Source organism: Nipponia nippon, unplaced genomic scaffold (genome assembly GCF_047370975.1).
Source record: "Nipponia nippon isolate SJK-2023a ecotype South Korea unplaced genomic scaffold, ASM4737097v1 scaffold_4, whole genome shotgun sequence".
NCBI lineage: Eukaryota > Metazoa > Chordata > Aves > Pelecaniformes > Threskiornithidae > Nipponia > Nipponia nippon.
The window spans coordinates 99,722,616-99,794,704 of NW_028262358.1; the positions used below are offsets into that span (position 1 = coordinate 99,722,616).

Sequence of the window (72,089 nt, forward strand, 5' to 3'; positions counted from 1 at the left end):
GTGTGAGAATGTCTGCTTTCTATGCCAAATACTTTTTACTGAAAAACAAGTCCTCCCTCCCATCTTACCCTTCTTTTTGAAAAATCTTAGCTGACATGCAAGACTAGTGCCACAGGGAGATTGTAGCTGAAGTTGTAGATTAGCCTCTTTCTAACCAATAGGCCACGTTCCTCTAGTAGACTAAGTCTCCAGTGATGCACCATCTTCACTCTTTAAGAAGAAAAATTACAATGCATGGTAGGAAGCCCCAGGCCAGGGAGCTTATCCCATAAATGGAAACTGGGTGAGTACTTGATCTACCGGTCCAGCGAGATATCACCTCTATAATTTCCAGAGAGAAACATTTTATTTTAATCGTTGAAAAGTCAATATTTTCTTGGCATATTAATCTGTTAATTGTTTGTATCATTAGTATTAAATGGCAGCTGAGAGAAATTGTGAAAGCAAGCAAGATAACCAATGTTTTCTATTTTAAAGATCCTCAGAGATCTTCTGGAGCAACACTTGCAGACATTATGGACTAAAATGAGCTACCAAAGTTAAAATGTCCCATTCTTCAGGGGTGCTGACACTTGTTATTCCTATTGGCCTGAGTAGGAATTTTGAGCTTATAGCACCTTTGAACATGACGTAAGTTTTATTTAAGTAGTTACTTTTTAGGCACTCGAGTCTGAAGAAAAAAATAATTGGCTATTTAGTGTAATCTTATGAAAACATATGTGACTTGCAGCACTTTGGGTTCACATCTTAGAAGTATGTCTGTGCTTAGAAAAGTAGCCTGGAATCTCCCCAAATCAACCTGAAGTGAAAGTTCCTTAATGAACATAGAATTTACTACAAATGAATTAGCAGAAAAAGAAGTGCAAAGTAATTCCAGAATACCACTAGTGCATAAGTAAGCATTCCTTGTAAATAAGTCACTCATTTATAGAAACAGGATATAAATAAATGATGTTTGAGACTTCTTTCAAATACTTAGAGTTCTTTATATGATACATTTTAGAACATTCCACAGCATCTAAAATATAGAAAAATAAATATCTACAGTATTTACAAAGTATGATACAATCCAATCTTTAAAAAGACTTGTAAAGACATGTTCTTTAGCTCATACTGAGGTAAGTAGGTTTCTGTAAGACTGAGAAGAAATAGGAGAGGCAGTCGTTTTGAAGGAATCCCTTCATCCAGTTGTAGTCTGTAGCACAGCTAAAAGCATGTGCCATTCTCTGGTGGTCTTACGTGTATTGAGCCAAAGTCATCCCTGCTGTAACTCCATCGAGGTAAGTTTAGTTATGCTAGGGACAAATTTGTCCCACTCTACATTCTCTGTGTTGCCAGTGTCTTCTGCAGAAACCCTCACAGCTTCATCTAAATTTGAAGTCATGTTCATCCCTGGTATGTGGAGATGCAGTTCCACTGATTTCAATGGGCTGAGCGTAGCTGGGATACCTGTAAGATAAAATAGAGATTTTAAGATGATTTTACTGTTTGTATCAGGTAGCTGACTGGCACACCCTTTGATTATCACTCTCTGAACACTCTGCAGGTGGTGATCTATTAACAAAATGGTCTGCCAGAAAACGTTCCAAATTGCACTTGCAAATTTTAAGTGAAGACTTCTTGACTGAAGTCTAAGGGGATTTCTGATGCATAAACCTTGATTTTCTTACTTTCAAACATTTTTAATGTGTTCTACTACTTATTTAATATGCATTATTTGGCAAATTGCCCTGTGGTTCCTTATCCATATGTGACCATCAGAGCACTACAACTTTCTGTGTACAAGTCAATCATAGAATCATAGAATGGTTTGGGTTGGAAGAGACCTTTAAAGATCATCTAGTCCAACGCCCCTGCCATGAGCACAGGACAGGCAGGGAGAAGAGAATGATGACAAATAATCCATATAGAGTAAAATATCATCTACAGCCACACTGTCATCTGGGTTTCATGGCTGTAGCCTTACTTGTGCCTTACATAGGAATGGCAACACTACTGAAGAAGAGCAAGCTGAATTCAGGAAAAAAAAATCCTTCTATACTAAGTGAAAAGAACAGACTTCTTCAGAGGTAATTTATTTAATTCTTTTTAGATATATGTTTTAGGAACAGATTAGCTGTCCTTGGATATATCGATTTCTCTGTTATCAATATATAGCTTATATAATCCTAGCCTATAGTGTCTGAGATAACTTCTAGACAACCAACATTCACATCCTCAGGAGAGCAGGGATTAATCCTGTACTTGCAGTCCCTTGCAAAGTCCTGCTGGGATATAACATATAATGTAACAAGAAATATCAAATAATAAATTATATGCCATTTTCCACCTATTCACAAAGCTAGGGAATTGAGCAATCATTTCAGTGTTTACCCAGAACTGGGAAAGCTTGAACAACTTCTGCCTTTCATTTCAGACTGTGTTCATTTGTTTATCAACCTGTATGGAAAAAAAATCAAGAGTGGCTTCCCAGCTGTTCCTGAATACACACAATAACCCACCCAACAGGAAAAAGAACAGAAAATGTGAGAAAATAAATTAATGTGAATTTCTTATTTGATCAGCCCAACTCACACCAGAATGCATGGTATGCAGATCATTTGAAATAGTCAAGAACATTCAGGTAGTTCAATTTGTACACCTAATTTTGGTTATAATATTTGTTATAAAATAGACCACAACTTCAAAGAATTAGCTCTGAGTAGAATATAGCTGTTTATAAACACATTGCAACACCAGGAACAATGATTTTCATACTTTCATGTACCTGTTCTTTATTTACTTAGGAGTCTAAAGGAAGTAGGAATCCAAAGAAAATATATATAAAATATGATTAGCTTACCCCCTCCCCAATTGCAACTCAACTTTTGAAATAAATGAGATGAAATTTTCATCAATATATAACCAAAGCTGTAGCATATTCTATAAAATATTTCTTGTAAGTTACTTTTCTTACAGTCAGCTCTTAATTGTGAACACCCTTCTTTCATTGCATTGTGCTCAGATTCAAAAATCGTTGTATGCACAATTAAATTTTACTTCCACATCATCAAAAGACATAGGGACAAGTATACTACCAGTGGATAATAGGCACATTACCATTTGCTGGAAGTGTAGTTATGTTGGTCAATACAATGTGTTCCGAAAGTTTTGAAACATTATCAAAATTGCTGATCTGGGTGGTCAAGGATTTCCGACTCTCTGTACTGGCACGACCTCTGGTGAGCCGTTCATCATGGTGACTGCGAATGCCAAAGATGCAACAAGAAAATGCTGCTTTAAATTCTTCTCTAAATTTCCCTGTCAAACACAAAAAAGACTCATGAAAAAATTGTACTATAAACCGTGCTTCAACTTTGTAGATTAGAAAAAAGCAGCTATCTAAAGCAAAATTAACACAAAACACCCAGAGGTTATCCTAATGCAGAAGTAGGAAATCACAATTTTAACATCTTGGAGAAAGACAGAAAAAATATAACGTTTGTAAGAAGATATGTGAGGTATGGTATGAAACCTAAATTATTCTTGGCTAGGCAGAATGGACAAACTAGAATGATTTATGAAATCATGTCATGGATAGTCTGTTGATTAATAACATATCTAACAAAAACAAGTAATTGAGCAATTGTAGTCTTAAATGACTGAATCATTACTTGACATGTGAAACAAGAAGGCATGGCTAATTTGTATTTAATCTTGAATACATTTTAAAAGAAGATTCAAAGTGTTCAACAGCCCATTAGCCTGTTTTTGGGGCTCAGAGTCAATTGTTCAAATCATTCTCACACTACACACCACAGATAAACTACAGTGGAGAAATGTGTAGTGAGGATCAACGGACTTTTGCCTCCCTGTATTTAGCTGTAATATCACCAGTTTAGGTCCTGATTCTGCTGTCCATAGCTAAATAAGACAAATACAAACTAAGACAAATCTATACTAATAAGTAAACAGCATCCTGGTTGGTTCTTGGGCCTTGAATCTAGTTGGCACAGGCTGGTCATGCAAGTACTATTAAAGACTCACAGCCTCCAAAACCCAATACCTGCATATAAAATGCCAACTGGGGATGGCCCCTGGCCTCTGCTATCTCCCAGACAGTATCTGGGGAATGTTTAGGGGAACAGTAATTGTTTCAGACCAAAGTCATGCCAGCGACTTCTCTACCAAATTAATGGCATGGACAGTCAAATTCAAGCACTTGGACTCAGGCCCTGGCACTGTTTAGTTTAGTTATAGGTAGATAGCCTGAAGGTAATGGGATACTTCAGGCAACTTGTTCCAAGAAGAGGATCTAGCTCCCACTGGAGGAGCTGGGCTAATGTTACGGTCATTAATCTTATTTGCTATGGCTCATTACATTCAAACTATATATTAAACTTGAATTCTAGGTAACTGTAACTTACCACTGAGGAAGTTATAAATAATAGGATTGGCTGCACTGTTTGCATATACAAGCCAGTGTGAGAATGTGAACCAGGCGTATACAGTTTCTCTGTCATCGGCATGATTAAACATCCCAAAAACCCTACAGAAAAAGAAAAGCAAACCTGAAAGATGGCAAAATTAGAAATCGTATAAAACAATTCGGCAACTTCTAGCCTAATTTTATCTCTTATGACCTATTTGCAGTATCACAGAAAAGCTGATTCAACAGTGCTTGCTTTCTTGAGAGAAGGAAGTCCTCTCCCCATCACAGCCTCCTGTCTTCATGGTTTAGTACAACAGAGATCATCAGTATTTTACTTTGCAATGGTGCAGATGTGTGACTTTTCTGCTAAGTGACCAAAGTCAGCTGGTGTCAGATAAGTCACAAAAAGATGAGAAAAGTTGCTTTTGACCTATTCATGTTACTGAGGTTCCTGGCTCTAGGTCCGCTCTCCAATAAACAGGGGCTCTGGAATTGGAAAGGCACTGAACTGGCCCCAAAACTGAGGCCACAGTAGCAGCTTCTGTCCTCCAGAGAAACTTGCTTTGCCCAGGTTCCTTACACCTCACTTTTGCCATTTAAGTGAAAATCTAACTGTGGGCCTACTCTGCTATTGCACTCAAGGCAGCCTATGTATTTCCTCTGTGGTTCAGATCATAGGTGGCCTGAACTGCCTTCTGGAAATACTTCTTTCTCTCCACATTGCCTACCAAGGGACCTGAGGACGAAAAGTACTTAAATTAGGCCTCAGGAAAGTGCCAGAATTGAGTAGGATGTATTTAAGCCTTCATATCCAACTTAAAACAATTCCTTAAAGGCTAAAATGTTCCTCAAGCACCAATAAAAGGCTGGTTATTTTTTAGGACACTCAAATCTTCTGCTATATGTCATTATTTCTTGGTATTCCAGAGGTCTCATGAGATACAACTATATCAAAGCCTTAGCCTGTCAGGCACTGTACAAAAACCAGAGCATAAGCAATTATGTCTCAAATGAACAGGAGAGAAAAGGGTAAATAAGTAAAACAAAGCTTTATAGGCAAACTACAGGGTTAGCCTAAGGTCTCAAAATTGTACATGATGGGGCTTGGGTTTGAACCCAGCATTTCACAATCCCTAGGGCCAAGCCTCAACATGATACTCTCCTGCTAACCTTCAGCTGCTGTTTTATGTACATGCACATCCACAGGTGCATTTACAGCAAACAAGCTGCAATCCCATGTAAATGACAGGTTTTAATGAGGAGATAGGCTAGATTATTTTCATGAAGAAGAGCTTGCTAATAAGGGTTCCACAATCTGGCCTTTAGTTTAAATACTACAGATAGGCTAGATACATTTTTTTCTTGCAAGTGTATGATTATTTTCAATTTCTTTATCACAAAATAAGTAAGCTTCTCCTTCAAAAGTATCTGACAGAATAAGAGGAATTTAGTAACAGAGGATTGGTTTTGGACAGAAAGCTTTACCAAATGTTTATATTTTGGGATAAACTTTACCTTTTCAAGACATTGAGGATGCTAATTGGTAGATAGCAAAGTGCAAAAACCAGGAGGACGACCATTAGCATACGTGCTGTTTTCCTTCTTGCACGAATCTGTTTTATTTCAGCTGCCACAGCGCTGATCTTTGACTTTGTTGATTGTCCCAGCCCTCGGGGCTGTGCTGAGGACTGCAAAGGCTTCCATTTTTTCTGAACAACAGAAGAAGTTCCTGGGATCTAAAAAAGATAAAATAAGGGCCACTTTGAAAAACTAGTGCTGTGGGTAGCTGTAACAAGAAGAATAGACATATTGACATACACAATGTAAGCTTGCAGGTAGAAGTATCCTTTTTTATTAAATTAATTGATGTAGCTGGAAGAAACAAACCAGATTTCAGACAAATTTGAAGGTCTGCATAAAAATTCATGCTTTATCCAAATATATCAACTGATGTATTAAAATTGTCTTTACTTCCCAAATACCTTGTCTTGCTTGTGTCTTCAGACTATCACACTTACCAACCCTACTACTGCAATTATGTTGCTATAAAGTTCTACATTAAATGTTTTCTTGTATGGCAGAATAGTTTATCCCATTAATATGCTGCTAATTTAACATACTAAACAGCTTTTCAGCATTAGAAAACAAGGATTTAAAGCCTACATAGTTTTAAGTGCCGTAGAACTTCCACATATGCAATCTAGATGAAAAACAGCTAAAGAAATCACAGCTGAAGTGTGGATCTCCCTGAAAAGCTCTTCAAAACTGAATGTCTATACAGTGATGAATAGAAGGGAATCATGGAAGAGTGCCAAGACATAGGAAGGATTAGGTTAGCCAAAGTCACCTTGCAACGGGTAGATGTAGCACCATGCTATTAAAAAAAAAATCTTGGGTTTTGTTTTCTGTGCCTTCACATAAACCAAGCCAAATAAAGCAATTTTGCTTCAGTTCTTCAAAATTATTTCCTGCCTGCAGCCAAATGTGAAAGACTACAGATGGCAAGGACTTTCTCAGAGAACTCTATTACAATGACATTTATGTTTTCAATGTTATGCACTGTGAAAACCTTTTGGGTAGAAATATAGTTTTATTCATGTGTAGTGCAATTGTCTGCGGGGTGACTAGTCTCATGACTGTAAAATAATTCTTGTTTAAAAGTATCTGCAAAATTCAAATTGTCTATTGCAACATTTTAAAAATTAGGGTTTATTGACACAAACTGACCAGAAAAGAATGAAACTTTGGATATTTATTTCAGGAAAAAAGAAAGCTAAAAAGGAAATACTTGTTCTAAAATAAAAGCATGCACATTCAGAATTGTTCTAGAATAGCTGTTATGTTGGGTTTGGGTTTTTTTGTGAATAGCTTCCTTGCACAGACAAGCCCTTAATTTAGCATTTATGTGCACCATCAAACCTGATTTACAACTATTGGAACATTTTGGCAAAGTTGTGTTGCAATGAACAGGAAATCAATGAAGCAGAACAGGAGATACATTATAACATTTATTTTTTACTAATGTCTCTATGGACATAAAGCAAAAAAACCTCTTGCACTTACTTCTACTGCGGGTTCACACTCATTCATCTGAAATCAGTAGTATCAGTTTCAGACCTGGACATGTCTGTCCTATTGCAAGGGATTTACCCTACTTAGCTGTGGGGTGTGGTACTGCAATATGTCTTTGCCATGCACTACTGAGATAATACGCTGTCTGAGATTCTGATTCTGGCTTATCAGGGGTGCTTTGCTATTTGGTTCTTCTAACTTTGAAGCAGAAGCTTTTCCTTCCTTTTCAGTCATACTGAGTTACCATATTGTAGCAAGAACCGGAGATGGAAGCAGAAAAATTCAGCCAAATCTCTCCCTCCCGATTATGCCAAAGATTCACATAAAAGAAATCCGTGACCAGCTTTCATGGTAGCTAGATGCAATTTAGATGAAAAGAAACATTATCTTGGCTCAAAATTGTGAATAGCTATTTCTACAGAAACGTTAGACGTGACTGTGTACATGGTTTGTACCTGTGTGTGCAAGTAGAAGGGTCTTTTCTAGTATTTAAGCAGTCTTCAATAGCAAGAGGTGATCAAAGGCAGGACTGTATACAATGTACAGTCTCACTGTACTATATATTAAATTGCTAAATCTTCAGCAGTTTGTACTGAGAACCTTTCTAAAGAGCCCTATTTTCCCCCATCTTTACCTGACATACACCTGGGCTTTGCTACTGTTACACCAATAAGCAATAATACAGCAAGAATTTTACCAGGAAAAAAAAAAAAAAAGAAGAGCTATACACCCACAGATGCATAGCTGAACCAGTACTATCTAAGGAGCATAACGCTTCAGAAGTGTGTGTGCGTGTGTATACAGAAACATCTACAAATATGCATTTATGTAAGCACACCTACATGTATTATAAGTGATAGCATGAGAAGAAATGGCCTCAAGTTGTGCCAGGGGAGGTTGAGATTGGATATTAGGAAAAATTTCCTCACCTAAAGGGTAGTCAGGCATTGGAACAGGCTGTCCAGGGAAGTGGTTGAGTCCCCATCCCTGGAGGTATTTAAAAGACGGGTAGACGTGGTGCTTAGGGACATGGTTTAGTGGTGGACTTGGCAGTGCTAGGTTAACGGTTAGACTTGATGATCTTAAAGGTCTTTTCCAACCTAAATGATTCTATGATTCTATGATTATGTATGTACAAGTATACACATGCCAGCATAGTGCATATATTTGCTTTTCAGTAACAAATCAGCTGTAGAGATAACTGTGGAGAATTTGTGTAATTTCAGTGATTCACTAAAAGCCCACTAGCTGTGTCCAAACAGATACTAAAAGTTGCAGTTATTTTCTTATGCACCTTTCCTCTATCCCCTCAAATTATTATCAAGGGGTTTATAACCAGAGGAAATATCTCCAAATGTAATAATGACTTGCAAAGATTGGAAGGGTATGTTTCAGCTGCCAAAATGAAAATGGGCAGGGTTCCTAGTTATTAATATGACTACGCTTTAGTGTCAATGCATTTGGACATCAGTAAATCGAAGCATACAGTATGGAACTTGATAATACAAATTATGTATCAACACTTTCATCATAAGCCCATTCAGTCCTATTTATTTGTTCAGAAGTTACTTTTAATCTACTTAAAAACCACAAGAGAACATAGCCTTCTAAGTCACTACTTCCTTGCTAATAATTAAAATAAATTACTCAAAATCCCTGGTATTTATGGCATGATTGTTCTTATCTTTACAAAGATGAGCCATTAATTCAAAGATTGTAATGATTATATTCAAAGATCTGCTTGAAAGACACAATCAGTAATTTTAAGAGCTATTGCACAAAGTACAGTAAGGATAGCTTGTAAATCTATCTTGCCTTTAGTAATCTGAAAATTTGCATGCACAACACACACCATTTTAAAAAAGAACCTTTAGAATTAGTGTAAGGCATAGAAAGCATCTACTGTTTGCTGTGTTTTTTCTATCATGTACATCTGGAAGGCTCATTGTACCTTGCAATAGGATCACTATATTTAACTGAAGTTCTGGTAAACGGCATGATTTCTTAATTGAAACTATTATCAAATAATACATTTAGAGCACTGCATTCATTTGCTCTACATGACTGATTATGGCACACCTGTTGCACTTAGAAAAATGCCTGATGTCTGCAGCCAAGTCGCAGCTGATAATAGATGTGCAGTGGTTTTAATTTCACTTAGTGCAGCCTCTTATACATAGTGCTATCATCTATGCTAGGAAAAGAGACATCTGTAATTTCGCATCATGGATAGCCCTAAGCCTGTAGCAGTATTTGTCTTTTTGCCACTGAAAAAAACCGATCATCCTAACCTTGTCAGCATGAAAGATGCATAGGGAGAAGAAATATTGTGAAGAAGAAATGGGCCGGCTAGTACAACTGAGGGGAAAAAAACCCAACAAAACAGGTTGGTTTCTAGTCATTCAACTTCTGCTCTGAATCTGAACCTGCATTTTCAAGCTACGTGCAGGTTAAGAACAATTGTTTTGCATTAACTTAATTAATGGACAGTTTGAGAGAATAGGTAGTTTATAAAGAAAGTACAGAAAAGAAGGTTAAGAAGGAATATGGTGGTAAGGTCATCGGGTGCTACAGGACAGATAACTATTCAGCAATGCAGAGCATCTTAGAGCTATGTTAGACTGAACTTAACTTCAAAACTAACTGAGCAAAGCCTTTGTTCTGGTGAAGAGTCCCCTCAAATTGCAAAGGTTAAATTTTACCTTCAAACTATCTTGTTATTTAATCTTATAAATGTAAGAAATTAAAAGTAAAAATAATAATTTAAACAGCAACTCCGGTTTAACCTAAGAAGTGAGAATAATTGCTATTATGATGTATGGATGATAACAAAATGCCTTAAAGTGGATTTGGTTTTTCCCATATTTTTATTTGCAAGAGATATGTTTTGTCAGTATAAGATTTGATATTTACTTTTAACACATGTATATTTAGAAATCTAAAGTCTACTTGTGATTTCTCTGATGGATCAATTTGAACTGCGTGAAAAATGCTCCTGATGTGGCAGATATTATGCCCTGGCCAGGACAGCCTCAAATTTGGATAGTATCAGACAGAATGGTGAGAGAGAAATGATTCATGCCCATATCTTGATGGAAATGTCAGCCATTGTTAGAGCCATTTGAGAGGACAGAAGAGGGAACATCTTGCACCATGTCTTCAATGGCATGAGTTTATTGTCCTTTACAGAATGACAGGGCAGGGGGTGGCAGAGGACTACAGCTATAGATAAATCCCAGACAATGCAGAAGACAGCAGAAAGAACCATAGACTGATGTGTAACAGATTACAGTTCAAACCCAGAAAATTTCAAGCTGACACCACTTTGAATTGTTGGAGGGGGAAAAACGTTCCTGAAAAAAATCACATCATTTTTGCTACTTCAATTCAAATACTCTTTGTGTGCTTGCTTGCTTGCTTGCTTGGGGTTTTTTGTTTAGTATTTCTGTTTTCTTTCCTGTATTTTTAATTTGAGGCTTGAAAAAACAGATGTTCACATTAGAAATCATGCCAATTATTTTTCAATAATTCACATCAAACGTTACTGATAACAGCCAGCTTCACATCAGGCAATTCCAGTCTCACAGTTCTGATAGTTGGACTTTCTAGTCTAACTTTTGTTCAGATTGGACCTGCTATGAACCTGAGACTTTGTAGAATGAAAAATAAAAATAAAAAATCGTACAGATTACTAACAAAACGAGAAGGTCAATCCTAGCTTTTGACTGCTACAAGAGATTTTAGCAGTATAAATAAGGTCACCTAAGGTATTTTGGTAAGCATGTCGGATACAATAGGAGAGATCTTTCTTCTGCCTATAATCAGTCTTTCTGTTGCCTCTTTCTCTCCCTCTAGGTCCTTCATAGACATGAGCAAGAAGGGGTTTACATTCAGCCTGGCTGCCTTCATTTTTTAATGCATCTCAGTGCCTATCCAAGGTGGCTGTAAGCCAGCAGTGTCACTGAACCTGGTAACAGTGCTGGACTTAAAAATCCAAGTCCTAAGTGACAACAAGGAGCATATAAAGAAGAAGGTTGTACATAGGAATCTGCACATAGTTACAGCAGCAAGCAAATAGAGCTAGTGTTAAGTGACTTACCTGGCGACACCACAGCTTTCGAAATATTTGCAAATAGGCCAACACCATAAGACACAGTGGTGCCATGTATGTCACCAGAAAAAAGCATGTGTGATACATTTTGGGGTAAACCTCAGCTGGAAAGAGAATTCAAATAGGAAAAGTGCATTTAAATATACATACATTTCAAAATCACTTTAAGCCAAATTATTCATATAGATATGCATGTGTTTTTCAAACACAATAGGTTATAATGGAAGATGTATCCAATAATATTACGGTCAGGATTGATTTTTTAGTCACTTCTATATACATTCTGTTTCTATGACGAACATTAATGCTTTCATATCACATTATTACTTTAGGTATGAAGTCTTAGGAAGTTTTGCTTTTTATTAAATCAGTGAAAGACATAAGATTTCATTATCTAACAATAGCTAACTAGTTATCCAATCTGCCTCGTCTTTGACATATTTAACAGGCTGTGTAACTGTCTTTAGGTTTAATTCTGCAAAGGTTGCTATGTATCCCTAAGTAAATTGCAAAGTCTCTCACCTATAAACAGAGAATGTAGACTATAGCACACAGGATGCTGATGGGAGGAGAGACAGACTTTCTTAAATCACTTTTGGTGGCAGAATATATGTGATTACAACTCAGTGATTTATTATTATGATTACATTTAAAAAAATAGAATTAATTCAGTCAAGTGTTCTAAACTTAGGAAATTTCCAAGATTATTTTTGACTCAGCTTTAACAATAATGAGTTTGCTACCGTTGTGTTCTAGTTTCCTGTGTATCTCTTTTCAAAAGACAGCTTATGAATGTTATTTGCTTAGAGACAACAAGTGTTGTAAGTGTTTTAAGAATGTTGTATCATATGCTGCATCATTAGATTATAGCAGAATGTGCAGTGGGTGCCTGGAAAACTTGTTTTCACTTTTGAAACATCAAATGTAGTTTGGTAATACAAAATGTTGACATTAATTGCAACTTAACATTTATGGATGGCCTCAGAAAAGGAACAAACATTATGGACAGTGAAAATACATAGCAGAAGAGAAACTGTGCACTCCATAAGCAGTTAGATTGCATGGTAATCCTAAGCATTGCATTTTGGCTAGAGTAAAGAAGGAATATTTATGTTAATTTCCAGAATTTCCAAATGTTTCAGAAACTGAAACTGAAACTGTGTATTGACTGTAGTTTTAATTTAAAAAAACAAAAAAAAAGAGTTGCATGAGATCAAAATGTTGATGAGTCAAACATTTTCTGCCTCTTAAAGTGACTGAGATTGTGGACCCTATCAAACACAAGGTCCCTTTGCATGCCAGGACAATCCCTGAGAGTTTGATTAGACAAGGCGATACAAAGACTTGGTCCATAACTCTTATAGCAGGGAGCAGTACCCCATCGTGTTAACTCCAGGCTCACCCTCAAACCCAGACTCGAGTAATATCACACTCAGTGTTGGGCCTGAAAGTGCCAGCTGGTTCACCAGTCAGAAAAACTTCAGTATGAGCGAAACAGAAATTTGCTGTAGCAAAATCCAGCCCATGTTCATTCCTAGCAAGTATAATAGAGACATTGTCATTGGCATTTGACAGCTTTGATGGATCAGTGTTCAAAAAATGCAGATGAGCCGCATTTGGGTCTAAGATCCTGGAGCAAATCAGCTTACCAACTCTTAACTAGCAGCTGCAGCTACTAGCTCTTGTCAATGTCCCTGGGGGAGGCCGACCATTTGTGGCAGGTTTTTTACAATTGATGATAACCTGGGTTTGTATATTGACTGATGATCTCAGACTTGTTTTTGCATTCCAGAAAATGCAGCCTCACAGAAGTCCTGTCAGCCAGGAAAATACCAACATGCATGCTTCACAGGTGGAGAGATTAAGGAGAAACTGGAGTAACGTGACTTACTGGGATCACGGGAGGTCAGAGCTGAAAGCACATTCTTTCTCCTCAGAAGGAGGTGCCACCTGCCTCATCAATGCTCTGCAGGCAGCCAGGCCCCTTTCAGGTAGAAGGACAGTACATATTTAAAAGGCCATCTGGAGTTTATGGCTTCCAATTTAGCATTCCAAGTAAAGTGAAACATTAAATGAGCCTAGCTATCTACAAAGAACTGATGGACCAGGTTGGAGGAAGATCCTAACACTTGCCTTTGAAGTTTAGCCACCTGGAAAGTGCCAGCTGTTAAACATCAAAGGAAACCTGTCCCTCCTCCACCCAGGGCAAAGCCCTTTGTAGAACTTTTCCCTAAGAAGCATGACTCTGTTTAGCTTCTCAAGCCAAAGAAAAGCTTTAAAGCTGTTTGACAATCACAGCGGCAAGAAGGAGGAAGTGTTGGTTTGGGATACCGTTCATTTATCAAGTGAGTGAGTTCCAGGCTCCTTGAATGAGAACATTAATCAGTCTATGGTCCTGGTGATAGATCAGCTGCCTGACTGGGACTGCTGAACCTCTTACTGCCAAGCAGAAGAGAAGAAAAGTCTCTTTGCCTTCCATGGTCACTTAATGGGCTTCAGGACAGGGGCAGATCATTCTCAGCTGGAGTAACTGCCTCTTTAAGAAGAAATTAATGATTCTCACATCACTGGCCACTATTTACTGAAAAGAGAGAAGTGGACAAAAAGCAAGCAGGTGGTCACAGGGATTGGACTGGGGTGAGACTGGCGTTCCTACACAGCACCAGTCATACAGTATGATTACTCCACCTGATAAAGGATCAGTATGCTGAAACAAGCCGCCTTTTCTCTGCTGCAGGGGTTATTAAACAAATTTTAAACCGAAACTACATCTTCTGGATTTTTGCCAGAATTTTACTATATTTGTGTAAATAAATATATACACACATGTACACATATACATATGTATATAAACTGAAAACAACCCAGACTCAAAAGGTTTTGATATGTCTAGCAAATGAAATATTCCCTTAAGCCATAGGTGCATAATGAAATCGGTACTCTTGGCAGCTTCCCTAAGAATAGGGAAAAACAAGACTATCAAGTTTGTTGAGCATCAGTAGAGAGTTCCCAGGTTCCCTAGTCTCGGGAAGATACCTATGAAGTTTTGGAGTTACCAATATGAAGAAGCAATGCAGCTAAAAGAATATACTTTTAGAATAAAGCTTAATAAATAGGGGTGTTAGGAAGTGGGTGCCCATAGTAGAGAAAATTCAACCACACAACACAGTCCTTTCCAAACTATGTTCCTATGTCAGAGTACTTACAGTTAGCTAATACTAAAATTACATCTTCAAACCTGATGTATTGTGCTTATCATTTCACAATAACACCAAGCATAATTTTAGTATTACCAATAGTCTGACTACTGTCTGCATTAAAATGTCCCACAAATTTCTTCTTAAATTCTGAACACTTTGATAAACAGAATGTATAAACCTTCATGTAATACTGCAATTTCCAGCTATTTGTTCTCCAGAATTAAGACAATATGTTTTTGTACTATTTTATGAGTAGTCTAAGAGGAAATGGAACACAAAGTCTTCCCTTTGTTTCCATTCAACTATGTAGTTTTGGGAAAGGATTATCTCCATATTCTTTTTATCATTTGCAAAGGGGTTGGCTAATGCACTTTGGCTAACACTCTTTTTGTGAACAGCTCTAAGAGAATGTATTTAGCTAACTTGGACACATGGTGAACTCATTTTAATATACGTTTCTTTTATTTTGGCACTTTATCATCAAATTCAGCACATAGCAATTGCAGACTGTTATAGAACTGTGGCCAACATTGGCTTCTTAAGTGAGCCTGCATAGGTCACATGTTGGATCTTTCTGCATTCCCAAATAAAATATTGTTATTAGACAGTACTCGAAATGAAAAACCCTCAGCCTAGAATTGGCAATGAATTTTATATTCAGGAATGCCAGAAGCAATTAAAAAGAAATTGAGCCCCGTTTTAGGCTGAACTATTGCTCCATTTGCAGTTACTGGCAGCTCTCCAACAGCATGCTTGAAATCTTATTAGTCAGGGTGGCCACTATTTGTTCAACGTTAAGAAGCCCAAGTGTCACAGTGCTGATCAGACCTTCCTTCCAGACACTCATCAGACTTGTATGGATTTCAGCAGCTGGACCTGAGTCTGGGTAGGGTACAGTGCTGTCTCCTGTCTTGGCATCTCTGACATTTTCCTGGACATGGTTTCCCATTAGTCCTCCACAGCACTTCATGTTTCAGTGGCCCTGAGTTCCCAGAATTAGAATAGACTTCCAAAACATTTTGGAAAGTGTCATTAAGCACCACCTTTTTGCAGTCCCAACCTTGACAATTCACAGTTTTAAAATCCTTGGGACATACAGTGTACATGATGCTCTGTGGATTTCATCAGACATACCCTGATTTTAGAAAGCATAAATTATACGCAGTTCTAAACAAAGCAGTAAACACCCAAATATAATCCCTTTCCTCTAAATTGACTCTCCTATAGGATTTGCTCAGGGTCTCTTGAGTGTGTGCAGTACCTACATCTCCACTTTTTCTTTGCAAATATAGCATATTCATAGGAACATGAATTTCTTTCTCCTTCAACCTCAAGTTAGCTTTCTTTGACCCTCAATATTCCCATAGTCAAAAAAGGAAAAAAAAAAAATCCAACAAAAATGCAACTATTTCCTTTGAAAATATTAGCTCTTTATTCCTTCTTCTGGCCTCAAGGCTCACCAGTCTTTTCAAACTGCTGCCCTGTTATCCATGTTCTTTTGTTCTTCTGTTTGGGGACCTTTGTGATGTCAAACCTTGGTTTTCAGTAGAAAAACTGCATCTTCTGTGGCCCAACTCAGTGTCCTTAGACATTTTCAATTGAATGAAAGTTATTTGTAGCTAATGACGCTCTATTCTCCACAGTCTGAAAGGGATTTTAAGGTATATATATACAATATTTTATCCTCATTGATAATATATGGTTAACTTTACATTTACTAAGTAATTACATGATTTGAGCAACCTACTTGTAACTTAATGCATAGAAGGGTTCTTCTCTCAAGTTACTATGATAAGCTATTATTAGAAAGTGGAGAGGATTATTTTTTATGGATACCTGAAATGCACCAGCAGAATAACTAGCCATGATGGTGCACTACCATTAGAAGAATAATTCCTTAAAAAGGCAGCAGGAGAAAACCAGGATTGTTATCTTTCAGTGGAATGAAAAGCTTCCCATTTCAGAAAACTTTAACATATTTTTAGTGCAAAATTATTTTCATTTCATGCTCAATATATATTACAAAAAAACCCCAAACTAATTTTGGAGTGTTTGCACTTCATTTCTGAAGCCACACACAAAAAGAACTTAATTCTATGCACAAGTATTTGCCTTCGTTATACCCCCTTCTACCTCTCCAAACATCCAAGTGAAGGCTCACAGCATAACCTGAAGATCAACAGATTTCATTTTGGACAAATACACTCCATAGGGGTAGAGTCTTGCAAACACGTGGGAGGTTTTTTTTTTCTTTTGTATAGTGGGTGCTTCAGCTCAGGCATATCTGTGGGCTATAACTACTTCAGCACAGCAGTGAATGAGAGGCACTCTTTAAAATAGTTCCAAGGCTACTATAGACTCTGTAGTTCAAAAGCAACACTTTCCTCTTGGGAATCAAAAAGTGGCCAATGCAAACCTGGAAGTTTTGAGATTGCGTTCCCTGCTGAAATGCTCTCCTGACTCCCTAATTAACTAACTCATTTTCATTTCCTAGGTTGATTAAAAGGATCTTTGCTTCAGACCTAACCTTGAAGTGATGAAGGCATGGATAATGAGTTCTGCAGCCAAAATGAGTGGACACAAATTGTACTTGGAGCGAACACTGTGAAAGAAAATAGTCACATAAATACTGCAGCATCCAGCAGCAGAGTGGGATACAAAATCGTTCACAGATGAAGAAAGAATACTAGAAGTAAAGAGCAGATGTGTCCTCTCCAATGAAACAACAAGCACAATACTCATAGCTTAAGAGAGGCTTCCTCTAACCTACAAACTTTCAGCACATCTTTGTCTGCAATGAGTGCCAGCTAGCTAACGGCCATCTCTGTCCCCTTGCCTTGTCCCAGAGGACTAACTGGGATGAAGGAGATAAAGAACAGGGAATGTGATAGCCAATGTCTTCTCATTAATCCCCTGGTGGCCCCGCGGAGGCCGTTAGCAGGGAAGGAACTTCCAAAACAGCACATGGAAGAGCCCTCAGCAGTTCAAGCTGCTTAAGCTAATTTATCATGATAATTAAGTACAGGTGATCCAGTTGTATTTTATCTTAATTGTTCACAGGACTGGAATCTTCTTCTACAGAGACAGCTCTGGGAGAGAATCTGATTGTGTTTTAGTCTGACTTGAGGCTACTAAACAGGCACCTTTTAGCTATATGTTTTGGCAAACTTGGCTTTATTTTCCTGTGTGTGAATAATGGTATTACTGATGGTCATTATATCCAGTGTCGGAGTCACAGCATGTAACTCATATGCTCTATTAGCGTTGGAGTTATGCCAAGGCCCACCAGAGTTGAGTCTTAACTATTCGGGTGGGTGGCTAACACCACTTGCTGTGAACGGAGACAAAATAGAAGTAGTTACTCCCTGGCAACCCTTATGGCTTCTTAACAGCTGAATTCAACTACAGAAGAAGTTAGATTCAAAGTTAATCTGGAAAGGCAGAATTACACTTCTTGGATAGAATCATTTGTAACTGATCACATTTACAAAGTTATTTAAATGATCTTGTCCATGACAAATTTCAAACTGTAGACTAACTTGCTACCCCATATCAATGACATCTCTAAATTCTGTAATGACATGCAATTTCCATTGAAGTCCCAGGAGATATCTATAAAGACTAGCCAAATATCAGCAATTAGCAAAAGCAATATATCAGGTAAACAGAAATTCTGGTCTCGTGTAGTTATTTCTTAAGGCTAAATACCGAAGTCTTTGTAAACCTGCAATGTCCATCTATCACAGAATTATATAAGCATAAGCACTTAAGGGTGGGAACATTTCTGCCCTCTGGGAAGCATTAACACGGTCAAGACACAAGCCAGCCTCATTCATTTAAACTTGGTTTCAAATGTACTTTAAGTCTTAGCAATACAAAAGAAAATAGAATTTCACAGTATTTGAAAAATGGTAGTTCTAGGAAAGCTTATATAATTAAGAACATTTTGTGATATGTTTATACAACTTGACTGCATATTAGTATGTCCTGATATTTTCATTACTTAACAGCAGTACAAATTCAGTCTTTATGGTCAATGACACACTCACCTCCCCAGTGCTCATCACATACTGTGAACAAGGTGGTTTTATTGGCTAATCCTGGGAACACACTGCTGCACTCCATAACAATAGCCTGAGGAATCATTATGATGCAGGACACAATCCAGATAATTATAATGCTGTTCCTTGCTCGCTTGGCTGTGCTTTTAAACATCAAAGGGTGACAAATTGCATACCATCGATCCAAAGCAATGCAGCTGAGTGTCAGTACAGACACAGAGACTGAAACTGTCTAAAGAAAAGGAAATATTATGTAAATGTAATGTAATTTTTTCAGAGCTTTAAAAATTATTTATTGTAATTTTTTCCCAGAGTTTTAAAAATTATTTCTATTTTCAACATAGTTAGCTCATTATCTGCAATTATTAAGTAGAAATTATTCCCAGAAAAAGACTCCTTTTAAAATCACTTCTTACAGAATTACAACAGATATCCTCATCTGCTGCAGTCCCACTAGAATCAAGAGGACAATTCACAGGTTAGGGTGCTACCCAAACTGAATAGGTGTAGCAGGGTCAGATTCTGAAAGAGCAAATTTATGCACCATAGAATTTGCAAAACTTTATCTGAAAAACTACTTTTAAAACATTAGACAACTAATTAGATCTTTTTTTTCTTTGTAGAACAACTTCGTTTGTTTGTTTTCTATGTTATATTTAGATACCAGTACCATCATTTTGCCTTTTCAGTTTTCACAGGAACAACGGAAATTCAGGGTCTCATGAGAAAAAACCCAATAACAACCAGCTTAAGGCAAGCTAAGTCATTTTACCTTCTATTCAGGATGGGAAACAACCTATCACTTTAGTTTTACTCTTTCACTCTGTACACTAGGTGATCATTTTACTTTCTCTTCAGATTTTCATCCACTACAATGGAGGCTTTGAAAAAAAATTTGTGATTGTGATTCTGTCGAGTAGAGAACATACCTGCTGGAGAACTGTTGCCCTTGGCAATGTGGCTTTTCAGCCACACAGCTATCTGCTGAAAATATAAATTGTGCTGGAGGCACAGAGCTGATCACCTGCATACATTCAGAGTTCTGCTTAATTCTTTTGATTTATAATGACTGAAAGGCCAAGCACTTGCCATTCTAGTATATCCAGTCAGTTCATCTAACCAGCTATTCTTAGAAAAGGTATTTGTCAATCATTTTGATGCAAATGATCTCATAACTAATTAAGTCCACTGGTAAATAAGTGGTGGCAATTATTGCTTAAAGCAAACAATCTGACCAGCTCCCAGTGAACTTGGATACTCTGACTATTTCTAAAGAATGCAAAGTAAGTCACTAAACACATATGAAAGCCCAGACTCCCTTCAGAAGTTCAGATTCTCTGTCACTTGTGTAGCTGTTTAGGTCCACACACAGAGAGTATAAATGACTGTAATTCTATTCACAGACATTTTCATTGCTTTGCATCCCTTCTGAATTATTAAAAAGATCACAAAAAGTGAAGAGCATCAGATAAATGTTCCAGAAAGTGTATTGCCCAAGTCTAACAATCAGATGGATCGAGAACAATATTTATTAATCATAAACATATTCACAAGTGGAACAGTCCTTTAATCCTCAGCATGTACCCTGAGATATCTACTTCAGTAGCAGGGATAGACTTCCATCAGATTGTCACTATTAGGGAGATAGTGTTGTTCTTTCTCTTTTTCATAACATGGGTAATGTGTACACAAACACAGTAAAATACTACCTGTAAGTAGGGAATCACTTTGCAGAGGGGCTGCCCAAAGAACCACGTTTCTGTGATGTCCACTACTAAAGTTGCAGGAAGACAAGTAATTGTGACCAGAATGTCAGCCAGAGAAAGGTTCACTATGAAATAGTTGGTAACTGTCCGCATGTGATGATTCTTCCACACTGCAGTGCAAACTGAATTTGGAAAGACAAGTTAGTGAGATGGAAATGACTTAAGGAATGCTTCAACAGGAAAACACTTGGCTTTGCAGAATTAATGAAATGTTTGTGTCCTTTGTTTAACACAGAATATTTGAATATGCAGTTCAGTATAAGAAACATGTTTTCTTTTAGAGTGGAAACAAGAGGGTACATGTAGAGAGAATCTTAGTACACAAAGAATATTTTTCCATGGACCACAGCATGGGAAATAATCTGATATATAAAGCAGCTTATTTTCCTGCTAGTTTATCTTCACTAACTATTCACACAACTTTCCTCATGTCTGTTTTAATCCATTGGCTCTAGTCTACGGCAATACACATCTACATTTGTAGAAGTTTATCTTTTTCTTATGATAACATGATGCTTATTTCAAATTGCTACCACATGGAATCTTGTAAACTGTACCAAGACAACAATAATTTTATAAAATATTTTGTTGGGCATAATATATCTATTCCATCTGCAGAGAATCTGTAACAGTTGTCTGGGTAACTGTGATTTGAGGTAAGTAAAGAATGGTAACTTTTGCAGTATTAAGCACTATTCATTTTAAATGTGGTATATTTTTGATGATGATTAGTCTGATCAAAAGCAGCATGTAGCAGACACTTTACAAGATGTTCCTTTAAAGCTTGTTTTATATCTTTTCTTTTCCCTCTTTTTCGGTTCAAAAGGCTTTTAGAAATGAGGTAAATCAGTTTTTTAACATGGTTGCACTAAATTCATAAGCTAATACATTAAAAATGCCAAAATTGAGTCTGAGAAACTAGCCTAAAAATAAGATTTTAATAACTTTGCAAGTAAAACTCTGAGAGATTGTAGCAACCAATAGCTTTTGAATGTTTTAGATTCAGTCACCAAAAGCTCTTTAAAAACTAAGGCACAAAATTTTCCAGAAGCACCACAATACTTCTTGTAAGAAACAGTACAACTCATTGTACATCAAAGGTTTTTCTCCTGTAAACAATAATTCATCCATCATGCAAATCTGGATGAAGATTCAAAGTCTCCTTAATCTGTCTTAATTTAGATATATTAAACATATCACAGAATGCTAAAGAATAGAGTTAGAAGGGTCTTCAAGATGTTGTCCAAAACGAAAATGGAATCAGCTAGAGTTAAGCCGTTCTTTTATTAAACTAGGTAAAACAGCTGGAAAAAAATACACAGACCTTGAGGCACATAAGCTCTTGAGATCAGATGCTTCTTTAGATCCTAAGAAGGATGGTGTGCCTGAAAGCTTGTGTTCATCTTCCAGCTGCATCAGCTGATCTAATAAAATATATTACTTCATTCCACAAATCTTTGCTTGCTTAAGTCTCTAGACCAGCACTACAGCAAAACTACCACTAAGCCATTGTTGCCAAGTTTACATTTTAAAATCTGTTATATTTGAAGATACCATGCCTCTCTTAAATGTGTTGCAGTGTTTAACTATCTTCCCTATTAAAAAAAGTCTTCTAATGTCTAATCTATCTTTCTTTTGCTGCTATTTATATAACTTTTTTTCTCTGTACACAGGCAGCAACGAAGAAGAGTTTTTCCTTGCAGCAATGCTTCACATATGTAAAGACACCTTTATTCAGTTTTCTTTTCAGACTGTACAACTCCAGAACTCTTTATCTTTTACTGCTGGTCATTTTTAGAACTTCTGCAGCCATCCTTGTTGCTGTTCTCTGGACACTCTTCAGACTGGATTGCACCTTTGTTGTCAGAGCGTAGTGACCAAAATCGGAGGAATACTCATTCAAGACCTTACTAGAGCTTTAGCAGGAACTGAGATTGGAGCACTTCTTTGTGAGAGCTATGTTTAGGCATTTAGGGGTAATTTAGGACAAAGAGAGAGGGAGAGGCTAGGTAGTCTTCAGTTTCTCTAAGAGAAGGCGATTTTATCAACTACCTTTTTAGGCTTCCAAATTTCATCTAAAACCCCTGTTGTGCCACAATAGATGTTCTTCGTATTTTTTTAATGTGTTGCAGACATAGTTCCAAATTCTACAGCTTGTATAAATTTAATCTTTGATATACATCTTTCATGCTCTTGTAAGTGCAAGTCAAAACCCCTCCACAAAGCTCTTCATTGTTCCTGGACTGTTTTTGGAGAAAATCTCCCACGGTATCCGTTTCTTCTATTGTTTTCTTCCTGGATATAGAATTTCAGGTTCTCTTAACTGTGGCCTCAGATATCTGAAAGGCAAGGCTTATAAATCAAAACCTTAAAGGAAACATCATATTAATTGTATTTACTTCCCATTTGAGTGATTTAAGTTACCTACTAACATAATTATTTCTATAGCATTGCACGATAATTACAATATAACTATCCAGAGCTTTATCATTGTCACTTGGTGCATGGAATTACTACAGTTATAACTTATATTTTGACAACACAGAGGCAGCACCTAACAGGGAAGATAATACATTGCTGTCCCTCTGGAATGTTGTTCATGGTTGGAAATGCAATGCTGGGGAAAAAAATTGCAGACACCATTTCACTTTCAATTTTAACACTTTGGGCTTTAACTTATGGCTTGTTCTTTGTCTTGAGTGCAACATTGAAACTATGGTCCTGTCTTGTACTTAGGCAAAAGTTAATATTAAGTGGCAATGTTCTTCTGTACTTTTAATTTCTTTTATCAATAGGGAAAAGTTAAATAAAATAGTTTTAAAAGTTCAGCGGTTGACTACTTTGTTCTGATGCTATGGTTTCAACAGTCCTACATTCTACCTGTTTGAGAAAAGTGCATTGTTTCCAGCAAAGAATGTCAGTGCCTAAAGGTGCCACATACAAGCAGTTATGTGTGCTCTTTGACAGGACCTGTTCTCATTCCTGTGCTGACCTGTTTGGGGAAAGCACCTGAACATAAACATTATTTCTGGTAACACAAATCCATTAAGCTAACAAAAGTGAGGTCAATCTTATTGGCAGCAAACTGTATCAGAAATCAATTCAAAGCATTTTGCATGTTGCGTTCAAAGCTTTCTATCAGTATGAGAAAACGAAACCTCACGATACCCCAGAGAGCTAAGAAAATATTATCATTTTCATCATTGATGCAAGGAAAGTGAAGTGCAGAACAGAAGTTGCTAAAGGCCATACAGTAAATCAGACACAGAATAAGAAACTTGGACTCCTAATTCCCAGCTCTGCACTAAGCCTTCCAGATCACACTGGCTTAACACAGGTGGAATTTAGTTGAACTCCAGTACCTGCTGATCCTCAGAGAAATATTAAAGACTGTGCCCCTTGCTACTCAGGGAGTAGCAGTCTGCAGGAAAGCCAATGTACAGAGAGTAGCTCTGAATTCCTTTGAATTCTAATCTACGGGGGCAAGATGCACCTGAAAGGCGGAAAAATAATAATTTACAAGCATAGAAATGAAGTATAATTTGGTACTTTAGATTTCTCTCTTTATGCTTGTGTGTTTCCCCTTTTGACCTCATCCATTCTTTGCAGCATAGACCATTTTCCATTCTTTGCACAACACACAGCACAAGAGCATCTTAATTAGCATGTTTACATGCTACCATAGTAAAGTATCCCAGAAACTTGTTCCATGAATGTACACAAAAAATGAGTTTGTGTAGAAAAGCCTCTGAAGAAAAAGTATTGCAAAAAGAAGCCAGCTTTTTCTCCCACTCGTTGCCCTCTGCTGGTTGCAGTATTGTTTTCAACCTGCACAAGCACTGGCAATGTTTTCTTACAGTGCAAAGCTAAACTGGGCTGTTAGGATTTGCTACAAGTTATTTGAATAGGACAGAAGGTATAAATGACAGAAAGTTAGTTCAATATATTCCCTTCAGACTCCATGTCGTTCTGAGTCTACTACAGTATAAGGTTATTCAGTAGTCTTGGACAACAGCTTCATAGATAATACCAGTGACCTACCAGATTGTCGAGAAAGATGCTCTAGCCTGTGTTCAAAAACTATTATTTTATAAGCATGCAAAATAGTTTGACTATGCCAATGAATATATTGTAACTAGTTAAGTATCAGAACAAAAGAATTTTGTATACTCTCCACTCTCACTCCTTTAAATAGGCATTTTCATCTCAGGTGGTACTATAGAGAAGTGGTGGCACTCAGCCCCCGTATAAGCCCTAAAGAAACATGTTAGCAGAAGGAAATTTGCACGGAGTGGGAAATGCCACTGCCTACCCAGCGTGAAACAGCAGAGAGCTGTGGCTTTCCACTCAGTTTGGAGAGGAGAAGCAAGGATGAGAAAGGCAGTAAATATTCTCAACTGGGAGTGTATTTTACCAAAAAGTACTCCAAAATCATAAAACAGGAGATAAGGCCAGCACCAGCCTTCCTAAAAAACTTGGGAGACACCACAGAGTTGAGAGGATGCCTGTTTAGTTAGGGCACAATGTAGTGGCCAAAACGGAGCTCTTCAGACCTCCACTGAAAATCTGTGAAACAGTAAAAATAGCTCTGAATAAAACCTCAATTTAACATTATATGCAAATCTTTAATGCAACCTTTGATGTTCCCAGCTATAAATGGGAGTGAGGAAGAAAGTGAGAAAAACGGTATTAAAACAGGCATTGAAGAAAAGAGGATCAGAATTTAAAAAAAAAAAAAAAAAAGTGGAAGAGAAAGGTGAGAGAAATGTAACTCAGAAACATTTTCCGGACTGCTAGAACTCTACTGGAACCTAATTACCTGCCCAGTGCATTTTATTATTTTCTGTATTTTTGCTTTTATCTTATAAAAACACTCAGCGTTACAGTTAATAACTGCAAATGAAAACATGCAGGCTATTTTTCTAACGGTTATTAAGTAATCGAACTCTCATAACTCCTTCGTCTCACCACTGATGCTTTCATTTTCTCCCCCCAGAATCGAGTTTTAAGCAAAACGATTGCTATTCCTACCTCTGCCACACAGTGTCAGCGAAGGCTCGGAAACTAGCTTAAGTTGACAGGCTGACAGCGTTTGGAAAAACTTGTGGAGGCTTTCCCCAAGCGAGGACAGTTCTGCGATAATGAAGCTTGTTTCAGAACCCATCCTCCAGATATTCACCATCTCCCGCCCCCAAAAAAGTCTCACGGGCAAGTCCCAGAGAGGACTAAACATAAAAAATTCAAATCAAAGTTAAAACTTTAAGACAGATGCTGTTAGAAGTCCATCAAGAAAGCTTCATATACCTCATTATATTCCTGAAGAAAAAAAACCCTCTCAAATGTGACAGTATGGCGAGATTGGTATTTTTCACATACAAATTTAATCCCTGTTGTTTTAGTGTCCTGGGGCATTTTAATTAGAGGCTGTAATGCCATCTATTCAATTAGCATAGCTCACTGTATCTCAAGCTGAATATGAAAACAATACACAGGCTTCAGCTGGTACAAAATGCAGCTGCTTGCCTTCTGGAAGATTTACGCTGTCTTGAGCATATTAAACTTTGTGCTGCAGTCCTTCCGCTGGTGGACTGTTGGTGCAGCTGTCAATTTGTTTTTTACATGTCAACCCTAAATCATTTCCTTAACACTCCAGAAGTCTTGTCAGCCTCTTATTCAATGGCTCATCTTCCAGTGTGACGTCTTAGCCAAAATAGAAACATAATTTCCATAACCAGCAATACCTGACATTTCCTTATATAAATGAATGACCTCTTATCCACCTCTTTCTTTATTTTTGGTGAATAATAAATCCCAGATGGATGTAAACAAAGAATTTTCATTTTTTTTCCCATTATACTAAATTTCAATGATTTTATTTTGCTTTGGTAGTTCAGTACCCCAATTGTTTCACTAAAATATCATAATATGGCCATCCAGCAGTCATTTGGAAGTAATGCTGTGATTATAAGCACTGGTCATCAACATCTCCAAATCCATGAGGCAGAAAGCTTCTGAAGAGCTTTACTCCTTCACAATATTTCACAATTGAACAGTGATTAAAAAAACTTTTAAATAGATTTAAGTTACACATTATTTATTCTCTACCTCCTAACCCCATAAAAACATTATTTCCACCTGGCAATGAATTGGTTCTTCATATGGCACTGTCCCCCTTGGTCGAATTTGGTGATGCCATTACCTACTGCAAATCAAGGTCTGGGTGGTGGGGTGTCAGGCAACACAATCATGTTGAAAAAGGAAGGCTGAGTAGATAGGCCACCAAATGGGATTCTGGAGAGGTAAAGCCCCTGTGGAAACACTGCATAGATGCATACTGTTGGAAGGAAAAACTCTGTCATTGAAACTACTTTCATTATGAATGATTCCCGATTGAGGATTCTTCTGCTTTAACTTAAGAGTCTAAAAATTAGGTGCCTAAGACTAAGCTTATTTTATTTGTTTTAGGAAGGCTTTTTGTGAGTCTTTCAATAACTTTATTGATGATCTTGATTAAGGGGTGAGAAGTACTTTAACTAAATTGCAGAGTATATTTAATTAGGGGCTTTTGAAACCAGCAGTGAGAACAACAGATCTAAACCAAAGCGATCTCTTCTGTGAATAGGAAGATGATATCTACTTCCTAGGCTGTCCATCTCTTACCCACTATTAAGCTCTAAACTCATACATTACTTCATTTTTTACATAACTAAGCTTATCTGGAAAAAGGAGTCCAACATAAGACCAGGTTTATGTTGAAAAAGTAATAGAAAGAACGACACAAAGAAAAGACACTTTTTATACAATATTTATTATAAAGAAAATATTGAAAAAATTCCTACAGCTGGTAATAATGCCCAGCAGATAAGAACTGCCCTTGAATATGTGATGCGACAGCTAAAAAGATGGACAATATTCTGGGCTGCACACACAAAGGAATTACATAGCCTGCCAGTGAGGTGATGGCTCTTCATCAACAGAAAACACTAAATGTGTCAACAAATTTGAACAAAATCATGGAAGCATGACAAAAGGAGTAGGTGGTTAGGTCATGCCCCCTATGTCTCAAACATGAACGAGTACATATTTGTAGGTTCCATCACTTTTTCCTAGTAAAACTCTAGGAAAAATACTGAAACTGTAAGATATATAGCTGCATAACATTGAACATATGAAATCTTAAAGTATTTTGTTGAATATCAGCTTCACTGAAATGTACTAATGGGGAACTGTCCCCCACAAAAGACAGTGAGTCTACAGAAATAAAACAGATATACAGCAACTAGCTTGCTTGCAGCAATATATTTTCCGAGATGTGTTCTAGCTACCAAGTGCTCTATTGTACTCAGGCTTTTAAAGGGACTTATGAGTTGAGAGCTGTGCGTTATTCATGTTCTCCAACCCACTTCTATGTTTTTTGTACTGCCTCATTATTATGGTGCTAGAGAAGAATACAAGAACTAAATTCTGCTTGCTGGAAGCTTATCTTTACAGATTACAACTGGGAGTAATAGCACAACCATCTAATTGGCACAGGATTAATTTTCTAACTCAGTCACATTACATAATCTTAGACAATTAACAATCTTATGGAAATGGGAGTTACTACCAGAAGATCAGCTATGCTATAAAAACAGACTGCCAAAAATGCCAGGTTTAGTCAGCTCTGGATGAAGTGAAAGGTACCATTACACAGTTTCCTGAGCTAACTGTACTGATTAACACAGAAGATTGGTTTTAAATTGCCCCACCACAAGCACATATGCATACACACACAAATCATTACAAGTATTAATTGGCAAGCCTGGTCATCTCTGCAGCGCTGGCTATACTGAATGACCAGTTATTTCATAATCACATTTGATATACTTATTTTTCTATCCATAGTAACAATAAAAAGCCTGCTAAATCCTTACACACACTTCATGTTAGAGATGGAAGGACCATAAATATAGCTGTCATACCGCACATGACACTACAATAAAAAGATTTCACACTTCACTATGATTCAATTTAAACTGGCATGACCCATTATAATCAAGGTATGCTTCACAGCTGAAATGCTGTGCAACTTTGAAAACATATGCTTCAAAATGCATCTGTCAGTCAGCGTAAAATGGAGTTGCACTAGGAAAAGCCCTTCCATGTCCACGTCTGTTTCTAACGTAGATGTACGAATGCCTTTTCTTTAGACTACACAAAGAAAATACAATTCACTATGCTAGTGAAATGCTACAGCAAATATCTTGCATAGTATGCAACTTCTGAATCTGTATCATGAATCCACATTGCCAATATAATACTCCCCAAACTGGGCTAAAATTCTGGCAGTCTTACTGTGCTGAGAACCAGGAGACAGAGCACAGTTTTGTCAGGGCTGAGTGCACCTCCAGGCTCTGCAGCCTCTGTCCCCTGCCCAGGGGCTCGCTGCCTGTGCTGGAGGCCAGCTCTGGTAGGGGGCAGCCATGTAAGCTGGGATCAGGCTGCTGGGAACAGAGTTTTCGGAGAAAGATGTAACACACCTCTTTTGGGGGTCACCTCTTTGCCTGGGAGCTGCATTTAAGCTCAGGTTCTCACACTTAGCTCAGGCAAAGACCACATTGCAAGTATACATGTGCCTTGCTGATTTTGATTGTAATCCTCACCCACTGACTTGACTTTCTGGCTTAACCTCAGACCTGCTTCATCGCTATGGAAACAAAGAAGCATTCCAAAACCTTCAATTTTTTTGGAAAGATGGCGAGTTAAAGCAGGAAGTGATAACAGCTTTCATTTTATTTGGTAATGCCCCAAAGAGACTTCTGTCTGAAGAGCACTTCACTGACCTAAGGGAAAGATGTGTTAGTCTCTGTTCAGCTCCTGGCAGATAGGGCTTTACTGGTTTTAGTGGTCTTGGAGTTGTGCAGTTGCTGAATAGCTGTGCTGAGTTACTTTCCTTCTTCCATAGACAGATGATTCTTTCCAAACATAACTCACAATATAAAGTTAATACTAGGCAGCATATCCTGCCACCATCAAGGTTGCCTCTGTTTCAGGTCTAAATAGAAGAGCTGGTCTTCAGAACTGTCACTCCAACAGCTTTGAGCATATATAAAATTGAATGGGATAAGTTCTTTAAAAGTTTCACACATTTATCAGGAACACATCTTGAAAGTAAAGTGAAACAAAACCAAAACCTTTCAAGACATCAAGCATCTCTTGCAGCTCACCCTCCTTCAGTCTTGGGCATTGCCCTTTTTCACAGTTGGGTTCAATAGGACTGCACTATTCACACTAGCCAGAGTTGACTTTTGACATAAAGAATGGTAAAGGAAAGCAGAGCTTGTCCCCACTCTCTCCACTCTGGATTCTCTGGTCAGAAAGTACATACAGTGGAACTAGTTATACATGTGCATATAAGAATCTAGAAAGAAAACGGCATAATTTCAAATCAGCTTCATCTTTTAATGCTTTTCTACTTTTTGTGTATCTCACAAGGATGTGCATGACTCTTTCTTGCCAGTAATCCCCATATTATGCAAACACCAATGTATTTCAGTTGATGCTCGAACTCTTACATAAATTGAGCTCATACATTCTATATCTTAGGCAGATGAAATGTATAAATATTGTATCTTTTCCTACATGGTATCTTTTTAAAAATGACAAAGCGACTCTAGTTATTATTCATCCAACAGATAAAGGTGACTCATGCTGATATTACAAAAGTAAAGCCCTTTCAATGCCAGAATCCCCAGTAATCTGGACAAAATTAAATGTAATAACTTAAAACATGATTAAATGAAATATGGCTTATCCATGGCAATCAAATACGATTCATGAAGATCATGGCACCATTTAAGAGAATACATGACTCATCCAATTCTACCAACACATGCATGTATGCATAGACCCCAGTATTCACCAGATACCTTTAAAATTATAACAGAGCAGCATTTGAGACTGTTGCCTATTGATGGGCATTGACTAGGGCTCTGGTGTTAGAACTATATACAAACCTTTTCTTCTCCAGCCCTAAAAAATCAAATTACAATGAGTAAAAATCAAATCAATGCTGCTGAATTCTACGGGTCAGACTATGAACTCTTTGAGGAAAGGACCACAGTTGGGTTCTGTACAGAACTCAGCATAACGAGCAGTTACTGTAAAATAGATAATAAATAATAGAGCTATCCAGAGAAGAGCAATTCTCTGTCAATTAAATTTGGTTTCGTTCTGAGCTGGAAAAAAACCAAGTATCACCAAACTGTGCGAGTAAAGAAAGTTTCTGAAATCTCTCACTGATGTTCTGCATGGTCTCTTAGCCTTGGAAGCCAGCAGTGCTGAGGACTTTCAAGCTGGGTGTTGGCAGGTTGTGTGTGCTCAGGACCTCAGCTCCTGCCAGCTCTGGGGAGGGCTGCCAAGAGGCCCAGCAGCCCAGCTGGTGGGACACCAGAAGGCTGCTTGTTCTGCGTTCAGTCTTTGATCAAACCAAGTGATCTCTGCTGTACGTTTTGATTTTGATGAATGCATGTTCCCTGAGGGAAACCATTTTATTAGAAAAGTTCTGACCCACACGAATGAATAACTTAAACAAGAACCATTCCCATTCTTTACCGGTATAAATGGAGTTAAATCTATGGAGTTGTACATTATTTATTAATCCCTTGTGGTCTTATTCCAGTTATTAACTGCTGCAACTGGTTAGTGTGGAATGATCATACCAGAGACCTCTGTACATCCTAAAAATATCTTTCCTTCTTTAATTATCTAGTTTTCCCTTTTTAAGCAATGTTTTTAATGCAATGTTTTCAAATAAAGAAGAAACAGGTATTAAATCTACAGTCAACACACATTCTCTACTAAAAAGTCCTACGTTTTGCACTAGCTGTGCAAAGAAGCTGCAAGAGTTTCATTGCTGTGCAGTGGTAAAGAAATCTTTTGGTCTTGTTTGCAAAACAGAGTCCTTATCCTCAACACCTGTTCTGCTTCCAGTGATAAACTGAGTGAAGAAGAAAACAGGACAAAGCATACTGATGTTATCATCCGGATTTCAGATTCTCTGAATGTTCATGTAAATATGTCCTAAAAAAAGGCCTTCTGTTTTTTCTCAGTGGCTTGCACTGAAATCTCTGTTGAGCAGCCAATGTGGGCACACATGAGAATCATTGACGCGAAGCACTCGAACACAATAATGAAACTTGCATTCAAATGCAGAGACTTGCTAACGGTTTTCATTTTAGCTGGTTTGTGCAGCAGCTCGGACAGTGTATGTCAATTCTCCTAATTAAATTGAAAGCTAAATAGCTATGCAGACCTTGTTATGCACTACTATAAGTAGAATTCCTGCAGTGCAGCTCACTCAAGAGCCCAGTAGATGTCAATCAAAGTTCAAGCTTCTGATTCTACCCTTGGTTGTTAATTAACTGTCAGAATGCTTCAATCTAGTTTATTACTAGTATCTGAGGGATGTGCTGTGCGTTCCACTTGCACAGATGTTATGGCTGGACACAATGAGCCTCTTCCTCCCATGTGAATGCACAAATCAAAATGAGAGGCAGAAATACAATTTTTCAGTACCACATAGGGAAGGGAGCAGTCTTTCCTGGTTACTTAAGTGCTATCTGAATAGGACATGCACAAAACAGAATCAAAGCACTGACTTCACATGCCACACTAGTCCAGCAGCACTGGTCAAACATAAGCAGAGGAACACACTGCATCACTAAGGATGATATCATAAAGCACTATTAGCCACTAAAACTCTCTTCAGAACCACTTCTGCTCTGCTTCAAGAAGGTCCATGACTAAATCCCAAATTAACCTTGAATATGGATTTTCTAAGCAGGAAAAATTAGCTTTTCAGAGACTTCAAAATGTGTACTGTTCTACATCAGATTTTCAGTAGCAGCCAAATAAAGTTTCACAAAAATGTCTTTGGAAAGAGCGTTAGACCCCAACAATTTCTCTCCTCAAAATCACGAGAGCCTGCAATCGGTGCAGTATGAGCTTTCTTGCATAAAGATGAGACCAGTGTTCAGCTAACGAGCACCTGCACCTGCAGATCCCCACAAACAACTTGGCTGCAAACAGAAGCAGCAGTTTGGGTGGGTCAGGTCCCTGTAATACACAAAGGCAGTTTAAAGAGCAAACGGCTCGGGCAGCAGCAGTCTGGAAAGGTGGGCGGACAGCCAAATGTCAGCTTGCATCCCAAGCAAAAAGATAACGTACACAAAATGTCAGGGAGGAGCAGCTCTACATCAGCACCGATATGGTCTCTGTTTGCAAGTGCACAGATGAAAGCTTTTCTCCTCGTGGCTTCAGGGGAAAAAAAATGTAAACAGGGTGAGAGCTCCTATGGCTGAAGATTTGACCTTGAATCTTTAAAGGTGAGAGGACAGGCTGTTTACAGAAGAGGTGGAGGCAAAGAGGTAAACACAGGTAGTTCTCCTAAAACGGTCTTTGCTCAAGATCAGAACGAAGGACACTTTCCTTACTAAAGTACAGCCTCTTTGCGAGGGCTGTTATCTTTACACTGCCTGTCAAGCTGGCTGCCGAGCAATGGAGCGAGCAAACGCGCTCAGGCTTCTGAATGGCTCTAACGTAACCTCTTTAGCTGAAAACTCACTGGTTTCGCTAACGTGCGCACTGGATGTTTACAGGCAGCTAGCGCACCATTCCAGAAAAAAAGAAAATAGCATCATCAGTCCGTTGAAAGACAAAAGAGCTTCGCAAGATTTTGCCTTTGGCTGCAGTCTTATTTGCATCTCGCCGTGGGAAGCCTGGAGAGCTTGCGGATAACAGCCCTGACATGCATAAATCCTTCTGAAAAACGTGAATGGAAGACCCGTATGGCGGGGCTGGGCGCGCTAGTGCGCCGCTCCGTTCATGGAAACGGCACCGATGCAAGTGAAAACGCCAATGGCCGTGCCTCCAGCCGAGGGGGCTCTCACGGCGTGCCCGGCTCCCCGCGGCCACACCGCCTTCACGCTCATTCATAAACGCAGAACTGATGAAGACCAACGTCTTCTCCGCTCACCCGGCCACCAGCGAACGGAGCGGCCACGGCTGCGGCAGGCAGCCGCGGTCGCCGAGGCCGCGGCCGCCCCGGGCGTGGGCGTGTGCACACGCGTGTCCGCCCCCCACCCGCAGCCAGCGGCCGTGGGGGCCGAGCGCTCCCCGGCACCGCCACAAGCGCCTTTTCCGAGAGCCCGGCGGCCGCCCCCGGCGTGGGGCGGGCCCGCCCGCGGGCTCCGCCGGCTGCAACAGACAGCTCTAGGGAGCGGGAGCCGGGGAGCAGCTCCGCTCGGGCGGGGAGAGAGGGGGAGCGGCGAGCGGGCTCCCGGCGGCCAGACCCCACTCGCCTCTCCCCCACACCGCCCCCGCCTGTTCCCGTAAAGGCTCCCCCGCTTCCCGCCGCCGCCCCAGCCCTCCCCTGCCCCCGGCTCTCCGCCACACTCTCCCCACCGCCCGAGGGCTGCCCGCCCCCCCACTCCCGCCCAGCGCCCCCGGCCGCCCCCCGCCCGCCGCCTCCTTCACGGGTGAATGGGAGCGGGGAGGGGCGGGCTCCGAGGCACCGCCCCGCCTCGGTTCCCTCAATGGGAGCCCGGCAGAGCACCGCCCCCCTCCTCCCCCCCCATCCCTGCGCCGCGCAGCTCGCGAGCGCGGCCGTTGCGCCGCCGAGGCGCGAGCCGCGCGCCTTCCGCCCGCCGGCTGCTGAGGGGAGCAACGGCCGCTTCCCCTCACGGGGCGGGCGCCGTCCCCTGCCCGTTACCCCGCGGCCCGCAGCCGCAGCCCCGATCCCCGACCTTCGGAAAACACCCCGCCGTTGTTATTCCCAGCGCGGCGCCGGGCTCCGCCGAGCGGGCCGGGGCTGTGAGCGGGAGCGGCAGCCTCCCGGTCGAGCGGAGAGGCGGAGCCGCCGGCCGGGGCGGGCAGGGCGGGGGGGGGGGGGGGGGTTTCAGCACCTCGGCCCGGCGGACAGGGACGGGAGCCGGCCGGCAGCCCCCCGCTCTCCCCCAGCGGGTCCCTCCGGTGAGCTCCGCCGGCCCCGCTCCGCCTGCCCAGCCCCGGCACCGAGCGGCTGCCGCCGCAGCCCCTCTCCCAAGCGCAGGGGGAAGCGGTTTTCACGGCGTCCCGCAACAAGGGCCCCTTCCGCGCAGCCTTAACTTTCCCCCGCGGCTGGGGACACCCGCGTTTCCAGCCCGGGAAGCGAAACCCACCCCCGGTTTCCAGCCACCATCCCTGCAAACCCCACCTCGGCAAGGGGGAAAGGGAACTTTGGGGGAGCGCGACTCACCCAGGACGTTCCCGACGAGCGCCACGATGAAGACGACTATGTAGCCGGCGATCAGCGCCCATTCGTACTCCTTGGGATGCAAATACTCCTTCCAGAGGTATCGCAGGAACTCCTCATCGTCGTAGTCGGAGGAAGGGGTTAAAAAAGCCTCCCGCGTTTCGTTTAGCTCCGACCCGCTCGTCCAATTCCTGCACGGAGAGGAACCATCCTCGGGTTGAATCCCGGACATCCCTGGTGGTTGTTTCAGGGTCTGGGGAAAAAAAAAAAACAAACAACAAAACAACAAACCAAACCAACAAAACCAAAAACCCAGACCCTCTCAGAGCATCCGAGCTTTCTCCCGCCCGTCCATCGAGGCTTGTGGCTGCCAGTGCGAAAAGCGGGGAGTGGGGAGAAAAATGACGCGGGAACTTACGGGAGCCAATGCGGGAACAGGCTGGGGATCCGCGTCGGTCCCCAACCCGCCCTGACAGCCCCCCCTGCCCGACCGGGAAAAGGCTGGTCAGGGCGGGTTGCATGCCTCGGGTACCAGACTGCACTTGCCCCTGCTGGAAAAGTCACGTCCGTTTCGGACGACGCTGTTTTTTGTGCCCTAACCCCCCCCACACCCGCAGCTCTGCACCCCCCCATCCCCATCCCCTCATCTCTCCCCCCCCCGACCCTGCTCGTCCACTCCTCTTCCGACTCCTGTTCCCCACCCTCTCTCGCACAGGCACTTCTCTTTAGACCTTTCTACATTAAATACCATACATATTCAAGATATTTGTAGATCAAAGGCAGTGGAAGGAAGCACAGGGTGAAATGAACCTAAATTAAAAACGAGTGGCTGATGAGGCTGTCTCCTTTCAGTGCCCCTTTTAAAATTGGGTATGGGGCTAAACCAGAGGAATTAACCCCAATGTGAAAATCCTTAAGAGCACGGATCAGACAAGCGCAAGGTTTCATCAGATTTGAAGATCACCGAGAGCTCACTGGAGGCTTGAGTCTAGCATGCAGACTCTGCGCTGAGGCGGTTTCAAACATCCAGCTTGGGATCTCCAGACAGCACCTGCCCCTTAGCTATTCTGAATTGAGCTGAGCTGGCAGAAAGCAATTCAAGAGAGCCCAGAAGTGTTAGTTAAGCAGCGTGATAGGATTCCTGGCTTCTGGTCATTGCTCTTGACTTATTTTCATACTTTGCCCAGTGTACAGTTCCCAAAAGAGAAGGGATAGGTCTGAACTTGTCCCTCCCTGACTGAAAAAAAAGCCTCTTATTCAGATAATCTGTTCAATTCCTAGCTGAATAATTTAATGAGTCTGATATAAGCACCACTTCCATTGTGAAATGACACACCTCGCTCCGTTAAGCATTTCAGTGCAGGGTCTGCATCTCCATAGGAATGGAGGAACTATTATGGTGGGACTCTACTTCCAACACATAAGCATAGGGAGGCACATATTCATAAACACTGTAGTGCTTAGTTCTAGACAGCGCTTTATCTCCCTGAATTGTTCTTTATAGGTGTGCTGCCTTCTCTATTGCCTTCAAAGTGCAATACAGCATACCTACACCCGGTGTTGCCTTTGGGCACCTATTTCTATAGACCTGCCCTCTTTGCTTTAGTTCCCCATAAAGTAAAGAAAAAATCCCTTTCTTGTTACACAGGGAAATTGAGCGGACTTTTTAGGCTAAATACGTTAAAGACTGAGATATACTCGGGTATATAAAGGTAGGATCAGCACCTATCTTACACAAATTAGAAAGGCAGACTTGCAAACGTCATAAATAAAGATTAGACACTCTGCAACTAATGAAAACATCTAAGGTTATATTAGTTGAGGTATGAGTTTGGGGAAGCGATTTACACTCACCTGAGAATGTGGGAATGCAGGTCTACTTGGTACACAAAAAGAGACGTATTTAAGGAGCTTGTCATAGTCTTCACTAGTGGTGAAAAGACTTAGAGCGTGGCCATTTGGTGATCGGTGACAGACAACCACACTCATGCTCCAGCTTGTTTCATATGTTAAAATGTTGGTCCATAATTCCAATATTTGCTTCCAAGTTACAATAAAGTCTGAAATAGCTACTGCTTTTTTTGACATAGAGTGCTTTTTTTTTCTTTCTCCCTCACCAATAGTAAGGAATTGAATTAAAAAAGTATAAATATTAAGAAACAACATGGTTTTATGAAATATGCATCTTAGGGCTCATCACTTTTTCAACAAGATTACAAGTTTGATTGATAAAGACATAAATAATTTATTATGCAGATTGATAAACTGTATAAATTTGGTATTCCTAGAGTACTGTAAGACATTTGCTTTGATTGATACAGCACATTCTGATTAGGAAGACAGGACAGTAAAAAAATCAATATGGCACACATTACAAAGATTAAAAATGAGCTAACTAACCGATCTCAGAACGAAGCAGTAGACAAAGAATCATCACTGAGCCTGTGCATTTCTGCTGTCAGTTCTTGGTTCTGTTACGCTCATCGTTCAATGACCTTGAAGAAGCTGGCAGGTGATCCAAAGGTCAGGGGTAATCAGCTAAACACACACTCTCGTCATGAATCTGTAGCCTGAAATCTTCCTGTGATCCTTGATGGTGTAAACAAGTATACCTGTGAAAACAGATGAAGGTATATAGAAGTATGAGTGAAACTTGACTAAGGAAAAATATTCACCGTGCACAAAAGTCTGCTACTGAGGAAATACTTTTCAAACTGAGTCATTTTAGCTGTACATTCAAAAAATCAAGATCGAATGCCTTTCTAAAAGATAAGTGCTAGCTGAAATGGGAATTAATTCAGAGAAGTCGCATGACCTGTAGTATGCAAGAGGTCAGACGAGATGGTTGCAGTAGTCCCCTCTGGCTTTCTAATTTGTGAAAGCGCGTTAGCAAAATAAATTCACCTGATGAATTTTAGTGCTGATTTATCTTTTAATTATACTATTTGCATCAAGAGTAGTGCAATAGTTTCAATCTGTTCCTTTCATGCAAGTGAACAGCAAAAGCTCAAAAACATGTAATTCTTATTTTGCTAACTGCTTTTTTTTCAGTTCAAAACCTGTTTAACATGTGGTTTTACAAACTTCTACAAACAAAGAATATACTGGCTATGCAGCACTTAAAAGAAGCATAAATTCAAGGTTATATCTGTTAACCTTCTTATCTCAGGGGAGTACTCTCTGGTACTTTATTTAGCTAATAGGTTCACACACATTGATATCTCTTCTAATCCATAATTTTCCATTGCTAATCCAAAAATACTGAAATGAAATTACCAGCCCTAGAAGACATGCCTTGTGGCTTTCAATGCTACTTATTATAGGATATTAGACCATGTGAATATGAATCGGACACAACTTTATGCTTTATTGCATCTGATAGCTCACAGGAACTGACATTCATAGAGAACAAACAAACCCTATTTATTGCTTTGTCAAACATATTTTGCCCCTCCATAATAATAATTCTATTGCAGACTTACATTTTTATGAATCACACAAATAGGCAGCATTTTTTCATATCTTAAAGACTAGCCCTTTGATTTTAAAATCTATTTGATTCAGAGGATTAGTTCCATACTAGTCTAATAGCATATCAAATTAAGAGCCTTTTATCAAAGCAGAATGAATTTTAAAGTTTTTGCAAACTTGGGTTAAGAGGCAGCTGAGCCAGAAGGTTTCTGTTCAGCCTTTGCTGAACGTTTTAACAGGTGCTTTCATTCTTGGGAAGCAAACCACATAAGCATGGCTGCGGCTGCTGAAGAGAAATTGACTGCTGTATCGGTGGTAGAGATGAACTGTGTGAGTATGTCCTTCCTTCCCATCTTCCTTTCACCCTTCTCATTTAACAGCTTTTCTCTGTCCCCTCTCTCTCTCTAAAGGAATATGCCACATGACAGTTCAATAGAAAACCACCAGCTTTACTGTTTATTTATGTGAGCAAACCTGCTCAGTCATGTTCCAGATTTTGTCTGTGAAGCCCCTCTGGAGTCTTTCCTCCTGTAATGGTATTGCAAGGTGGAAGTGCTGCTTCCCCAACAGCAGCACTAAGTAGTTCCTGAGAAGCAGATGGGCTATCATCAGCTAAACAGTGAAGAAGGGAAGACGGTAAATGAGCAAGTGGAGAGAAGCTAAGAGCAAGAGAGGAAGGTTGATAGAAAAAGCCAGGTTTGGAAATCTATACAGCCATAAAATTCAGTGGGGTAATAAGGGTAGTAACTACCAGGCAGTAAGGTGTACAGAGCCACGAAAGAAAAATGAATTCTTTATTTCAGTGAAAAGAATGAATTAATCAGCAAATCTTATAAATGTACATAATGATGCTCCATCACACAATGTATTTGCAGCACCACATTTCCTTTAGGCCCCTTCTTGTCTTAGCATTAATTCAGTAATCAATTGTAGGTTAACGAGGCAAAACTAGTTTTAACATGAGACTTACTATTCAAATCTGCTGTTGAATTTTTGGAACCACTGGTGATGTAAGAAGCATCCAGCAATTAACCTTGTTTAGCCAACCTCAGGCATTTTTCTCTTTGTGTGTAGAAAGCAGGATCCTGTTCAGCAGGATCCTGTTTTAAACAATCCAAGAGCTTGCTAAGATACCATTACCCAAATATAGCAAGAGTATCAGCTATGCTCTCTTGATCTATTAGCTCACTAGCACCATTAAAATGAGGCAAAGCTAAGAGAACTTGCTCTGTTTCTAGCAGTGATCAGATAAGAAAGATCAGCAGTTGGTTAGATCATGGCATTTTCATTATTAATATCCACCAATGCAGAATATATTTGAAGTGAAAAACTCTGATTCTAGTCTCATTCACACTACTGTAAATTAGAAGTAACTTCGTTCGTGTTAGTAGAGTTATGCTGCTGTAACACAAATTAAAATAACACACTGCATAGTTGTGCAAATTCAGATGAACTGAAAGCAGTATAAGAATCTGAGTCTCACTGAAAAATCTGTTGTGCAACCTGCAACAGAATTGCCTAGCATCATTCCTGTATGCTACGGATATAATTTCCAAGGTGGTACGATTCATATAAAAAAAAAAAAAAAAAAGGTACACTGCTCTTCCATGCTTTTTCTTGGGCAATTTGCTTATTAACAGCCAAGTACTAAAAGGAGTTCAGAAAAAAATTAGGTTTGATATATGAAAATGAATGTGTTCCATCTGCAGTATTCACTCCTCCACCAAGTCTACAGAAATTTAAAAGTAAACATATTTAATGATCAGGGCACAGATCCAATCTCGATAGAACAAATTACAATACACCTTTCCTGAAGAGGTCTCTGAACTGTATACGGAAGCTGAAAGAGGGATGCCTCTTTACTCTTTTTTTTTTTTTTTATATATATGACAAGGCATGCCCAATGATAATTTCAGTCAACAAGTTTAAATAAGTGAAAAAGAAAAAGCTCTTCTTAATTTCATGTTTATGTGAATACTGGAACTCATTGTTGTAGAAGCCAAGGTAAATTTATACAAGTCCATCAAAACTGTTAAATGAAGCAGTTTGGATGCAGCATTGCACTCAAGACCTCTGAAGCCAGAGAAAATATAACTCCAGATAGAAACTGTTCCTTAAGATTAATTTCCCTAGCATCTGCTCCTGACCAATTTGGAAACAGCACAGGATCTTCGGTGTGATCTGAGACAAGATGGATGCTTTCGTATTAAGTATTTTGAGGAATAAGAAAGAAGAGGCACAAACCTTTTTGTTATAAAGAATTTGGTTATTTTAAAGGCTTTTCAAATGAATTTAGCACAAACATCCAGTACTCTAGGAAACATTGTATTATTTATAATAAAGGTTTTCATGGCGATTAAAGCTCTGGATCTACCCTTCACAACATGCAGCAAGGAACAATCTCTGTTCTGCAGAATGTACATTTTAAGTGGAGAAGATAGATTAAGAGTGGGAAGCAAAACAAAGATGGTTTTAAGTGACCTATCACTTTCGGTATATGAAAGCTAAATAACACCGACCTATATTACAGGCTATGACCTGTATTTTCTGTATTCAGGTTCACTGACCCACTGACATAAGTTCAGACTAAAAGTACTATATTGTCCTATTGCTTTCATCAGACTGTTACTTTGTTCTCTGATCCTTCAGAAAAGCAGGTCATATTGCACGAGGTCAAAGATCCCTCTGATCAGTGTTACATCTCTGACAGAGCCCAGGAATAGACGTGTAGAGGAAAACATAAGGGTAAGGCAAGTTTGCAATGATACTTTCCATCATTACAACTTCCCATCTTTGAGCAATCTGAAAGTTAGCAGCTTCCTGAGACAAACCATTATGTCTGGTTGGTAAATGGGTCTTTACTTTTTTTTTCCCCAACAATTTTGCTTAATTGTTTTCTGAACCCATCTAAACCTCTGGCTTCCACTGTAACTAGAAGCAATGATTTCCATGGTTTGTTCCAGTGTTCCTCCCTTGCTACCTTAAAATTGTTGATGGATAATTGTATTTGGTTTGTTGTTCATATATTTCCCTTTCCACTTTTTCCATACCACTTGTGATGCTCTTTTCCTCAGTCAAATCCTTCTTGAAAGGATCTCCATTTCAGCAATCATTTTATTTTTGTTACTGAACTTAGCATCATCAGAAGACTTTGTTAGCTTTTATATTCATGCCCTTTCCTAAATCATCCATGAATATGGTGACTAACACAAGTCCAGTGTAGGTCCCTGAATCTAGTAACAGAATTCTACTGGCAACTGTTGCCATTTGCATGAATAATTATTTATTTCTACTGTTTTTCTTCTCCCTTTGAACCTGTTATTAACCGCGAGAGGACCTATAAGATGATAATTTAGCTTCATAAAGAATATTTCAAAGACCCTGAAAGTAGAAAACTTTTTGAAAATGCAAGTATACTTCATAAAATTAAAGGGAAATGTAATAGACATGTAATGTGTACCTTCCCTCTTCAAAAAACATGATGATTCTTTTCTGTTATGTGTATTCACATGTCTACCACCTCTATTCCATCAAATTGTGAAGTATACAAAAAAGTCCAGTGTTTCAAAAATGTCTGTAGGCCGTATAAAAGTCTGGCTACATATTTGACACCTTTCATGTCTCCTGTATGTTTTTCATCTGGAGGCTACATATTTTAGTTCTTAGGCTAACATTTTAGTATTTGAATTCCTTTAGTACATTGTCAGTATCACCAGGTCTTGGAAAACTTTTGGGACTGTTTTCTCTAAATGGCAAATACTGGTATACTCATTCCTATATAATTTGTACTTAGGAACTACTTGATATGAGACAAGCGGGTCTCACGACCTGGTTTACATCCCCGGTTTTAACCCTTTTCCTTGCTTTCTCCAGAATATCATGGTCATGTGCTGGCAGCTAAAGTGATCTCCAGCTTTTGCAAGCCCCTGAACTCTTCCTGGGAACGGTCTGAAAGAGGGTTGGAGCCTGTGCCAGTGTCCCATACAATGTAGGCATAACTTCTACATCCTATTGAGTATCTTCCTTCTTTTCGAAAGCCTGCCTGCCAACACTCTTGTTTAAAACAAACATTCCAGGTTATCTATCTTCTATTTCAGGTTTCAAGCCTTTACATAAAAGTATTCATACATATGATCCTGTTTTGGTGGGTTTTTTTGGTGACCAGTTTAAATTAGACCCTATTCATTCAGTCTTTTTTTTGCTGTCACTTGTTTGAGTTTTGTTTGGTTTGCCCTAAATAGTATACTTCATTTGAGTACAGCGCTCTGTAACTCCACTACCAGATGAAACATCTCAAATGGTGTACCTTTCAGCACACTGGCTTTCAGATCATTAGTTCAAAAACTTCCCCATAACTATTCTTATTTTAAGTTTCATCAATCGATTTAGTTTTCCTTGGATGGACTACATCTCTCGTGTCAGTTCCATTTTTTTTTTCACCCATTCCTAATTAACTGACTCTGCTCTTCTTTATGCCACTTCTCAGACACATGTTGACACTCTGCACTCTCTCTAGCCCTGTGTATGGTACTGAGACCATTTCTCAGTACATCTTTTCTCAGAGATTTTATATCATCTGTTGCTACTATTCTATAACATGACCTCTTAAGACTTCCATTTTCATGTTAAGTCATCAGAAAACAAGACAGAAGTATTTCATCATGAGAATAGTTCACAAAGCATCAAAATCATTTGTATCCATGTCTTTGTCCACTCTTTACTATTTTGTTTCTTAAGGTGTGATTTCATATTCTGTTTATGCACTTATATTTTCATGTGGCATTTAAAAACGTTACTGCTGCCTAGATAGTTTATTCTATACCTACTTTATGTTTTTTCTAGCTTAATACAATATTTCAGTTAGGTAACAGGGAAGATCTTACTTTCTTCCTGTTTTTAACAAACTACTGCATGAATATTTATCTTAATCATTCAATGGAATGCTAACAAGAGGTTTTAAGTGGCTATACACTACTTTACACTGCAATATGCAGAACTTTGCAGTAATTTCCCTAATTGTTCTAAGGCTTCTTGTGATAAAAAAAACATGCTTTCTGCATCAGAAATTGAAGATATAATGGCATACAATTTCTGAAAAAACAAATAATTTTTTCCACATTTTGAACTGACCCCTCTTGGACAGGATTCTAATCTTTCAGTCTATGGGGTGAAAGTGCACTGTTGTGCCAGCCTAAACTGCACTGATTTGTTTCTATTCTGCAGTTTCCTATTGCATCTATAAAATACATATTTACTAAGGAGATTGTTAGCAAGAATTCTGAAACTGAACACAAAATCAGTGAATAGCTTGATTTTTTAGGCTCTAAAATGATGCTGGGCCAAAAACAAATAAATAACAGAAATTGTCTCTTCTACAGAATCCCTAAAGCTAGAACCTTTAGTGGTCTTCTCCAGCTCCTCAAGTACTGAATATTGCATTTTTGTTCATCTCTTACTGTTAGATGCATATTTCAATAAATCTTACCTTGCCTGGCTGTGCATCAATAAATACTGTCAGTACTATTCATTATCCAATGTCCTATTAGACAGTGACTGGCTCAGATATTTACTTTGTTAAACACTGTAAACCAATAATTCAGCTTGCAAAAAGAAGAAAAGAGAATAAAATGAATAAAACCAAAAAATGCCAATAAGGAAAGAAAATTTAGAAAAGCCTAGATACAGATCGACCTTGTCCTGCAGAAATTAGCCTAGCCTGAATATCAGATGAGTCGTTTAGTGAATTAAACCCATATTTTTGTACCTCTGTCAAGTCACCTTGCATTTTATGAGACAAATCTAGTTTCAGTTCTCATGCCTGAGAATACCCGTCCTTATGATTAAGCACAGATTTTTCTCTCCCCTTTGCCACTTGACAGATTTTGAGCCTCAGATAATGATATTTCTGTCTGCTATCAAAATCTTTTTGTATCTATGATTTAAAATAAAGATGTGTGTGTACTTTGCAGGATGAACCTATTATCTATGGAGGGGAGGAGGAAGAAGTCATTTAAGGACTGTCTCTGCTACCAGTAAAGACAACTGTGAAAGGATCAGTCCTGTGACCAGGCATATGCAAACTTATCCACCTATTGTGCAGCACCCCAGTGGGGTTGGCAGGACCCTGAATGAGCTCAGACGTGTGCCAGTGCAGGCATGACTGTTGATTAGTATGAACCCATCAGCACAGGAAACCTTCCTTGCCTTTTCCTGTGTTTATAAGCAAGCTGCAAGCTGTCAGAGTCATCTGTGTAAACGAATTATTATAATCTCTCACTTCACTGTTACATTTTGGGGCACCAGCGCCGAAAAGGACAAACACTTCTGTTTCTGTGAAGTTAAAAGTGTGAGGCAGTGCTTAATATGCACTGAGTGATGACTATGAACCTGGAGACCATAGCAGACCTGCAACCTTAGGAGTCTTTCAGTAACAGCTTTCAGGGGATGTCTGAGTCTGTGCAATTCTTCCAGTGATTTGTGAAGATAAATAGTCCATTTTTTTCAGGATCTCAGGCTATAAACCAGACTTTCACTATGTGATACTGTTATTCCTTTCCTCTTCTAAAATGTAATTATATTGGCTGCATATTTTTCATTTACTGTTATAGAACAGCTTGCAAACAAGGCAGCCTTGTCTCAGTTTAAGTTCAGCTGGATCATGATTAGCCAAGGTCTTCAATTAAAGATCTGAAGATCTCATGGTAAAGCATCAGTGGAGCTTGGGAAAGTAGTATTTGAAAAAGCATTATTCACTTTTTTCCTTCCAAGTTTCCTGCCTCTTTAAATGCTTAAGCCTCCTCAGATGTTCCTCACTGTTTCTTCAGTGGCTTTTTCTTCTGGATTTCAAAACTCTAGGTGTAAAAGCCATTTCTTGTGAAGCACAGCAGAGCTCTTAGCATTTTCACTGCAAGCAGGATTATATTTAATGAACTTCATGAGGATTCTGTATGTTTATACACATCGTAGTAAGTTGCTTGCAACCGCTTATAGAAAACTGTCATCACCTAACCCCAGCTTCTACTTATTCATCTGCAAACTGAGTTCACAGAACTTCCTTACTATGAATGTCTGTAAAAACATAAATTTAAGGTGCTATAAGTGAAAAAGGTGAAGGATGACAAGTTGAACACTTAAGTTTTAATGAGTTGCATAAATCCTGGCACTGGTGCACTGCCTGAAGTCCAGACTAAATCCACTAAGTCCAAACTAAATGTCAGAACTTGAAAAATCTGTCCTTTCCTTTAACTGTTTTGTCTCCTTTCTGTAAATCTGCTTAATCACTCATTTTGTATAGAAATAGCCACAAATTATTCTGGCTTCAGAATATCTACTCCCATCTGCAAATACCTAAATAGAGTTGGTTTATAACCTGTGTAAAGATACTGCATTTTGTTATAGGACTTATAAATTGCTTCTTCATTTTCCATTCTCCTTGCCAGAGAATAACAGTAAGCTGGACAATGAGATGGAGAATCTACACTGAATAAAGAACTGTTATAAGTGCACCCCAAATTATTAGTTACATTTTTGTTAAAGTTCATTGAAGGTCTCTAATTAATGTGCATGTGCAGGGAGAAAGGACAGTTTAGAGAATTATACAAGAACATAGTTATCATTAAATAGATAACCAGTAATACTGTTGGATGTGCTAGTCAATCTGTTATTCAAAGAGCACATGGCAGGTTTTGAAGATCTTTGCGAAAGGGTGGTGAGAATGATAAACACAATGAGAACATCTTTGAAAAGAAGTTGATAAAAGGAGACTTTTACTACAGGAAACAAATCAGAAGGGATATCAGTAAAAGTGTACCAAAGAATGAACAGCAAGAGGAAAGCAAACTACATATTTCTATTCTCTCTAACTCATGACACAAGAAGGAATCACTGAATGAAATTAGTGGTGGGAAATACAGAATAGATCCAACAGGTTTTCTTCCAACGAGGTAAAAATAGACTGTAGAACTCATTAAGGTAAAAAATTTAGCTGCCTTCTAGAAGGTCTCATCAATCATACAGATAACAAGAATATCCAGGCTTAGTCACTGTTAATTATAACAAAAGGTTTGGCTTAGCTTTTCTGTGCTAGAAATTAGGTGAGATTTCTGATGTTTCCCATGGAAAATTAAAATACCTGGTATCCTATTCCTCATAGGTTAACACACTATGAAATCTATTCAATAAATGTAATAAGCTGCACCTTAAAACAAGCTAAATTTCTTTTCTCTGCAAATCCAGCTTACTGTAAGTAAACAAATTGTCCCCAGATAAACTATATATCTACTGTTGTCACAAAATAACAGCAAAGGTAGATGATTACAATTGAACTGAGTGTTTTCCAAGTTACATTATCAGTTGCAAATAAAAAAAAAGTTTAAAAGAAAAAAACTTAAGTATATTCTTTCTTGAATATAACATCATAACCTTCTCTGTGGATAATTAAGAAAACAAGTTTCACCTTCTGTCAAAGCATCAGTGCAAAAGCTGCATAAACATGCACCTCAGAACATAGAAATTCCAACTCAAATATGCAGATTAAGTGCCCAAAAATTGTGCCTGTGTGGTGTATGCAGGCGAGATAACCTCACAGACTTCTAGTAACACATACATTCTTAAAGTCTGTACTTGGATCTAACTCAACTCTCTTTCTACAGAGAATATGAGCGGCTAGCATAAGTAACCTGGAAACTGTCCTGAATTACTCTTCAGTAATTCAAGATATTTACACATAAACAGGCTTCCTGTTCCCAGATCCATTAGCAGAGCTTAATATTGAGAGCACACTGGATGGCAAGCAATGCTCCAGAGAAAAGGACTGACACTGCCTCCTGTGCATCAATCCGTCTCCTAGGAAACTAGTATTTAATTCATTATCCAAAAACTATTCCCTCACTTTACTAGAGACAGGTTAGTCAGATCATATTTTTCCACTCTGTGAGGAGGAATACAGTTAAGAGGGAATACACTTTGTCTAACAGCCAAATGCCTCCTTTTGCTATTAATACCATTGCAAGCAGCATTACAGTGCAGTGTTGATAATACCCTGGATTGTGTTGTACTGTATTGCTGTAATACTGTACTATTATCTTGTGACTTTCAATACTTTTTCTTTCAGCCTGAAGTGCAAGATGTGCATTTCCTACAGAAATGGTATGTTAATAATTTTTTTTTCTTCAAACGCTGAATTCCCCATGCCCAAAGAAACACAGCTTCTTTGCTGTTCTGTAAACTGTAGCATTTTATGTTATTATATACTAAATTATTACTCTAAGAGTCTCCTAGTGACCAGTTTTTGAACTCAGATTTTACATTTTCTCTGTGAATATTGTTTTGCTGGACATTTGTTCACAGGCGTTTTTTTTTTTAAAGAATAATGAAATTATTCCCATTTAAGCAACAATACTGAACTTGAATGCCGAGGAAGTTTCATTTTGTACCAGAATTTATATTATTTTTGGAAACTTATAATTATCTCTATTGAATTCTGTATGTATGTTTAATGTAAGACAAAATTTTTTTAAATAACAGTGATAAATAAAACAAACAGATCAAATCAGTTATTAAAGATTAACAAAACATTCAAAACTGCAGTACTCAAATAAAATAATTTAATTTTTATAATAAATTGGTGTCTGAAGAGGCTTCTGGAAAGTGTATCACACATATAAGGATGTACCACAGAGCAATGGGTAGCACCTTTTCAGTGGTTCACCTCTGCTCCCATGTGTTCTGCTAAATAGTCTTTGACCAGTTTCAGAGAAGTTCTGCTGTTTAGAGTGGAAGTTGACTTCAGATGAGCAAAACATTTACCATCTGCTTGTCTACGTGCTTGTCCCCAGAGTGCCTATGCATGTGTTTAACTAATAAGCGAAGTAATGAATACATCTGTAATTTTAATTAAGCAGGGCCAGGGCCTGTTCTCTGGTCCTGAGTTAATGTGCCACAGGCTAGCTACATCAACAGTACTTTTCACTTGGCTTTGAATCTCCTTGACTACGTCTCTACTGGTACTGGCTATACAGTAAACTAAACAAAACCTAAGCAATGCTTGAGTATGGTTTGGAGGTTAAAATAGGGCAGGAATCATTTCCAACACACAGTTTTCAGGACACCACCCATTTTCCAAGAAAAGAGTTTATCTGTGCTGACATGAGCTGTGCCATGTCAACTGGTGTCATCAGAGGAAGGTTCCTGGCTTGTTCGTTTGTCCCTGGATCTTCCTTCTTGCCCTTCTTGAAGATAGATGTGACATTTTCATTTTTTGCAGTCAGCAGAAATCTTCCCTGATTGTCATGACTTTTTAAAGATGACAGAGAAAGGCCTCTCAATGAAATTGGCCACTTCCTTCTGCATCACTGCGTTCTTCCCATCCCACAGAGCTGAATTTGCTTAAGAGTTCCTTAACTGTATCTCCTTCTGCTATGAGCAGTGTTCATTCTCACACCTTCTGCTACTAGATCCAACAGGCCTGAGAGCAGACCTTACCAGTAAAGACTAAGAGAAAAATATTATTGAATGCTTTTGCCTTTTCTGTATCCTTTGCTGCTGGGTGAGCACATTGAGCAGTAAGTTTACATTGCCCCTAGTTTTGCTTCTGCTGCTGCTGCTGTACATTAAGAAACTCTCATTTTCATTCATAGATCTCACTAGTTTCAGCTCCAGCTAACCTCTGGCTTTCCTAACTCCAGCCCTACATGCTTAGACAATATCTCTACATTCCCCCATGTAACCCATCCCCATTTCCAGCTTCTCTGTATTTCTTTCTCATTTGGCTCAACACAATGAAAAATCTGCTTTCAGGACTGGACAAGATAAACATGATCATAGTCACATGATGTGAAAGGCTTAAGCAGTACGAACACTGCTAGTACAAACGTGCTAATAAGTTTTTGAAGAGTTTTTAAGCTAGGTCAGGAATGATGATGGAGTGACTACATCAGTGGACAAGGGAAGAGCTATGGATGTCGTCTATCTGGACTTCTGGAAGGCCTTTGACATGGTCCCCCACAACATCCTTCTCTCTAAATTAGAGAGATACGGATTTGATGGGTGGACAGTTCAGTGGATGAGGAATTGGTTGGATGGTCACATCCAGAGGGTAGTGGTCAATGGCTCAATGTCCATATGGAGATCGGTGACAAGTGGTGTCCCTCGGGAGTCCGTACTGGGACCAGTACTGCTTAATATCTTCATCAATGACAGACAGTGGGATCGAGTGCACATTCAGCAAGGTTGCAGACGACACCAAGCTGAGTGGCACAGTTGACACGCCTGAGGGACGGGATGCCATCCAGAGGGACCTGGACAAGCTCAAGAAGTGGGCCTGTGTGAACCTCATGAGGTTCAACAAGGACAAGTGCAAGGTCCTGCACGTGGGTCGGGGCAATCCCCAGTATCAGTACAGGCTGGGGGATGAAGGGATTGAGAGCAGCCCTCCGGAGAAGGACTTGGGGGTACTGATAGACGAAAAGCTGGATGTAGGCTGGCAATGTGTGCTTGCAGCCCAGAAAGACAAGCGTATGCTGGGCTGCATCAAAAGAAGCGTGGCCAGCAGGTCGAGGGAGGTGATTCTGCCCCTCTACTCTCCTCTGGTGAGACTCCACCTGCAGTACTGCATCCAGCTCTGGGGTCCTCAGTACAGGAAAGACATGGACCTGTTGGAGAGGGTCCAGAGGAGGGCCACAAAAATGATCAGAGGGATGGAGCACCTCTGCTATGAGGAAAGGCTGAGAGAGCTGGGGTTGTTCAGCCTGGAGAAGAGAAGGCTGTGGGGAGACCTTATTGCAGCCTTTCAGTACTTAAAGGGGGCTTATAAGAAAGATGGGGACAAACATTTTAGCAGGGCCTGTTGTGATAGGACAAGGGGTAATGGTTTTAAACTAAAAGTGGGTAGATTTAGACTAGATATAAGGAAGAAATTTTTTACGATGAGGGTGGTGAAACACTGGAACAGGTTGCCCAGAGAGGTGGTAGATGCCCCATCCCTGGAAACATTCAAGGTCAGACTGGATGGGGCTCTGAGCAACCTGATCTAGTTGAAGATGTCCCTGCTCACTGCAGGGACTAGATGACCTTTAAAGGTCCCTTCCAACCCAAACTATTCTATGATACATCAATTCTTCACAGCTAGCATAAAACTTTAGTAAATAACTCATTGTATGTTCTCTTTGAATCATCAGAAATACATTCATGCCCATATTTTTCATCTGGGTGCAGCTGGTACTGCTTGGTGACCCAGTAGCACCCAGATCTTGGGTTGATGATGGTTGAACTGTGGCCTATATCTTGCTGATGGAGCTGAAAATTAAGCAGGGAGCTGTCGGTTACCTCTCCTGTGGATTCAAGCTGCAGGTCCTGCAGCCCATACCACAGTGTTCAATATTTATTTCCTGTTGGAACACACTTTGTTTGCTTATTTAGGATGGATTTTCCTAGGAAGAGGAGAAGTGCCTTTGATGTTTTCTGTGACAAGTGCTATACGCATTATGTTTGGACTGAGTTTTTAGTTAAATGAAATCAGGCAGTGCAGGTAATAAATCATAGCAGTTATAAATCAATAAAAGCCTGTGAAAGTTAGAACAAACTGCCTTGTTCTCATTCCAAAATGCAGAGTTTGAAAGCAAACCACAGTAACCTAGAAAACATAAAGAAACAGAGTTAAAAAAACTGGTCATCTTTGAAGAGCTTGTTGTGGGAACAGACAAGAAAGAAAAATGTGGGAGGGCAAACAGGAAAATAGAGATACGCAGACCTTTCTAATGACCCAAAGAAAATCATTCACACTGCTGGAAATCAAACTCCTGTCTCCTGATTCCAAACCTTGAATCTTACACACCAGACCTTTGCACCTCAGAACTACAGGACTGTGACCAGTGTAACACTGTGGCCCGTTAAAAATAGAGGCATCCACAAATCCGAGGATTTTAATATATTCTTTACATCTGAAATTATATTCTTCTCTTGAAGCAGTGGATCACAGCAGAGCTATGACTGCATGTCCTGTTATTTCAGCTGTTAATCAAAGCCTCCATTCGCTGTGCTGGATAGCTATTGAGGGTTACACACAAGGGAAGCTGCTGGAAAGGCTTGAACAGATGCTGTTCTTAATCAGCACCTATTAAGGCTTCTCCCAAGCTCAGTTTGGCTCTCTGGAATATGGAGGAGTCACTTAGCTACGTCTAGATCAGTGCTCACAGGGGTGATGTTTAAATGTAATACATCATAAGTGCTGGTACAGAAACCCACTGTGCTTCAAGACAGACAGCCAACTACCATTGCCAAGAGCTCACAGCCCCTTGTGGGAGCTGAGTAAGAAGTGGCATTTATCATGAAAGTGAGGCTATGTCTCTACTAATAAATTAGTATTCCAGACATAATTATCTAGCAATTGCATTGATACTACTTAACTTTTTTACTTTTCAAATCAGGGCACCCATGTCCAAGCTGTATTTCGATTCACTAGTATAAACCTAGGCATAGTCTGAGTGTGTACAGCTCCTGCCAGCTAGTGGTCCCTGGAAGTTTGATGTCATTCTCAATGAAACCCAGAGAATTATTTGTGTTTGAAGAAAAGCATGTGGCACAGCATCACACGAATATTTCCTTGGACACATGAGCATGAGTAGACAGATTGACTAACGTAGCTCAAGGATTTCTGTTATGGAGTAGTCCAGTGATGTTCTTAGAGCAAGAGATAGCTTAGGGCATTCTAAATGATTCTACTTGCTCACAGCCTCAAGGCTTATTCAAAGCCAGAAACTACAATTGCAGAAATGTGCCAGTGGATTTAGTTAAGTACAAGGAATTGCCTTTTCTCCCAGCAGCGTCCATAAAATGCTTCTTAAAAAATCAGAAAACCTTCTAAATGTCTTGACTTAAAGCCACTTTGTTTTGGATCCTATCCAAGCACTCCAGAAATTTTTCTTAGGTGACACAAGAGATGGCATGAAGTTTCTAGGGAGCCACTTGAAAAAATTAGTTTGGCAATAGTTTCAGCTATAAGGATGGAGTACTATAATCTGTGCTATAACTCACGTATTTCTTGCATTTAAATTGCTCCAGGAAATGAAGGACTGTTATCAAATTAGTTGAAGGATTCTAGTTTACCTCTTACAAACATGTGAGCTAAATAAACCAGCCATGGGAGGTCTCATCTTATCAAGCACTGGCACAGATGGAGATGGTGCTGATTCCAGTCATGTACTTACTTCTGAGCTATAAAACTTTAGGTGATAAAATTGCTAGGGAATATCTAAAGAAAAAAAAACAACAACAAAGCATCATCAAAGAAAAAAATAGTTCAATTTCAGAGTTATTTAAACCATTAAAAAAGATTTTCCCCCCCAATTCTACATTTCCAGAAAGAAACCAGAGTTCTGTTAATAGACACATCTTCAATGTAAAACAAACGGCTCCAGGCTCTAGAAGGGTATACATACTGCACTTAGCACATTGAGATTTACTTGCCCTCACTTCACCTTCCCTAAAGCAACAACCTATAGAGCCTGAAAAATGAGCATGCTTGCATGGGTGCAAGTGACAGGCTTGCATTATGTGGAATGAATAAGAAAATAACCCCCTTTATTTTTCTTTTTATTTTATGAATTATTACTCATAAAAGAGACAACAGAGGTTAAAAAAACCCCAAACAACAAAACAGGAAAGGAAACCAAAGTGATTATATTTTAGGCTGACAGCAATAATTCACAACCCACAGTGTTTCTGTGGTAGGCAATAACATCTATCCCCAGTTTATAGATGCTTAGATAGAGTACAGACAAAGATTTTAAAAAGTACCATCAACTCATGGGAAGCTTACAAAGTGTTTCTGTTTGAGAAGCATTTGAAAGATTTCCAACATGCTGATAACAGGCACATTTCAGACACAACACCACTCCATTTCATTTGAAAATAAAAGCTGTTCTATACATTAGGATACAGGCTCAAACCAGCAAACTATTGGTTAAAAAACCAAAGAAAGATCTCACCTAGAGTCTCCATGACAAAAACTATTCCAACTGTCATTAGTGCCAATGCATGAGCATTGAAATGAGCTGGAACTTGAGTTTCCACAATACAAAGTTGTGAAAATTGTTCTTGACCTGGTTTTCAACCATACTAAATAGTTCCTCTGCCAAACAGTTCCTGGGAATAGTTCAGGAGGTAGCATAGACAAGGGAGTATTTCCAACAGAGTCTGTGAATAATGAAACCTCCTGTCTTGGATACAGTTTAGTTATACGGACGTAGCCGAACCGTGCCAGTTCTCCTCAGGAGTGGAAAATGAACCTGGACATTGTTACTTTGCTAACACAGATGTAACCTGACAACATTCAGAGCATACCAACAATGTAGACTTATTTTTAAGTATTCTGTCTAGAAACTGGCCTTATCTTCCTTTTGTACTGACATACAGAAAAATTAGCTTTCAGATCCCCTGTGAATATGTAAGCAGCATCTGAGAATAGTAGTTAAAGGTAGCTGATAGTTAAGAGGCTGAATTGGAGGAAAAAAGATCTCCTGATCTCAGGGGATCTAACTTCATCATTAAGCTAATGTCATTTAAGTATGATAAAAAACAACCCTTGTAATTCTCCCACCTGCAGCAGAATTGTATTTCAAAAAGAAGAATCAAGCAGTAGCACATCTGCTAGTATGTGCTTAATAATTTGCTTTCTCCACTGACTGTCAATCACATATTTTTTCAGAACTGATTTCCTAGACAGCCTAGTGAGAGTTCTGTGATTTCCATTATTCATTACTTTTTTGAGCTGTTAGTCAGTAGACAGGAACTCCCATGACTCTCTCAATTTTGAGAAGAAATGAATGATAAAAATTAGATTCTTCTTCATTCTACACACAAAGCCTGTTTTTCCTGAGCACAAGAGGAACAGGACCTTGCTTTTAGTTTCCTCCGGTCATCTTTTCAGTAAGTTTTGCAACCACAGAGCTCCCGTAGAACCAGGTGGATGACTGCTTTTCATCCGGTCTTTTTCTCCTCATGCGTATACATTCTTCCAAAGTTTGCACGTCTCTTCAGTTGCAACCAGTCAAAGGGAAAACTCTCACAAAGTGTAAATCATCTCTGCACTGGCTCTGATATTTGGCTAAGTTCTTTAGGAGACGTCTTCTTAATTTTATAGCTGTCAGTCTGTGAAAGAGTTTTACTTGTTTATGTATTTAAGACAGAAGATGGCTGGACATTGTTTTGTTTAAACTGAGTTTGTTTTTGTATGTTGATCAAAGACCCATTCACAGCAACCAATAACACCTTCTAGTTCAAGAAATATCTATGTGCCTCTCATTATATCCTATGATTAGTCATGATGGAAGAAAGCCATTGCAAGTTTGATGATAGTTAAATTCAATCAATTTTTCACTGTCTGATCGTTAGAAATTCTTCTGAGGAGTGATATTTTTCTGGTGAATCAGCAATTAGCACTTTTAGAGGACCTGATGATGACCCAACTCTAGACAGTTTGAATTATACCCTCAGTTACTCAACAACAGTTGAACCCACAAGTGACATCAACTAAAAAATCATCTGCTAAATTGGAATTCTCCCTGGGAGCCTAAGCCATGAGGAGTGTGTGTAATTGTTTCATTCACGTGGTAGCCACACTAGCTACGAACCAGCTTCACAAGCTGTCAGCAGGCAAACCCTGGGAAACCTGTCTGACCCTGAAGGCTGTGTAGGCATCTGCCAGTGGAAGAGTAAGAAAAAGAATGATGTCTGAATCATGCATGGGGACTAGGAAGAGTTCACTATCATGAAACTCTCCTGATTTGTGTCTGCCTTAAAAGTTAATAATACTAGCATTCTCAGTAACCAGAAGTTGATTGCAATACAAAAACTGGCTCATTGCTTACATGGTCCCAACTTTGTAAGGATTAGCAAGAAATCCTCTGGGCAAGGAAGTCAGCAAGTCCTTCGGCTCCACACCGAATGCAGGATACCCGCAGAATGGCTTTGGATGTGTGGCAGAATTATTTAACCTATGTGCCTCTAAAGATGGACCGCAGATGCTGGATCGTATTTAATAGATGGTCTGTCTTGGCATATGCTTTATTATCTATGGCATAATGGCCACATTTATCCAAAATAATTTAGATGCTGAACTGAGACTCCAAGTCAGGATTGTCATCCTCCTAGGGTCAGAGTGGAGAGAGAGAGCAAGGCAGAAAAGTCTCCAGAGAACTGGAATCTTAGACAGGCTTGTCTGGAAGCCTTCCCTGACCACAGAAGGAACTTGAAGAACCTTTGTTTTGAACTTAAGTGTCTTTGTTAATTGCTTAAAGATAGGCAGAAAGAAGGTTTTACCCTAGCATGAGGCTTGAATGGGGGCCTAGCAAAAATAAAGGGTTGTTGTATGCCTGGTATACTGAAGTTTGTGACCTGTAATCACTAGACCCCAGCCTGGACCAGACACACATAACTCAAATACTTCTTGAAAATAAAGGTGGAACTTTCTAGTGTTACCAAGCCAATTCTTTGTTAAGGGAAGTTTACTAACATACTAGATTTCCTATTAAACTACAGAAGAGAATGTACCTCTGAACACGCTTTAGAAATTTCTGTTTTTCCAACCTGCGCATGAGAGCTGTATTCTCTTCAGTTTAATCCACAGATACCAATGTAAGATTTTCCTTTTTCTTCTGTTAACTCTTTATACATATGTTTAAAATATTTACCTGCTATCTAAGTCTGTTTTTGCATCTTGTGAGATTTGCAGCTTTGAGTTAAAGACTTACAAGCTGCACCTTAAATGTAATTGAACATAAATTTAATCTTTGAAATTAGGTCTAATTTTACTTTTATATTTTTAAACTAAGATTCTAAACTACTACAGGCAAATATCTTTTTCTCCTAACTTTTTCATTCTACTGCTACTCACATTTTGAAATTGGCCAGTTACAGCTGACTATTTAGCATTAGACATACATGTTTATTGCAAGCATATTTTTTTTTAAACGCCAGTGAAGTCTACTACTTCAGACAATTTTCATTAGTATACAAGACAAAATGCTATACAAGATAAATGTATGTCTTATCATTAATAAACTGACTTAATAGACTGTGATTATTTTATATGTATTAATTCTTTAAAATGTAAAATAATGTATACAGCATACTCCTAGCTGTTAACTTGTTCCTTGACTTTATGTTGCTAAGACATGGAAGCTAAAAATTGTTTTGATGGATTATAAGATGTTGCATGTTCTTACTTCCTGATCAGTTTACTGCTATTTTTAATATTGAGATAAGAATTTGCAATCTGTTCTTCTCAATATTTTGTCTAGATTTAATTTAGCAAATATTTCTGACAACAAATTAAATTGCTAGAAAAGAAATGACAGCTGAGCAAAACTAAGTGCAGAATTACTCAGAACAAATACATAAGAGAACAGAAGTGGGTATCCACATGTCTGAGAGGTTTTCATCATTCTTTTTGTTGGCTATAGTCAACTTGTACTACTCCTGAATCATGAAATCATTTTTACCACAAGCAGGTGGAGAAAATGGTCAATAATTTGAATGCTTTGCAGAAATTTAAACATATCCATGGCTGATAATGCATTTGAAAGGATCTGTGATCTGCCAGGTCCCTGAAGGTAAAGCACTACCTACAGTAAAAAAATCTTTCTTAAAAAAAAATGAAGTGCAAGGAAGAAAAAATAAAATAGGTGCAAAATGAACAGTTGGGAAAATATTAGAAATATGTCCAATATGCCTGCAAACCTTTGATTATTTTTATTCTTTAGATTCCTGCTTGGCTTATCAGGAGAGGCAATGCTTTGTGCTTAGCCATGCAAATTTTCATATCAAGAAACAGCTGCTGTTCAGATGAATTACTGGAGGAAAAATAATCTGTTCTGTGCCAACTGCAATGCTTGTTTCAGAGTGTACTTCCCAAAAGTGTGTCATTAGCACAGTGAGTTAAAGGTGACACCGAGAGGTAGCTGGCAGGGAATTATGCCCATAATGTTAAAAAAAAAAAAAAAAGTAATATTTACTATATATATATATTTGGCTCCTCTGATGTTTTCAGAGGCATGGTATATAAAATAAACTTAGTAAATACCTGACATTTACTGAGAACTAACCAATGTTTTCTGACATATATTATGCTATTTGAATCTTTTAAATTGGCAAAGTGGCTAAGTGAAGGTTTAATGATACCAAAAGAGAAAGGTTATCATTCTCTTTCTTTCCATTTTCCTGGCCTTTTTTCATATTTAAAATGTAATTTTATGCAAACACTTCTATTTTATTTATGTGTAGCTTGGCAAGTCTTGTCCATGCTAATTATACATCAGCCCTCCTTAGGGTAGAATCTATTTCTGTGGTTTGAAATAGCTCTCTGGTGTGTGGAACGTGGACCTTGTGCTTGTCTTTTATGGTATAATATCTTAAAGAGCACAGATGTGGAACCTGACTCCCAAAATGAAAGCAAGAATCGAATTCTGTTTTCTTTTACATCCAGACATCCCAGGAAAACCAACAGAATAAATTACATGAGTGAAAGCAAATTTTATCAGCAGCAAATTGTTTTAGGATGGCATTCTGACCTCACTGGTTTACAGCTGATCCCTCCTCAGATACAGCTAACACCGATGGATCATCTAACTTGGTCAACAGAGATTCATGTATTTTGTGAAGTTCTGGAGCTGATCCCTGCAATTAGTATACTACTGGCTTGTCTGTAACAAAGTGGGAAGACAAGAATGGCAATAAATGATACTATACAAGTTACAGCCCATTACCACAGCAAGATGCACACGCCCCAGTCTCTCGGAAGGAGGTTCTGCTCTAGCTGTACATGACTAGACATACATGCAAAATACTATAGGCTTTCTTGTACAACTTGAACATAGCTACCAACAAGCGTCATTGTGTGTCCACTCTCACATGAGCGTAGCTGTATGTATGGCTACCATTAATAAGCGTTCTTGCTTTGGGCAGTGGTTTCAACAGTCAGTTGCTTACATCACATATCACATATCATTACATTATGTATGTGTGGCTAAATGCCACACCTAGGGTCTATACAGTACAGTGGAAGTAAAACAACAATGCTGAGGCAAACTAAAGGTCCATCAGATACGCTATTCTTCCTCAGTTGCTGGCAGCAGATGCCCAGGAAGAGCATAAGAATATAACAAGCATATATTGATACTTCCCACAAATAACCTCCCAGCTTCCAGCCATCCTTGTGCTAGAGTATTTGTATTCAATAGCACATTGGTTTTTGTTCCGTAATTTTGTTGTTGAATTCTATCTATATTTTCAACATGCACAGCCTGCTCTGAGAAGGATTTCCAAAATTTGACTACTTATTTTATGAAATTATACTGTCTTTTGTTTGTTTTAGGTGTCATGAGGACAGTTAATGAGCAAAACAGTGGTTTCAATTCAGCAGTTGCCACCTCGCCACAATAATAACCTGAAAGAGAAAATTTATGCCTTGTGGCTCACAGAATAATGATGTCATGACATGACTGTGTTTGTGTGACTTATTAATACTTATAAAAATAAATTCAATTCAGCTGTTATCATATTTAATACAAAAAAGGGAATATATTTCTAACCAGAAGAGTTCTTCCAGACCAGCAAAATGGATTGCATTTAGTGGCATTCATTAGTCACCAAAGGGTTCAAATGAATCTGAATTACAAAACTAGGAAGAATGAGTATTCTAGCTAAAAGACCATCTTGATTTAACGAGACATATATCCAAACCATACAAACTTAACAGTGTAAAAAGAGAGCGCGATCTCTTGACTGGGAGATCCTGCTCCACCTCTGTGAGGGGGATGGTAGAATGATATCGTTCCATATAACTGCAAAAATTTTGAAGCCACTCTAAGAATGGTTGTGTGTAAATGTCCTATTTATGTCCTGTTTATGTCTACCAGATATTGTGCGGGTTTTGGCTGGGGTAGAGTTAATTTTCTTTATGGTAGCTAGTATGGAGCTATGTTTTGGATTTGTGCTGAAAACAGCCTTGATAAGAGAGGGATGTTTTCGTTACTGCTGAGCAGTGCTTACACAGAGTCAAGGCCTTTTCTGCTTCTCACCTCACCCCACCAGTGAGTAGGCTGGGGGTGCACAAGAAGTTGGGAGGGGACACAGCTGGGACAGCTGACCCAGACTGACCAAAAGGCTATTCCATACCATATGATGTCATGCTCAGCATCTAAAGCTGGGGGAAGAAGAAAGAAGGGGGGGACATATTTGGAGTGATGGCGTTTGTCTTCCCAAGCAACCGTTACATGTGATGGAGCCCTGCTTTCCTGGAGATGGCTGAACACCTGCCTGCCAACGGGAAGTAATGAATGAATTCCTTGTTTCGCTTTGCTTGCATGTGTGGCTTTTACTTTGCCTATTGAACTGTCTTTATCTCAGCCCATGAGTTTTCTCACTTTTACCCTTCTGATTCTCTCCGCCGTCCTACCAGGGGGGAGTGAGCGAGTGGCTGTGTGGTGCTGAGTTGCTGGTTGGGGTTAAACCACAACAGATGTCCACATGTGTCTAGAGCTGTAGGTGGGAACAGAGAAGCTGTGTCTATAAAAGTTCCTGTCAGTATTTGCTTTTAGAAAGGGTGTCAGTATTTTCTTATAGAAGAAATACAGTATGGCTGCCAAAGATATTACAATCTTTCTGTCAGTAATAGCTATTACAAAAGGATGACATTCGATAAATGTTGAGAATATGTGGAAAAGTATTATCTGAATATTTTCAACTGATTTCTTTAATACTTATCTCATATCTTCTTAATGGAATAAATTACTGGAGTTAACATCATAAAGCCATGAATGAGAAACAGCAAAGAAATAGTCCATACATTAAGCAGTGATCTGCAATATATGAAAACAGGATGTTTGTAAATAATGCTTTTTCCTAAAGAAATGGAAAAGCTGCCATTTCTGGTACTGAGTATATTAGCCTTTAGTTTTAAAAAGCCTCTCTTATTTTAGAAAATAAAGGAATGGAAGATCAGCATAACTGGCATAGGTAGGAGATAAAAATGGAAATTTGACTAGCAAATAATTTCACAGAATGACTCTTAACTTTGTTTAAACTAGACTACTTTGTAGCAGGGTTTTTCCCTACATTAACAAGAAAGCACGGCTACAGAGGAACAGCAATTAGGGGTCCATTGACCCTTGACTATTCAATGCTGGCACAATATTATACACTAATTATTACAGTTTAGCACATCCTTAAACTATCATTATTGCTAGGGACCTGCTTTGAATTATTCTGGGAAACACTTAATATGGTCAGCTATCATTAGATAAAAAGAAGTTGATACAGTAACTGCTTTAAAGTCCCTTTCAGACATCTAAGGGTTGCCAAACTAGGCTGAAATTAATGGTCTGAGGGATTATAGGAGTTCCTGGGGAGTTTAAATTTTGAACACACACAGAGAGAGAAATGTATTCAAGGTCTGAAAAACATTGATATTACTCATTATTTTGCTTATCTCAATGTATTTGCTAGTCCTGAGTTTTTTGCTACATATCCTGATCAGCTCACAGTGAGCATTTGAAGCTTGCTATTTTAAAACCAAACTGTGTGTTTAACAGCACACATGACATTTTATATCCTGCTGTGTAACTTGAATGTAGAATGTAGAAAAAATCCAAAAAAGCAACCTAAAAATCTCTCCGTTCAGAGATTCCCAGCTCCACATCACTAGGCATGTTCCCTGTCAGTTAGAGAGTTTCCTACGGGATCCAAATCAGGTGCTGTGCGTGCAGTGGTATGGAGAGATAGTTCATCTCATCTTTAACCTCTCCTGTGACCTGTTTGAAGAGTGTTCAGAAAAAAGCTTAATAGCTCTAGGAACCTCACATAAACTCTAAAATATTAAAAAAACCTAACCAACAGGTATAAACAAAAAACTCAGAACATTTTAGAAGCTGGTTTATGACTTCAAAGAAATACCAGATAATGGGCTGTAAACCATTGTCCCTGAGGACACTAATCATAGCCAACACACTTTTAAGCTTTGAAATATTGTTTAGCAGTGCCCATTTAAGAGATTCTTTTTTACTTCTCTGTTCCTTCACTGTGGTCACACTCCCTACTTTCTCTACTGAGCAGTTTTTGGTTTGTAAGCATTTTATGCTTATTGATTTATTGCTTCATACTTCTTAGTTAGCTACACTGGCCTTGCTTGCCCCCTTCCTTCTTAAATCCTTGTTGAGATCAATTTCAATTAAAGATGGGCTGGTGACATAGAATTCTGATCAGGATTTTGATCAGGCAAAGTTTAGACTGTTTGTGTTCAGGTTTCTGGCTTAGGGACTTGCTTAACTCTAATCATGTCCATGGAAGCCTGTCTTGCCCTTAAACCTTGTTCTAAAAACTTGACATTATACAAATGGTCATTCTACTATGGTCCTACAGCATAAATACCGGATTGAGGGATTTACAAAAAATCATAACTAGCAGAGTACTAATTTAACTTGCTACTTCATTCAGGGTTGACAGATTACAGAATGCAATGCTCCTGTGTTTGTTCCTTAAATTCAGTATTTCTATGTCTGTAGCCTTATTCCCAGTAACAGTCCAATACTTTAAAAAAGTAGTGTTGCTGAAAACCAAGATGTAACATTCCTTTGTTTGGGCATCATACATAGATTTTCTTCCTCATTTTTTGGTGTAGGACCAGTTCTACTTCTTTCTTGTTTCATTTGTTTTTTATGGGTTTTGATTGAACATTTTGTGGCTCATTGCAGTTTGCAAGATGTAGCTCAGCTTTCTTCATTACACTGTATTTTTTCCTTAGTTCTTTTAGTCCCTTATTTATTTCTAATATTCTATATGAAATGTCTTTTCATTTGTGCAGACACGGAGCCTCAGTGTGTTTGCCTCTTGATGTGAGCTACAAGCATGACAAAATTTTATGTTCAGCTTAAAAGAAATTCCATATGCCATGTTACAGCTAAGCCTCTGAGCAACCTGACCCCTGCTGACTTCAGCAAGTCTTCCAACAACAAGAAAATGATAATTTTTTTGGCTAATCGTGTCATTTTACAGATCCAGTTTAGAGCAAAGTAAATTACCAGCTTAAAAGGCACAAGTAATGGTACCTCCAGCTTCTATGAAGAGGCGAAGAGGCAAGGGATAGGAATCTGTGACTGATGGTAGGCAAAGGAAGGATGGAACTTAAAGCACTTTGTCAGTACTTAAAGGTTCATAGTATGGACTCAAACCCTTAGCTACAGATTCCTTCCTGGAAAAAAAAGTTTTAGCTTTAGCATTCTGTTTATTTGTTTTCCATTCGATTGAATCAGCTTGTGGTTACTCAATTTAAGTTCAGTGTCTATCGTTAAATCTTCACTAAAGCTCTCACTACTTTCTAGAACTAAGTCTCAAAGACGATCCATTCTCATGAGTCACATCATGAATAACTGATGTTCTCCATATCCTTCAAAGCAGAAAATCCCATAAAGAGTACAAATACTACAGGTATTATCTCTTTTACAAGTTTGTAGAGGTTTTATTTTCACTTGAATCTGATCATATAATAGACTCCAAGCATTTCCCTGTGAAATGTGCTTTCCTTTACCAGACTGATTTTAATTGAAACAGGTTCTACTTTCTACATTTCATTATTTTTATTCCTTTACAGATTATCACATTACCGATGTACCGTTTTACACTATCTTCTTTGGTTTTATTTCTGTTTTTCCCAAATGGTACTTTGCAAGACATTTCATCAGTGTATGCATAGGGTGACACGAGACTTTACTGCTGTAGTGTTGGATTGCTTCAGGGTAATCTTAACATGTATTTATAGTCCTTGCTAGCATTTTAATCCCTCCAGTATTTCCCTGTGAGAAACTGCAAAGAGCAAAGCAGGTTTCCAGCTGGTTAGGAGTTTGGCTTCCCTTATCCCATCTTTGATCCACCTTTGATTTAGGGGAAAGGCAATGCCAATGGCTGCAGGAAATAATGAAGTAAGACTAAGGCTGGACATTGAGGTTTTGAGAGCTAACTTAAATTCAAGGACTGAGTGTGACTTTCAGTGTCATGTAAGCTTGCGCCAATTCAAACACCTTGGTGGTTAATACTGCTTTATTTCTGTTGAGTCGCTTCACCAATTTAAAGCTTTTAAACTACTTTTTACTTGAAAGAGGATGATATATATCTGAATTTTGTTTGATGATAATCTACAATGAATTTACATATGTGCAGATCCACAAGGCACATATCCAGCTTTGCCCTTCCTTAATGCTTGAGGTGGTATTCCCAGGACAGGTTTACAGACCTACAGCTCCAGTACATTGCATAGGAAGTGCCACGAAGTGTTATGTGTCTAACAGTCAGATTCACAAAAGAACACAAGCTGTGCAGAGGCAACGCATAAGCTACAGAATAAAAAATGCTGAGATGTGCTTCTGGAATTTGTTTACCCTTGGGGTTAATTACCTCCCTGAAGACGTGTTCAAGTGAAACACAAATTTACAGATCAAGTCTTCTACTGATTCCAGGTGCCTTTAAATAAAGAAAAACTCATTCTTTGAAAAAGGGGTAAGAGTAGAGTCAACCTTATTAAACAATTGTCTCAGCCATTATTTATTGGGAAACTTGCACTGTAGGCCTCCCTCTGTCTGAAGCGGTTTCCATCAGTATTTCTTAACTCCCAGGAAACAGACATGATGAGTAAGCTAAAAGCTTGACAGATTAGGATATCATCCCTGTTGATGTTGCTGTCCCATGGCGCTAAAGGGAGAAAGATGGTCAGGTTCCTTCTTTTGGTACCCATTCTAGTGCCAATGCTCTTGGCTGCTTGTTAACCCAATTTCAACAGGCTGTAGCCAACAAATTATTTAGGAACTCCCTGGAGTGGATTTGTGTTCAAATATGTGGATTTGAACTTCCTTGGGACACACAGAAACTGGAAGCAAGTTTCTCACTTCAGAGGTATTTCAGTCATCAGACTTAACCGGATCAGTGGGATCTACCTCTACTCTTCTGCTACCTTACAAAAAAGTGAGCACTGCTCAGTGGGCAATCACCTTCAGCTAGAGAATTAGTGTTCTGATCCTCATGTATCTCTTTCCATTGCCTTTATGGAGATCCAAAATGTTAAATTTAGAAGCTCTGAATCATCCTGCTGGGGAATCTGGAAAAGATATTCTGAATGTGGTCCTAAGGCCTTTATTTGCACTGTGTTGTTCTAAGAGCTACAACACATTAAGTGTGTTTTGCATACTTTTAAATGGATTCAAAAGGATAAAACATCAAATACTGTATGAAAAACACTGGGAAAAGAGTTTTGCATCACACTTGACAAAAATGTAGTCTTTCAAAAGGACCTATTTATTGATTTAGTTGATCATCCTTGATTTTCCTAGATAATAGTTCATTGATAATATCAAGAATGCAGACTTGCATTCCTTTTATCAAAAAACTGTAAAAGAATAATTAGGTAAAACTTAGTTTAACAGTTACTGATTATCATTTATGGCCAATAGATACACAGAATTGGCACATTTGCCTCCAGTGGAGAACTTGTTTCTTGTTTAAGCCTTTTTCACACCCTGAACATTAACTGTACTGTCCCAAAAATTCACATTTCACATCCAGGTGCAATCTGTTTTTCAAACTGTGAACTACATAATCACTTACTGAACTAATCCCAGCTCTAGAAAATCTGCAGCAGTAGAAGGGATGGGCAGAAAATAATTAAAATAAAATCTCATGAAAACATTTGTATTTATTGTCACATATGTATTCCTCAGACAGCTTATGTGTCTGTTTGAGCAAGTGTTTGTTGTAGCAGCATGTTCTCGTGTGCAATGTTTAGCCATGCATCTGCCAGGCTACCATCTCGCCTTCAAGCCCCGCTTTCAGATTCCAGCAGCACAGGAAATTACTCATCCCACAGACTGTTTTACAGCTGGTTGAACCCTCATTGCCATTATTGTCAGCTGTCATCAGAGCTGGATAAATATTTCAAATTTATGTCTGCTAAAAAAAACCCCTTTTCCAACATAAATAGCCCAAATATACAAAATAAGTACAATGGAAACTCTTACAGAAAGCAACATTTTTGTGATCTGTGGCTGGTTCATATGCACAGCAGAGCTCATGGTCACGTAGGTGAATTGTAAAATCTTCCATTTGAACACAGCTGAAAAATCTACAAATATTCATGCTGTTTTGATTGTATATTTATTCTTGATATTAAAGCCATTCTTTAGGATAGCTAGCACTACCAATTTTTGAACCTATTAAAATTATAGGCTTACTATCAGTTCTTGGAACAGAAAGGTTTTCTAACTATATAGTTTAATAGATGAGGTCTATTTGGTTTTTGATTTCAATGTCTACTAGTTAAAATACTACATTAGGCTGATTCATGTAATGCAACTATAAGCCATGTTTATTCTAACAGTTTTCAATCAGTTGGTGAACTTCCAAAACGTTTCCAGGGAGAGGGAGATTGTCCAGCATAGACAATTTTAGCCTGTAATTGTTGCTCCTGCGGACTATTTGGAAGTAAACTGTGAGTCCCTACAAACCTGTGGAAGTCAGTGTTGTAGGTCATGTCAAGCTGGAATAGATTCAGGTGCTTTGGCGATGATGATCAAAATTCAAAATAATCTCAACAAAACAAAGAAATAATCCAAAATAAACAAGATGCAAGTCAGTGAAGCCAAATGACCTGGAAAGGAATAATAAACAGCACACTGGCCAGGTCTCAGTTCTTCAAAAAAGGGCCTAGAATATACGAACTAAAAAACAAATAAAAGAATGTCCCATCCTTACTGTGAGAAAAGGCATAATTTTATCCTAGTTTTACAAACACAAGCAACATGCGAAATAATCCACCTGTTCCACTCATTATTGGCAAGGTGCCAGCTGGACAAGTGGACCCAGTCCTTGAGCAGCACTGTTCAAGAAATTGTGGATCAGTTTGGGAAGAGTCAAAGAACCACAAAATAATCAAAAGGCTGAAGAAAAGCAGATTAGAGACTTTATAACAGCATTCAAGTACACAAAAAGCTACTGCAAAGAAGAGAAACATCTATTTTTCCTACTCTTTCTTAGTATAGAACAAGAAACAATGGCTTTAAGCTATAGCAAGGAAGATTTAGATATTAGGGAAAATGTTCTTACAGCAAGGTTAGAGAAGCATTGGAGTAGATATTTTAATAGGGTATGAAATCTCCATCTCAGAATGCATATAAAAACAGATTAGATTAATACTCTTATCTGAGCAGGGTGAGAGATAACTGATCATGGGTGGTATTGGACTAGTCAACCTCTCAATATCCCTTACAGTTCTATTTTATATTCTTTTCTGTACACAAAATTTTATCAGTCAGAAGTACGTAATTAAAACCTGAACAATAAAGCATCCCATCTGATAACAAAACTTATTTGATGGCAAGACACTTGCATAGCATTTGCTTGTGCTCCCACTTACATACTGCAATTCTAAATCCACAGCAATTCAGGTCACACTTGGGATCACAGTCCATGTAAATGTCATTCTGTGAGACCTTGTTTAATTTGGCTGAACAAAAATCAATTCTGTCTGATCCAGTGACATAATCAAAAACATGAGGGAATGACAAAGAAAATAAGTGCAATGTGGTATTTTCACTAATTTTTGGCTGACCAACAATAAAATGTGCATTTCCATTGCATGAAGTTAAGTTCAAAAATCCAATGTAACGTAACTGACAAAACTGCAGAGAAAGTACACAGCTTTCTTCCATGTACCTTTCTCTTTCCTCATCTTGTGACAAGGTTATCTTCTTTTTAAGAACAGCTTTAGATCTGATATTTCAACAGACATGTTCATATTAACATTTCCTAGATACAAGACTTGCCTAGAACAATAAAGACCCATATTACTCCTTGAAATGCTAACCACATTTTCTCTTGGTAGGTAAGCAGACAGTTTGATAGACTGATGTGAAAATACACTGAAGAAAATTCATGTTGTGGAGGAGTAAACATGCATCCTTGTGATAGAGTGGAAAAGTAAATATATATTCTTGTGATAGACACCCTGAACACTGGCAACATTGTCTAATACTCTACAGTACAGGCAGGGTGTTTGCGGATACTGTATTTGGGAAGCTTTTGTGTTCCCTGTTAGCTTTTAGAATATCTTCCACCTCCCACCCCCCACTCCTCAAGCTCATCAAGGAAGGACTGTGACAGAGGTGGTGGTAGTTGGAAAAGGGTGTCAGAAAGTCAAATGCACTTGGAAAGGAATAACCTCATGGACCAGTACAGGCTTGCAGCTGACCAGATGGAAAGCAGTTTGTCAGAAAAATGCCCTGTGGTTCCTGGCAGGTAGCAAAGTGACCATGAGGCAGCTGACCATGAGGCTTTCTTGTGGCAAAGAAAGCCAATGGCATTCTGAGCTACCTTAAGAAGAGTATTGCCATTAGGTCTAGGGAGACGATCCTTCCCCTCTGCTCAGCTCTGGTGAAACACATCTGTAGTGCTGTGTCCAGTCCTAGGCTCCCCAGTGCAGGAGAGACATGGATATACTGCTGTGGGTCCAGTGAGAGCCACAAAGATGATTAAGGGACTGGAGTGTCTGTTATCCAAGGAAAGGCTGAGAGAGCTGGGATTGTTAAGCCTGGAGGAAATTTATACACGTATATCAATATGTAGGTCAGGGGTAATAAAGAAGATGGAGCGAGACACTTCTCAGTGGTATCAAGGGAAAGAACAAGAGGCAGTGGGCATAAATTCAAATATAGGAAATTCCACTTAAACATCGAAGAAACCCTTTTTTACTGTGAGAGTCATCAAACACTGGAACAGGTTGCCCAGAGAGGTTTTGGAGTCTCCATCCTTGGAGACATTCAAAACCTGATTGGACACGGTCCTGGGCGACCTGTTCTAGCTGACCCTGCTTTGAACAGATGGTGGGACTAGATGAACTCCAGAGGTCCCTTCCAACCTCAGCAATAGTGTGACTCTGTGCTTCTGTGAATTGCACTCCCTGCCCCAAGGGTAACGGCTGCATCTTATGTCTTCATTGTCCATTATTGTCCTTGTAGTTATGCCAATGTGGCAGGATGCCAGTAAGAATTTTCCTCTGTTTCTTTGGCTACACAATTTAAAATGTGATGATTCTTCAGTGAAAAAGAAAAACAAGGGTTGTTTTCACATGGAACCTAAAATCTGTGAAAGATCTACTTCAGTTCTCATGACTGCAAGGCATCAGTGGCTGATCTTCTTGCCCCGTATTCACAGGTGACTTCCATCCAAGATGTTCTAGCTTTTAAGTGTTTTGTCTGAGTACGGACTGCTATTAAACTGGGAGAATGTGACCCTTCAAGTTTCCCTTTGTGCAGTGTTTTCTTTGATTTTAGCTCTTATCCTTGAGCAGGAGGTAAAATAAACAAGAAGTAGCTGAGCTGCCATAATTTAGTTCTGGCCCCGTGGAATCACTTTTGCAGTCCGTCCTTGCTAAAAGCAAATTACAGGAGGCACTATTATTGGTGATATTTGTTCTAAATCCTGCAGGCAGGGAGTTGGTTTCACTGTCTTAGGTGACAGTGATTTGCTGAGCCTCTATCCACATGGTTCCTAAATTTCAGTAAATTCATTGGGAACAGGTTTCTTGGCAGACCTGAAAAAGGTACTTAATTGTAGAAGCTTACAGGCAATATCAGATTGTATAGTTTAGATTTTGCTCATGTCTTTCAACTAGTGTCATCGGATAGATTTTATCAGACCTTTAAACTGTCTCTCATCTCAAAATTTAGTTTAACTGCAACATATTTGTTTTCCTTTAATAATTGTACCTTTTCATACACCACTTTAAATAGCTTAATAGTATGATATTTTTTAAATTTATGCTCTTAGGAACATCTAACATTATGGTGTTTAAATAGTTTTCTTCCGTTGTTGTGGGCTAATACTCTGGCTCATTTTCTTTCATCATAGAAATCATAGCTATTTTTAAGTTACCATTATGGGCTAATAATTTAGAGAGTAGCTGTTGCATACTAATGGCTAATACAGTTTTTCTACAAAAAATGATTGTTGCTTTTGTACAAGTTGTAAGAGAGTTGTGTTAATTTGTGGAAATTCCATCAGCAACATATAGTGCTTTTCCCATTTTGTATCTACATTAGAGAACTGTGTCTGTTCAGCTTTTAATGCTGCATAATCAAAGAACACATTTGTCATTTAAAATTTTGGATTGTTCAGATTGTTCAGATTACTGGGTAGATTAATGAATTCAGAGACTGAAACTCAGACCTCAGTTTAATACATGTGGACGTGCATAGATACAAATGACAGCATAATTTTGCATAGTAGAAAACAACTACTGCATCCTTACATGTTGACAAACTTAGCAACTGCATAACTCTGAACACTACTCTGATTTAATATAAAAAAGTGAAAAATATATGGTAGTCTTCAGATATGTTTTATTAGATTTACTGCTGCAATATATATAAAGAAAAAGGAAAAAATCTATATTAAAAATTGCATATCTCAGGAAGACTTAAAAAAGTATTTATATTTTTTAAAATTTAAATAACCTGTAAGTCAGAAAAGTTGAGTAATACAGACTTGAGGTATTTTTAACCAAAGAAACCTTGAAAGAGTGAGTTTCTAAAGGCTGAGGATCCACCTACTATTTGCGGGTAGCATTTGCAACATTAGCAAGAAAGATCTGATAGTTAATAGTGGCTTAAAGGAGGCTGCAGAACTCAGAAATATTCACTGCTAAATTCTGCAAGTCTCTTTCCAGCCCATGTCCGGCTCCTGTTTGAACAAGAAAAATGCATTCCATTATAGCTACCAAATCTTGGAAACTGTTGGTTAAATCTGACTTTTTAGATATTTGTTTTACAAAAGTGTGTGTCCAGCATAACTCCAAAGTTCTACATGCATTAAGAAGATTACAGTCTACACGAGATTGGACTTTGTGTCTGTAGTGGTAAAATGGCATTACATTTTAGATGCTTGATGATTAAATAAACTATTGTGCAGCATGTGTAGGTGACACACCATAAGCAGATATATTTTAGCTATATTTACACACACACATATAGATAGACATAGGCATAGATAGGCATAGATAGATATAGCTAGGGGGAGATTTCCTGGTGATACAAATTTATAATTAAAATAGGGAAGGAACACATGCAGAGAAAGAAAGAATTTACTTCCTTGAAAGAGTATTCTTTAGGGGACAATTTTTATTTCATGAAGGTTTATTAATCCAATGTACTAGCAGATAGGAGAGAAAAGCAGTCATTTCATTTCTGAGTTTTACAGATCAGATTTATGTAACAAAAAGGGAATATAATCCCATTGTTTAAAAGGTAACTTCTAAATTTTGTCTCAAACTTGCCCCATTACTAACGAATGGAAATTGACATAGAAAATTTGTGTGCTTTTGCTGTAAATATTTAATCAATATAAATAGAAATCTATGTTAAATTAGGAATATTTAGGAATTAGACTTACTGAAATCACACTGCATTAACAGAATGGGATTGGAAAAATTAAAGAAATGGGCATTTTGGTCATTGCTTTTGGTTCAATACAAAAATAAATACAAGGGAGAAGTAACGCCTCTGATTGATAGCATATATGAATGAGAAAACAATGAGCCATTGCAGAGGCTCTGATAAAAATACACTGACCTCACTCTAACATTCAATTAAAACCTGAATCTTTTGTTGTTTGCATGAACTTTTCTTCAAAATGTGGTAATTAAACAAAAAAACAAAGTAAAAGATTGAACTTTATGTGGGGTTGTTAGTATTTCTGGTCAACTGATTTGTTGTCTTACCTATTAGCATATTGACTCACAGATTACAATTTACAAAAGTTTTTTGTATGTACGCATCATATTTAGAAATTATTTAAAATAGCATTTAAGTGAGTCCTTGTGCTGGTTTTGGCTGGGGTAGAGTTAATTTTCTTTATGGTAGCTAGTATGGAGCTATGTTTTGGATTTGTGCTGAAAACAGCCTTGATAAGAGAGGGATGTTTTCGTTACTGCTGAGCAGTGCTTACACAGAGTCAAGGCCTTTTCTGCTTCTCACCCCACCCCACCAGTGAGTAGGCTTGGGGTGCACAAGAAGTTGGGAGGGGACACAGCTGGGACAGCTGACCCAGACTGGCCAAAAGGCTATTCCATACCATATGAGGTCATGTTCAGCATCTAAAGCTGGGGGAAGAAGAAAGAAGGGGGGGACATATTTGGAGTGATGGCGTTTGTCTTCCCAAGCAACCGTTACACATGATGGAGCCCTGCTTTCCTGGAGATGGCTGAATACCTGCCTGCCGACAGGAAGTAATGAATGAATTCCTTGTTTCGCTTTGCTTGCGTGTGTGGCTTTTACTTTGCCTATTGAACTGTCTTTATCTCAGCCCATGAGTTTTCTCACTTTTACCCTTCTGATTCTCTCCACCATCCTACCAGGGGGGAGTGAGCAAGTGGCTGTGTGGTGCTGAGTTGCTGTCTGGGGTTAAACCACGACCGTCCTCCAGTGCTACTGAGCTCTACCAGAAAAATGAAACTAGAAATCCATATTTATGTAGAAAATGGAGAAATACATTCTAAGGAGTTATGAATTGAGGTCTTGGACCTATTATTTGTCCAAGACTCCCTTGTCAACTTAAGTTCTTACAAGTTAAGCCCATCACATGAAACCTAAAATTCAGCAGTCCATCTCTTGTACCCTGATACAGGTGCCTCAGGATAG

General features: G+C 38.8%; 1 protein-coding gene across 1 annotated transcript; it reads right to left on the minus strand.

Annotated features, from left to right (window-relative positions):
* Positions 1-1,255: 1,255 nt before the first annotated feature.
* On the minus strand, positions 1,256-35,125 carry HCRTR2 (hypocretin receptor 2). The gene is made up of 8 exons (XM_009474379.2): positions 34,897-35,125; positions 20,565-20,743; positions 18,844-19,087; positions 11,583-11,698; positions 5,927-6,147; positions 4,407-4,528; positions 3,100-3,300; positions 1,256-1,449 (listed from the first exon to the last, which is right to left on the minus strand). The coding sequence occupies exons 1-8, from the start codon at positions 35,123-35,125 to the stop codon at positions 1,256-1,258; spliced, it is 1,506 nt and encodes a 501-aa protein (XP_009472654.1).
* Positions 35,126-72,089: the final 36,964 nt, after the last annotated feature.

Coding starts and splice junctions, on each gene's coding strand:
- HCRTR2 (XM_009474379.2), bottom strand. CDS start 35,125: ATGTCCGGGATTCAACCCGAGGATGGTTCCTCTCCGTGCAGGAATTGG. Junction 20,744..34,896: donor GCTCGTCGGGAACGTCCTGG/GTGAGTCGCGCT, acceptor TTCCAAATTCAG/TTTGCACTGCAGTGTGGAAG. Junction 4,529..5,926: donor ATCCTCAATGTCTTGAAAAG/GTAAAGTTTATC, acceptor CTTTTTCTGTAG/GGTTTTTGGGATGTTTAATC.